This window comes from Aplidium turbinatum, chromosome 18 (assembly GCF_918807975.1).
Source record: "Aplidium turbinatum chromosome 18, kaAplTurb1.1, whole genome shotgun sequence".
NCBI lineage: Eukaryota > Metazoa > Chordata > Ascidiacea > Aplousobranchia > Polyclinidae > Aplidium > Aplidium turbinatum.
This window is the reverse complement of record NC_137489.1, coordinates 828,686-888,473: the sequence shown is the minus strand read 5'-3', so window position 1 is coordinate 888,473 and position 59,788 is coordinate 828,686. Positions and strand designations below refer to the sequence as shown.

Below are 59,788 nucleotides of genomic sequence, written 5' to 3'. Positions count from 1 at the left end.
GTTTAAGCTATCAAATAAAATTTCTCGGTGGGCCTGATTGGTACAGGCCCACCCAGATTGACAGTGGGTCCATCCAAAATCAGATTCTTGAAAAAAAAAACATATTAATGTTTAACACTAGAACAACCAAATGGCACTAAATTGTCTGTGGCATCACTATTTCACAGCATTTGTAAGAGATATTCGGTAACACCAAGTTTTTGTATGCTGGCCCGCCGTTGCATTACTGGTGAAGGCCCACCAAGATATTTCCTAGGCCCACCCATAAATTTCTTTCTGAATCCGCCACTGGTCTGAGGATAATCAAAAACTTCCACAAAACAACAGGCCGAAGAAAAACAATCAATTAAAGATCACGAGTTATCTTGATTCTTGATCAGAAGACTCACAGAACCGTGTTGCCAGATCTCATCAAATGCGAAAGATGATATTGTTATAGCAAAATCGAATCTGAATAAATTGATTGATTAGATTCTGATCCTCGGACTGGGAACGCTTCTTTGACAGTTTCATCCTGGCAGTAGCCTATTGCACACTTGTAAAAGCTTTGAACCACCGAGATTGACTGACAGAGTAAAGTTTTTGATGGTTAAAATGTTGTTGCCTGACTGTTGAATTATTCCATCCATTAGATCAGTGGTTCCCAACTCGTTTTTAAGGCGACCCATTTAAAAAATAAATTCAGTTTGGTAAAATCTTGCGACCCAAGCAAATTGTCGTAATATTTTAAAAGCCATACAACATTGTGTTGCAAACAAACAGCACTACAAAAGCAGTAACTTTTTCCGAAACAACTATGTTTATCAATGCTGGCTTGCTGTCCGTAAGTTTTTGAAATCGAGGCGTTGTTTTGCTTAGGCATAGCCGCATGTCGGCTTTAACTTCCAGCCGGTTTCGCTGTTCAGTTTTCAATACACACACGGCACTAAATCCAATCTTACAAAGCCAAGTTGTTGCAAATGGAATCTGCTTTTGAATCCCTAATTGTGAAACTGTGGGATACACTTTGTAGATGGAAGCCCAAAAGTGGTTGTTTGCAGAATCTTTGGGGTATTTGTCTTTGAAGGACGCAAAAGAAATACGGTTTGCTACTTTTGTCGTTATGTCCATAAACTGTTCTGCAACATGGATGGAAAGTTGAGGCAGATCTTTTCCAACAAATGGATCAATTATCCAATCATTTTGGTTATTAAGTGTTAGAGATTCTCCATAGTAGTGCACAAACTTTTTGGCAAACTGTTCCAGGTGTCTAATTAGTAATTATCGTTTGCTTAATATCAACTTTATTGCCACAGATATATTGCGTTATAGCTGAGGAAATATATCGTACTCATCTCTGGTGACATAACTTTTCCAGAACATGAGTTTTTTGTGTTAAGCAGAAACTTTTGCTGCGCGATCAATCACCGTAAAACCGTTGCCTTGCATAATTTAGAGAATTTAGAGAGTCAAATATATCGGCAAGGTGAGCAACTTTTGCCTTGAAATCTTCTAGCAAAAACTTCTCGGCTAATCTCACACAGTTCTGTTGCCTCAGGAAGATAGCAATCTCCTCTCGAAAATTACAAACTCGCTTCAGGACACGACCTCGTGACAACTATCGCACTTCTGTGTGCAACAGCAATGCTTGATAATAATCAGAATCCACAATGACGAAAACAAATGCCGATTTAGTGGACTTGTTTTGATGAAGTTTACACACTTCACATTATTCAACACTTCGTGCAGCTCTTGAGACAGCTTTTTTGCAGCAAAGGCATCTTGGTGGAGAAAGCAATAAGTCCATACAGCACTTGGGGCTTTGTCTTTGATGCGTTTTACCACACCAGACTATGTGTGGCCCAACGTGTGGAAAACTTTGTCATGGTTTGTCCGACATAGCGTTCGTGACATATAGTGCACGTTACAATATATATGCCGTAACTTTGTCAAGTTAATTTATGTTGGAGACTGAAATTTTTGTTGGGTTTACATTTAATAATAACAATAATAAAAGCGAAAATTGTTAAATCTTCTTGCACTACGATCATGCTACAAAGCTTTCCGATGTCTCGACATGAAACGCTTCATGACTTGTGTTTATATTTTCCAGTTTTGTGATCGATCTCTTCACGTTTTAAACTTTTTTTATTGTTATTTTTTTCGCCCAAGATACAATATGCCTGAAAAACTAGCGACCCAAAAAAGTTATCAGGCGACCCAACTTTGGGTCGCGACCCATGAGTTGGGAACCACTGCATTAGATAGCTTACCGCTGAAAGGAAAGCAGTCCTTAATGTGCGTTGGTCAAGCACACACCTCAAGAGTTGAACCAGTGCCGCGTGATCTTGAAGCTTGTTTGAGTCACGCGCTATACAACTGAGTTATTGGGGTGGATTGCAATTGCAACATGTACCATGTTTTTAACTAACAAATTTAGATTTTAACATTTAACCGAAATTTATCAGTATTGCAAAATGCATTTCAATGCTGCAAATTCAAAACCTAGCGTTCTCACATTGTCCCTAGTTCTCACAGAACATAAGTCAAGCTTCCTGTAACAAACGTCACTTACACAGAATCTAGCTCAACACATCTGTATTTCTAATGCGACATAACTATGAAACCGGTATAGCTTTTCCCTTGATTCTTACGATAGCTGTTATTGATGAAAAGGCTCTACCGGTATATTATGAAGTAAGCGGGGAATTGAAATGGACAAGCATTCGAAATTAGACTTGCAAGCGAACGGACTGAAATTTAGAACAAGAAGGTTAAATTCACGACTGGGGAATGTCGCTCTTCTGACACCGGTCGCAATAAATTATATTGATTAGAGATATTTTTCAATTCCCGAATAGCAAATTTGTAACACTGATTAATAAAAAATGTTTAATCCTATTTAATTCGTTTGCTTTTTGTAGGAAGTCATAGGGGAAGGTCGGGACCCATGATCATGGTGGGAGCCATAATCCACCCCCGTTTTTTTTAATATAAAGTACTCTTTTTGCATTTTTAAATGTCATTATATTTTTTATGCTTGGATAACTTTCCCACAATCCTTTGGTCAAAATTGTACTAAAAATGAAGGTGCAAAGAGGGTTTATAGGTTTTGGGTTAAAAAAGTAAATGTTTTTGGCTGATTGTGTTTTAAAATAACTCATTTGTTATGCAAGAAATGTTCATGAACTTTTTTGTAGTGGTAGGTGATGTATTTATGATGAGATTAAGCCGAAAGTTTTTTAGATAGCAATGTTAGTTTTTTTTCAGCTGTTGTTTCATTTCTGAACGATCAGGTAGGGAGCCTTGAGTCACCTTGTGTTGGGACCTACAAGCCATGACAAGTGCCTGTGATAGTAGATGTTAAAGTGTCATATGACATCATTTTTTTGTTTTCACACCTTTCCATTAGGATATATCACAATTCTGACTTTTGATTCGTTTGCAACTATTAATTATGCTATTTCACATGAAAATTCTGACAACTCATCCCAAGGAATCATTTGAAGATTTTCCATCGCTTATTTCAAAATTTAAAGCTTGGAAGCTGGCTTGAAGATTGATTTCACACATAAATAATACAACTATGTTTTAAAATTTTATTTTTGATACGGCGAAGTGATTTCTTTGCTAAAATACTACATTTTTGGCTTATCGCAATTGTGGCTTATCGCTCCCCACATGTGGGGTGCGATAAGCCGCTTGGCACGTGTTTATGTTTTTGCGCGTAAATTAAACATTCGCTGAAATAAGAACTTGTGCTTTTGCTGTAGAGTAGGTAGCACTACAAGGCATTGCAAAACCAATTTTTAGAGAAAAATATTGAGAAACGTAGAAGATATGCATCTAAAAGAAAAAAGTGGCTCGCAGGTCCCGACCTTCCCCTACCCCTAGACTAGACAGCCAAAAGCCTTTTAATTATCTTTGTTAATTAGAGACTTAGAGTCTCTCAATAACCTTTTAAATTATATCCTTTTTATATTTATAAACAAATTACGACAGTAAGGTAGGCAAAACCCTACACAATTACGCAAAAAAGTTAGATTATTGTGGAAATGCCAGCTCTTTATGGATGCAAAATAGAACCCAAAGAAACACATAAAAGTTTCGTTCTCTTCAACGCCAATATTAGCAACCCTTTCAGTCACTCTCACGATTCACGAAACATCTATTTTCCTCACTTTTAAGCATCTCAGAGTTTTTAAATTGTAATAGATGAACGTTGTAATTAGTTCTAAAAGCGATAACTATCCTAAGTTTGGGTCTTTTGTTTAAATGTTTGGGTGGCAGCTTACTTTGGTGACCATTTGGTCTTTCGCTGCCATCCTTGTTGTGCGAATTATTTGTGTTTATTGTGTTTTTGCTTTTTGTGTCTTTCTTTTTGCCAACAAAACAAAAAATAAACTAAACTGAACTAGTGAACTGATGAATACTGAGAATTTTTAGTAGCCTATTCTTATTTGTCTCTTACAACGTTGAAATTTTTCCAAAATAGACTTTTCCCGCAGCCACCAAATGAAGCTTGACGTGGAAAACAAAGCACTTCACCAGCTGAGTTCACAGTGATGAACCACAGTTTTTGAGCGTTTTGGTTGTTGTTTTTGATCGAATAATCGCTTATTTTAGTCGTACATTTTGCACTAAAAGTACTTTTTTGACTTATACAGTACAATTAAGTTATCAATTTTCAGAAAAAAAAAAGATTAACTGCAGGGACGTAGCCCATGGGCCTAACTATCGCCAGCACAGCGATAGCCTACTGTACGGGGCCACCAAATGAAAGGACCTCACATTGGTAAATTTTGTTTTAAAATATTTCTGTTCCAGTTAGGCCTTTATTTGGATTTAGGCCTACTAGGTCTTCCCCCATCTATTGATCCACTTAAAGTGTAAGAAACGATTTTCCGTTAGCAGATTTTCAACTGGAAGAACCTAGCAAGTCATGTGAGTGATGTAGCCTATGCTCTAGAAAAACCTTTAACTCTTTAAATTTGTGTTCAACAGACTTTCTAAGTTTTTCCAGATTACAGGAGTGTTACGGCCAATCTCTATACAATTCAAACGTCATATAAAACCGTTCAGGTCTACTGAATCTTACATCATGGAATTTTTCCTAAAAATGAGCCAAATTTGCACCATCGTTTGTAGGACTTGTGTCAAACCTGTTTAAACATGAAATATTGCATCATCACCTTTGAACACCTGTTTGAATTGCGTGACAATGTCTTTCACTATTACGTCACAGTACTGCGTACGTGAGTTTGAGATATTGATATCTATTCTGGTCATTCATTTTAAAATTGTTGCTTGAAGAGGTTGTTCGCATGTTTAACTGGTTTGCTTAGTGCTTGTCAGCTGGACGAAAATTTCCGTCTTTTATCTAAGTAGTTTGTATTGTAGTGACAGTTTTTAGAGGCGTACGGTGTTGCGTCCCATTTTTGATAGCCGTGGGCTAATTTTACAGGAATACACTTTTTGAAAAGACGTTTCAAAAGAGTGTTTGTTTTTCGGTCATTACATACAGACGAACGGATTCGGGAATCTTATGTTACAATTTTCCCACGAAGAGATTATAGTTTACCGCTGTGACCAAGGAGAACTAAAGTAGGTAGCCTAAAATGGTTATTGTTTTAGTTAAAAGCTACACTTATAATCTTTTCGTGCAGCATAGCCTACTTTTATTTTATACTACCGTACGTTAGCCTACTTGATGTTTTAGTCCTAGCTTGCCCTATAAAGGGTCACTCCAGGTTTCTAGCAACTTAATGTTTGTGTTCCTCTTCGATCAATCGCCATCTTTCGGTGAAGCGGTGGCCATATGCTCCAACCAGTTGTTTTATATCAATATCTTGGACTCGATCGTCATACTATGTCTGATTGTTTATCTATTTTTCTAACATGCCAAATTGGATTTCTTTCACTTTTGTTATGGTTTAACATGTAAAACATACGATAACCCAAATTAATCATATTACTGTGAGTCTGTGACATGCCACTACTATTACATCCCAGCTGGCGATGCCTGTCGTTTTTGCATTAATTTAACGTTTTCTAACGTTGGATCGGTGTAGAGGTGACGAGTTTTGCTGACTGGGTCTAAAATTATTGCTTTATCAACGCAACTTTTATCAAAGCACGCTTGATATCTTCAAGACATAACTTCCATGGGTATAATTGAATTTCCGCAAGATGATGATGTTGTTTTTGCTAGTTTGTTTTTGTCATTGTTTTCATGTCGTCAAGTTATAGCCTATCCATTTTGCGAGTCGTGCAAGGCCTATGGTGCGTTGCGCTTGAATGGCTTTGCCCGTGGTAGGATTTCTTTGTGGGGTTTTCTTTGCCTGCCTTGCTCTTCTTTGCTATAATCTAAACGCATCAAGACGTGTTCCCCTTACGACCATCAGCAGTCTTGATAACGCACCATGGCTGATCTTCATAGCAACTGTCCATACAAACCTTAAATATATCAGCTAAAGCTATGTGGGCTAATAAAGCTATAGCCTAAATATATGTTGTTTATTTGTTTTTTGTTTTGTAACATTTTTTTATTTTATTTTCCCTTTATATCTTAAATTTTTCTGAAGGTGTTGCAACCGTGTCAAATTTTTTTGAACTCAATAACTTACTTCGGTCTCAAGCACGTTTTAACGTTTGCGTTTTGTCGCTTCTACCCTTTTCTCGACCTTTGCTTTCCCTACCTTTGCTATGTTGACATGTATTTTTTTGATATGATGGTCAGAAATAAAAACAACTGAACTGAACTGTTTGGTTCGGCTTCGTTTGCACTTATAGAACTAGCAGTGGCCGAGTGGTTAGCGCGTTGGGCTCGCAGTCGAGAGCCTGCATGTTCGACTCCAGTCTCCAGCCACCCGCACTTGCTGCTGTTTCTCTGGGCAAGAAGCTTTACAATAATTGCCTCTACCCAGTGATCGATTTCGAGTAATGGGTAGTACCAAATTTAAGTCATAAGTAGAGTAGACAACCGAAAACAGACATTACCGTCGGCTGCAGCGTGGGTCAGGTGTACGTCAAAAGGCGTACACCGATGCATAACGCTCAAGTCCGCTTTCCCGCAATGCAGGATAAAGATATGACAAGCAAGCAAGCAAGCAAGCAAGCAAACATATTGATCATCAAACAGCCTTTGCATTTTTGCAATCAGGCTATTAGGCTACTTTCTGTCGAAAAAGAAACAATCACATCACAAGTTTATAATTTACACGCTTTCATTTTGAATTTGACTACAGCGCAGGTGGAACCATCAACCACCCAGTAGGCCTGCCATATTTTTTTAGTTAGGCCACTACAATTTTAATAAACTACTGTATTTTTAGTAAACTTTTTAACAGATTAGACTCCAATTAACTACAATTTATAATGATGTAGCGGCTGCATGATTGATTGGTGAGAACATTTGCGTGACGTTCGCAAAAGAGGTCGGTTCGACCCCGCTCTAGTGTTTGCGTTAGCCCTTCGTCTTGGAAAAAACACTCATAATGGCATGCAAAAACAAGGGTAGCAGCTGACTCGAAGACTAGGCTATATATTTCTTTGCTTCTTTCTGTTCTATTCATGGGCGCCGATCCCTATAGGACAGCGGGGACATGTCCCCACCATCTTTTTACATTATTTTTGTAACGTAAAAGGGAAAATATTAACCGAATGTCACAATTTTATCTGTCAGACGTTTAAAATCTATTGAAAGGAGGGGAGAACATTTTGTTTTAAGCGAGGAAACCCCAACCGTAGCAGAAATATTTTATTAGGCGGAGTAATCCTGGTGCAACTCGCAAATTGTTTTTGTTTTGGTTACGCCATAGCCAGACAGTGCAGGAGGATTAGAATTACTTTGAAAGAGTCGTAGCCTACAAGCATGTAGTGCAGTAGGTTTAGCTTGTGTTACTTTTGTGTAAGAAAAAAGCTTTTTTTTGAGTTATTATTATGGTACCGTACATTGAGGTTAAGAAACGTCTTTGCCGGTTTGGCAAAAAGTTGTATATAAAACAAATCTGCAGTTGGAAGGCTGGCAGCGTTTATGCCTTTTTTAATTGAAAAAGCTCTTACCCTACCCAATTTTTAAAAGACTTGTCACGTCCCAAAACGACCCCAAATCGTTTTCAGTATGGACATGGGATGGCCATGGTCAACCTCCTCAACTTCAAACGCTAGAGACGAAATATCGGTCAGAGTATTTTGCAGTCATTGACAGCGCGCAACAAAATCTTACTGATTATTTCAAGCCGACCGATCTTGAGCACTACAAAATTCTACAAGAATCACCCTTTAGTGCAGAGGTGACGAACCTGCGGCCCGTCAAAGAATTTTGTGCGGCCCGCAAAACCATTTGACAATCGCTCATGCATTCAAGACAAAAGACATCTCAAAGCTATTTTATGCCTTCACTGTTACCGACTTACCGTACACCTGTCCTTTGCTGTTTTCCAGCTTCCATATCTGTTTGGTTGGTTTTGAATCTTTATCCTCTGACTGACAACGCCTTGATAGGCTCCTGGTAGTTTCGCATCAAACTTTGTTTAGAAATCATGTTTTTTGCTTGACTTGCAAAGTGCAAACAAAGTTCGATGCTCAACAAACTGTTGCCTAGATATCATGTTAGGCTTTTCTGAATAAAAATTTGTTTCGATCAAGTTAATCTAAAGCAGCGGTTCCCAAAGTTGGGTCGCCTGATAATTTTTTTGGGTCGCTTGTTTTTCAGGCATATTGTATCTTGGGCGAAAAAATAACTACAAAAAAAAAATTAAAACGTGAAGAGATCGATCACAAAACTGGAAAATATAAACACAAGTCATGAAGCGTTTCATGTCGAGACATCGGAAAGCTTTGTAGCATGATCGTAGTGCAAGAAGATTTAACAGTTTTCGCTTTTATATTGTTATTATTATTAGTAGATGTAAACCCAACAAAAAAATTTCAGTCTCAAACATAAATTAACTTGACAAAATTACGGGATATATATTGTAACGTGCACTATATGTCACGAACGCTATGTTGGACAAACCATGACAAAATTTTCCACACGTTGGGCCACACATAGTCTGGTGTGGTAAAACGCTTCAAAGACAAAGCCCCAAGCGCTGTATGGACTTATTGCTTTCTCCACAGAGAGGCCTTTGCTGCAAAAAAGCTGTCTCAAGAGCTGCACGAAGTGTTGAATGATGTGAAGTGTGTAAACTTCATCAAAACAAGTCCACTAAATCGGCATTTGTTTTCCTCTTTGTGGATTCTGATTATCAAGCATTGCAGTTGCACACAGAAGTGCGATATTTGTCACGAGGTCGTGTCCTGAAGCGAGTTTGTAATTTGCGAGAGGAGATTGCTATCCATTCAATCATGGACCGGACTCCACTTGACGACACTGGGCGAGTTGGCTCAAAATTGCCACTCTTGGAAGCAAATAAGCTATGTTGATGCGCAATCTGCCGCAGGCGGAGATAACGACTGATGATGATGAATTCTCTAAATTTATATATACAAGGCATCGATTTTACGGTGATTGATCGCGCCCCAAAAGTTTCTGCTTAGCATAAAAACTCATATTTTGGAAAAGTTATGTCACCAGAGATGAGTACAATATCGTTCCTCTGCTAACGCAATATATTTGTGGCAAGGAAGTTGATTTTAAGCAAACCATAAATGGACACCTGAACAGTTTGCCAAAAAGTTTTTGTACTAGGCCTACTATGGAGAATATCTAACACTTAATAACCAAAATGATTCGATAATTGATCCATTTGTTGGAAAAGATCTGCCTCAACTTTCCATCCATGTTGCAGAACAGTTTATGGACAGAAGTAGCAAATCGTATTTTTTTTGCGGCCTACGAAGACAAATACCCAAAAGATTCTGCAAACATCCACTTTTGGGCTTCCCTGTGCAAATTGTATCCCACAGTTTCACAATTAGTGATTCAAAAACAGATTCCATTTGCAACAACTTGGCTTTGTGAGATTGGATTTCGCACCATGTGCGTATTGAAAACTGAACAGCGAAACCGGCTAAAAATTAAAGCCGACATGCGGCTATGCCTAAGCAAAATAACACCTCGATTTCAAAAACTCACTGACAGCAAGCCAGCACAGCTATCTCATAAGTGATTTGATAAAACATATCATTTTCAGTAAAAGTTAATGCTTTTGTAGTGTTGTTTGTTTGCAACGCAATCTTGTATGGCTTTTAAAATATTACGAATTTGGGTCGCAAGATTTTACCGAACTGAATTTTTTTTTAAATGGGTCGATTTAAATTTGGGAACCACTGGTCTATAGGTTACGATTAAAAAGTTGTGTGGCACAATAACTCATGTGAAATTGACAAAGTGGCCCGCGACCGCAAAAAGGTTCGTCACCCCTGCTTTAGTGGAAAGATACAATCACATGTGGTAGACGATTATCTTGAGTTCTCTGAAACAGAGTCCCTTGCACAAGATTTTTGAATAATATTCAAAAAGATGCCATCCGCTGTTCGGCAAATGTTTCCGCAAGTGTAACTTTTTATGCAACTTTTGCTCATTTCACCAGCAAGCTAGTGTTCAGCTAAAGGTCATTTTCAACTTTGCGACGTGTCTAAACTTGGTTACGATCTACTATGACACAGAAACGGCTAAATCATGCAATGGTCTACCATGTGCACAACAAAGTTTTGAATTCGATCAACCTCCATTACGTCTCCAAAGACTTCGTTTTTAATTCGATGGAGATTCGTTGCCGAGTTTGGACATCTGCTGTCCAATGCTGACACTGACAATTAAAATATATATAGCCTACATCGCATTAGACATGTATCTACTGTAGCCTACTTGTTTGTTTGTCAGAACAGACCCCCGATCTTTCTGCTCGCTTGGCTCGTCGCTACTTCCTACCTTTCCTAATAAATGTCCCCACCAATCTTAGAGAGCGATCGGCGCCCATGGTTCTATTGCATTAGCATTTGTGATCGCAATGTATAGGCTAGTATTTTGTCGCAATGGGATCAAAAAACATGATTCGGCAAGCCTACTAGCCTACTACTGGCCCCCCCATCTCAGCGTTAGGCTACTGAGTACGGTATCCTATATATAAAACTGGGTTGGCTAAACAACAAATTTAAATTCTTTAATGGTACAAAAAAAATTGAAACGTAGCTTTGATTTTAAATCTAAAGTAATCACCAAATTTCCACGGAAATCCAGTTTTTATTTGATGAGTTCGGGCAAATGCAAAGTGTATGCCCATATACATCTTTATAAATAGGTTAATCAAAAAGCGGCCAAAACAAGGTATATGATAACAGTAAATGTTTATGAGCAGCCAATTGAAGCAAGAATTAACAGCGATAGACACCGGTATTTTTGTGGTCTGTATCTTCTGCGGGCTTTACAAAGGTCATTTCTACGTTCTATCATATAGCCTACACAGAAAAAATAGCAGTCCCATAACTGCATTGGGACACCAATTGACGCAGTTAGGCTTCGGCCCTAATTGAATGGCAGTCCAGATTTATAAAACCACGGAAAGCGTTTCCTCTACAGCTGTGATAGTCTATTCTATCTCAAATATAATTTTACCAGAGCGATTTTACCACAGTCATTTTACAGCAATTATCCAAACCAAATATTCAATTTCATAATTTATGACTCGGGAGCTCTGGGTTGTGATTTGTTTTTTTGCGCGCTATTTTCTAAATTACTTTTTGCTTGTATTAATTCGAACTTATACGTTTTTACCGAGACATCAACGCCAGACCAGAGTTTGTTTCGCGGAAGGGTCGCCAGTGTGCTGCAAAAGTATGATGATGCTGTCGTTTGGTTGGTTTTAAATCTTTATCGGATTGGCAAAGCCTTGATAGGTTATTCCTGGTACAGTTGCCCACTTGCAGAGGTGGGCAAAAAGTAGCGCCTCTCCCGCTACCGCTACTTTGGAAAAAAAGTAGCGCCGCCACTGCAGACGTTACTCCAACTAAAAAGTAGCGCCGCTACCGCTACTTTCACCAAAAAAGTAGCGGCGCTACAAAAGTAGCGCGATATTGCCCACCTCTGCCCACTTGTGGAGGCTTTTGATTCAGGACCGGTTACCGAGATTGGCAGAGTAAAGTTTTCGAATGTAATTGGTAGGGAATTATTCTATCCACTAGCTACCATACCGCTGAACGGAAAGCAGTCCTAGAATGCGTTTCTCAAGCACACACCTTGAAAGCCGAACCAGTGTCAAGCGAAAGTTGAAAGATAACTAAGATACTAGCTGTTGTAGAATACGGTAAGTGATATACTGTACCAAAATGGCATCCAGGCCGGATAGCGACTGTCAAAACAGCGACTGTCATAATGGCGACTTCATAATAGCGACGTAATGAAGTGAGCGACATTCCAAACAGCGATTGTATAAATGCCGACTGCATTAAAACAGCGACTGTTATGATAGCGACTTAACACTTTAAAATGAAAAGATACGTGACAATGAACACACGAATCACTGTTGTACAGCAAAATCGAGGCCAGTATGATCTGCGGCAGTTCCTTCGAGCCCTTGCTCACAATTTAGAAATAAACGTGGCTTGATTTTTATTGCAAGACTTTTGGTTGTTTTAAAGTCCCTTTTGGTTTCAATCTTTTTCTAGACCCTGAATTTTATTGCAAGGCTTGACGACTTTCTGTTGTTTGGCTTGACTAGCCTATTTCTTTTTAAATCATGTGACTTCTATGGATAGTCCAAATAAAATGTTGTTTTAAAGTCCCTTTTGGTTTCAATCTTTCACTACGCAGTGTTTGCCTATTTGTGCGTGCATACGTGTGTAGAGAGGTGTGGGGGATGGAAGGTATGTGTGGAGGGGGTGAAAGAGTGCGCGTAAGCCTTGGATTTAATAAAAGAAGTGAGGTCGCTGTTGTGGCAGTCGCTGTTTTTGATGAATCGCTGTCGTGTAGTCGCTCTATTGACAGTCGCTGTTTTAAATGAATCGCTGTCGTGTGGTCGCTCTATTGACAGTCGCTGTTCTGACAGTCGCTATTTGGAACCCGAGCCTACCAAAATACTTGTATTATACATATAGTAGACATGTAATATAATAATAAATATTTGATTTTCAGTTCAGTTGTTTTTTATTTCTGACCATCATATCAAAAACAATACATGTCAACATAGCAAAGGTCGAGAAAAAGGTAAAAGCGACAAAATGCAAACGTTAAAACGTGCTTGTGACCATAGGCGTTGATTTTTTCTTAGAAGAGAGGAATTCTGGGTGGGCGAGAGTTTTCAAACAGATTTCATTGAATGTGTATGTTTGCAAATTCGCAATGGTTCGGTCTTCGAAATGAGCATATTTTTACTTCGGCAAAAACTTTGCCGAGGCCAAACGGCAAAATTTGAAATTGCCTCGGCAATTACTGTGAATATTTAGTAGGAAAAGATTGTACTAAAACATGTAAAACGAGAAGCGAAAAATGTACTAGAGTGGTCTATTACGAACGCATTGTTTGATTTGTTGTGATGTAATAATACCAAAAGTAGTGATAAAGCGAGCAGCGCCATACGCACGCTGTTACGGTAATTCACGTAAAAAAACTCACGGAAAGGGTAAAGTAAGTTAATTTTGGGTTGATTCAACGTTCGAATCAGCACAAATCGATTTAATTTTTCCGGCGGGTCATATTGCGTAACAACAATGCCCAATAAGAAATTTAGGTTTGTTTTACATTAATTCGACATCTAGCGACGTTGATTTATAAAATAATGTTAATTGCTCAACCAGGTAGGCTACAGGTAACATATTAATAGCTCCCTGCGAGAAGATCGCCTCGATTTATGTAAGCTTATATTTATAAGCCAACATAATTTCGGCACAATTGGGACACTGCGAGCAACACAAAGTCTGTTTGATGAACTAGTCAGAATCGGTATCATCAGATGCCGTATCTGCTGGACGAGATAACGGAAAGCGCGGCGCAACAAGGAGTAGATGCTTACAATAATTTGACGTCTACTGGAGTTAAATCAATGCAAATAGGGTGATATTTTGATAAAAGATTCTCCCAGCTGGGCACGTGCCTATGCCTAAGCGCCGGCGAAGTAAGAAGTAATCCAAATAAAACATCCAGCAATAGTAAGATTGAATCAACATCCTAGTCTGGTGTAGTCTGAGAAAATTAGTTTTTTTCTTGTAATCTTGTGGTCCTTACAATCACCTCGGCAATTGCCGACGCTAATTTCGAAAAGTGTGGTTAGTCTTTCTCACAAAGACTGCGTTTAGCGTCGCTGCAGCAATTAAGCTTTAATAGGTTGGATGTTTTCGTTCTTGCATCTTGCGATCTTAAGAGCGCTGCTAAACTAAACAAACTTCTTTTATGTTTTCCTTTGCGACCTAAAAAGCGCGTGACTCGACCTGTTATCTTTATAGTGGCGCCTTCGGATTTGCCGCATTTTGATTTGTAAAAGCGATTGTTTTAGTACGTCTTTACTTTAGTTTGTATCGGTTATTTCATTGTCATGTTCATTATGATGTCATATTTACATTCCCTTTCGCTGACCGGGAACTGAAGTTTGATTGTGACGTAACAAAAGTGAGGCCATTCGGAGAAAAGATCAAATTGCGGACGCAAATTCGGAGAAAAAATCAAACGTGGCTTTCTCTCACCAGGAATTGCTAGCTGCGGCAGTTGCCGTAGCAACAACAATGCAGTGAGTACTGCATTTTTTTCCACGCAGCGTTGTTGCGGAATTGCTTTGTTCTGTCGGATACCTAGCGAGAGACGTAGCCTAAAACAAGAGGTTGCGCTGCAGTTGGTTGGATAGTCCAGCGTTTAAGAAAAACGGAAATAATTGTAACGAACACTTCATAAGTGTCATGAAAACAGGGTGGGCAAAACATATTTTGCCCACCCTATTTCGACGCCTATGCTTGTGACCGAAGTAAGTTATTGAGTTGAGAAATTTGTCACGAGGTGCTTTTTCATCATTCTGATATACATAACGCATTTGCTGTTAATTAGGTTAACGGCTAGTTTTGTAACTAATAACTCTAACCATCAATAACATCTGATAACATATATAAACTTTTAGAAGACATATTAGTGGGAGCAGAAAATGAAAAAAATACCGTCATATATACATGAAAAATACATACACAATAGTAGGCCTACTGTCACTTAATACATAACATCATAAGATGGTTTCAAGGTAAATTTCAATGGATCATCAGGGTTCGATCTTAGCACTGGTCCTCTGGCCAATATCTAGTGCGAGTTCCCCGTGGACTAGTACGAATCGTTTCGCACTGGTCCGACTGTCCAGTGCAAAAATATCATCGTATTATGTCGTTTGTTTGTTTAGAGCGCGTGGTTCTTGTTTGCGCTTCTCTTCAAACAACAAAACACGTGATTCGTGCATGTTAAACCGTAAGAAAAAGGCAATCGCAACATCATGTGTTAAATCGTAAGAAAAAAGCAATCGCAACATCATGTGACGGAGTTAAATCGTAAGAAAAAGAGTAATTGCAACAGAAATAAAAGATTTTGACCCCAAACCTGCCATACAATTATGGCTGGCAAACGATTCATCTGTGAGGTCAAGAAGGCCTGACACTGGCTATGTGTTTACAAGGCCAGACAAACACACATCGGATTCCGACTATGACCCCCTTTCATCATCGGATTCAGAAATTGAAGAAGAGCCCCAAGTAGATTGAAGACTCAACGTAGATTGAATGTCTTGCCTAGGTAAACTGTTGTTACTGTTATTGCCATTGTATATTTCCATGTTATTGCCACCATTCATTATTTTCGTTTTCAGGTGGTTTTCCCTGGGTTGGCCTTGTGCTTCTCACGACAACCTTGTTTTTATTAGTAAACGGGACGGACCAGTGCGATTTCATGCGGACCAGTGCAAATGGTGAGCCACTGGTCCGGTTGGCCAGTGCGAAAAAAGTTAAGGTCGAACCCTGGATCATTGCTCCAGTGCTTGTCAAGCCTTGCCTTGAATGCATTCAAGCTAAGTGCACTTATGACTGTTGGTGGTAAATTATTCCAGGCAATTACTACACGTACTGTGAAAAAGTTGCTTCTCAGCCTATTGTTTTTCGTTGTGATGGTCAGAAATAAAAACAAACTGAATTGAACATTGATTTTGTTTGTGGTATCCAGGTTTACACTTGGTAGTTGAAGATTTAGATTAAGTGGACGGGAAGGCAAGGAAGCCAATCTTTGTGTCCACCTTCAGGCATGTCTTTAAGTGTCCTGCCACAGACACAGCCGCATGTTCTTGAGCGGTGTTGAACCGGCACCCTTTCGATTTCCGTTCCAGTGTTCTCACCACTCGGCTATGCAGCCGACTTGCTTGAACGTTGATGAAACTAATCTTTAAGGATGTACAATACTTTTTTCCTTGAAATAACCCTTGAATTAATCATTTAATTTTTATGGGCCACCAAAAATAAGTGTGACTTTTTCAGATAAATTGTAATTTTGTCTAGAAATGTAAGTTGGAAGTAGGGATGCGCAATTCAGAATACCGGGATGGGCAATTCACAATTAAACTATCCGAATCCAAAATGGCAATAAAACCCGGTAATAAGATTCGATTTTAAGGATATGCATTATGCAATGCATAAGTCTTGCAACTTTGCAAGCTGTCAGCTTGAGACAGTGAACTGAAGAAAAGTGTGGTTTACTCACTTTTTTCTTTGTACTGATACCATCTGCACTTTCAAAAACAATTTGCGACTCTGCGATAGTTTGACTGTTGGCATAACAACATTGAGCGGATGCCCCTGCTAAAGGAGTTGGGCTCTAAAACATCTTAATTCAATAACCCTAACCCTCCCCTTGCGACGAACAAAAACTTACCAGAGAATTTCTTGAATTCCAACAAATTAAAAAATGTCTTTTTAGACATTGTTTTTGAAATAAAAATAAAAAAGAGTCAATAAGTCATCCGATCTTCACTTTGTGTGGAGCTACATGTACTTGAAAGGTTACTGATATACTTTTTTACGTACAAATTAAAAGAAAACTCTTAACTTAATTAAAAAAAAATCATTTTGAAAAGACATAAAGAATTGGGTTCAAGGCTACGGTACTCAAATTAAAAATTCATAACAAAAAAGCAGTACAGTAACATTTGAGTTGCTTTGAATTAGAATTTAGTTTAAAAAAGCACCTCTGGGCAGTACTGAACTGATCTTCAGTCAGGCTAAGTGGTGAATGAACTTCAGAAATGAATAAAATAGTGCAGTTGTTTTGTGCAACATACACATTTTAGATGCTCTCAAAGCAAGTAGGATTGAGTCTCCTACAAATCATCAGTTGTAAACTAAGAAAGTGACAGCTGAGAGGAATATTTCAGCAATTGCTGAAGTTGGCAAATGATGAAACTGAGAAAGTAACAGTAGTAGTCCAGTTTTACTACTGCTACTGTTAAGAAAGTAACAACTTAAAGCAAGCTGAAACTTGGCATGTCACAAGTTCGGTTTACCATGCAATGACCAAGCAAGTCCGAACTGAGCAAGTAAATTTCATTTGCTGACTTGACAGTAGCTGAAATGTACTTGCTGCGTTGAAGCACTTGCTGAATTGTTGATTTGTCCAACAGCTGTTTTTTTTCGCTGAGACTTTTTGGTCATTTGACCGAAATGATTTGAAAAATTTTGGTCATTTTTATTTATTTTGTTTTTTTTTTTCTGATGAAAATATTTCCTTACAAGTAGCTAATACAAACCAAAATTTGCACTTCCTGACTAGCCACAACATTAAGTTTTGCTGAGAAACGTTGTCGTGTTTCTTTGCAAAACTTTGAAACAGCGTTGTCATGTCATTTTGACCGAATTGACTATATATTTTTTCGGACATTTTGATTGAATAGACTATTTTTTTTCGGACATTTTGCTACAAAGTCGGTCAATGACCGATGAATGACTGCAAAAAAAAAACAAGTCCAACGGCCAGTAGAAATGTTAGAAGTAAGGCAGAGGCTATCCTCTAAAAGGCTATATTTCCCTGTTTACACATGCAAGACATTTGACCTCAATACTTGCTCAGGTGTGTTGTTTATACTTCAGCTGAGAGTTACCAGATAATCCTGGAGGAATTTGGACAACGTTAGTTTGAAATTTGAATATTTTTGACCAAGTAATAAAAATGTTTAATAATGTTGTTTACAGGATTCTCTATGAAATTTCAGTGTAAATTTTTACTGGGCTCATGGGTAACCGGGATTATTAAAAGGATCTCTTTTTTGCTTTTTGTCATTTCGACCCATGTTTCACATTAAATACCTCCCAACCCCTTTAATATTTTGTACTGAAATTTTCTCAGTTTATAGAGAATCCTGTAAACAACATTTCTACTGAATTTCAGCCAAAACCAATCAAAAATGGGGTCTTGGCAAGGTTTTAAAATTTTGGAAAATTTTAACCGAGAGCTGGAAACTGCCACATTTGGATGTCTATGACCTTTGACCTTTTAGAGTGACAATGTAAACGGTGTTGTGTTTTCAATACTTGTCAGCAGTACTATCACCTGTAAAAAAATTGGGTTCTTACCTAATTTACTTAAGCAGTAATAGGACCTCAAACATAGCCACAAATAAAAAAAAATTGTGCCTCCTCGGCAGACCCCCCAAACTAAATGCTTTATAACTCTTGTGTTTCTCAATAAATTTCACTCAAATTTTGCAGGTGTTCATCATATAAGATAATGAAAAGGTGCGTAAAATTTAAGAAAAATTGAAGAGGTTGAATTTCTTGAATGTGTGAATTGACACGGAATGGCCCAATGGTAAATTTTCAAGTGGCTGGTGGCAGATCAAGCTCTCGTCAGATCACATTCTAATTTTGCACAACTAGTTTAATTAGTTTTAGTAGTAATTGGCAAGTTTTCCAACCCCAAGCTAATAAAAATTTTATAAAAAGTTTTTTTCACTCCACCCTACTGAGCAATGCTCTGCTATTGAATCGTTGTACCACGCAATAACTGCTTTAACTGCTAACATCTAACGACACTAAATTGTTTCAACTGTATACCGCCTTTCATAAAACCTGACTATAGCATTTATTCCGTTATGATGTCACCATTTAGGGTGTGAAGTCACGAACACACAGTGGAAACATTTCTCAACTCTGAAGACACGTGTTTTCACCTCGGATGTCAACTAACGTACCCAGACAACAAATCCGTCATTTTTACATTTGATTTGATTGATTCTACGTTTGCAGTCGTTAAATCAGGGTAAACATGACGAATTTTGTTGTCTGGGTAGTTCTTTTTAACAACGATTCAATGTCCGACAACATTGAATCTACATAAAAATGACAATATTGCCAGCCAATGTAAATTAGCACTTTGGATTAACACTTTGTTAAAATAAACGTCGGGAATTACAAACAAGACTTATAGCTGGTGATCGCAGCTGGATATTTTCCATACAATAGCAAAAACAATACAACAGTGGTGATTATGACGCGCTGACCTAATTCTGCGTCACTCTTTGATACTAGATATTTTCGACAGTTAATCCACGATTACGATTATTCTACTGCAAAGTTAAATAATTAGCTAGAAGAAACCGGCGGCCAAATTGGCTCACTGAAGGGGTAGCACTGGCGGTTATTCAAGCACTACTTAGCGGCGATGGCTGCCGGCTGCTTTAAGGCTTGGACTTAATGATTTAGAATAATGTGCATGTTTCTTTAGCAAATGTGGTCACTGGTCACATCCCTTTTTGACAAACGAAAACTTACCAGAGAAATTCTCTAATTCCAATAAAATGAAAAAATATCTGAACTTTATTACTCACATTGGAAAAGGCTTTTAAGGCATTTAAAGTAATTAGGTTAATTTGAAATCGATTTCTGATAAGCGTTGCACAAGTGCATGTCTCGAAAGTAGAACTGCGGTTGTTTAATTTTACCATTTCTTTGTTTACAATCGGTCACTTAACTTAATGAACCATCAAAGCTTACTAGCTAGCTAGCTACTTAACGATTTATCTATCCACTTTTTTATTATTTCAAACTTTTTTGTAGTTGTATTATATTTCCTGTGTGTTATTGTGAAACATGAAAAGTATATGACCACAGTTGTAATAGACATTCCAGACAAGCTGTGCGTCAACGTTACACAGACGAGCTTAAATCGACAAAGCATTATCTGAATTGCCATGTTTGCCACAAGACATTTGGCATTGCCAACTTTTCAGAATTTGAACAAATGGCAACTTGTGTACTTGGCATAAACCGCACAAAAATGGCAGTTTTCTGACAAATTTGTCAATGCTTTCTTAAATAATATCAACAAAAACCGAGAGGGACAGACATGCTTCACCTCCCTCTGTCCCAGACCCATGGGAGCACCGCTCTCTGCGTAAGCGACGCTTATGGATATCCTTTCAGTAGGAAGTGATTATGACAATATTCTTCAAATTTTTCAACAGTATCTTGCTTAGCTTGATTTTCTCCTGGGATTTACCATCTTTCGTATTCATTCAAGCTGCTAGTGCTACATTGGTTTTCTTGTTTCATCATAGATAAAGTTGGAATGTGAATAAATTATTTGATTACATGCGATAATGCACTTATTGTAGTTGAAACTTGTGAATTATTTGTTGAATAACCCTCAATGTGGTTGTCATTGCAGGAATTGTTTACATAAATATGGCTGATTCTACATGGGAGTTTGAAGCTCCTCGGTTTATTGATTTTGAAGCAAATGAGCATCATTTGACCGGAGATGCTGAAGATTATTTCAATCGCCCTCATGAAAACAAAAGCATCCCAGAAGACTTCAATGTGGAAGAAACGGAAGACATCCATCTTGCATCAAAAGAAGATACACTTAAAGAATCATTGTTGAACTCTGTCCGTTTTACAGAAATGGCAATATCACCAATAAGTGACGCCAAAGTAAAATCAGAAGTGAAACCAACACCGAACAGAGAAACTTTTTGTGTGAAAACACCTTCTAGGATTACCAGGTCGTCGAAGGGTGTATCTACCCCTGTTAGTCGACCTACTGTTGGAAAGGAAAATGTTCAAAACAAGCAGACAGTTTCTGAGAAAACAGTTTTGTCGAATATTATGACTCCAAGCAGGCTGGCTACATGGAACTCTGGAAATCCCTCCGTTGCTGTAAAGACAAACAAAACTGCCAACAAGAAAATAACTAGCAAAGGCACACCTTTACGACGAAGTCTTCGGCAAAATGAAAGTTACTCCTCGGTTGGTCCTCCTCACAAGAAACAAAAGGTCATGCCAAACAAGCAGATCCCAAAAGTAAGCATGAACAAGGTGGCGGATGGTGTCATCCCTCATAGTCACACTCATCGCCAGAGGAACTTGACAAGTGAGGAGAGGGAATTGGAGGAGATCAAAAGAATGCGGGAAGCAGCTAAAAAATTCAAAGAAAAAGGAAAGAAACTGGTCCAGAAGTTAGAACACCAGGGGCCGGTTCATCAGAAGCATCATGTGACCCAGCCGAAGGAGTTTCATTTTAAGACCGACGAACGGGTCGCCAAGACTCATCAAATGACAACGAGAGCCGATGATCATCCTGACTTTGTTCATGAACTGCGGAAGTATGCTCCATCACCGTTGAAAATGGGAAGTGCCAAAAAGACAGTTGTTAAGCCATTCAGCTTTTCCAAGAAATCAACAAAACGCAAGTCAACCCACTATGAAGAGAAACCCGCGTTTGTCCCGATGGCAAAAGCAATCATTGACTTTCAGACTCGTACCCCGCGTCGCTTCAAAGCTGCTAAGAGGTTGGAGCCCGTGGAGACTGGCCCGATGAAGGCTTTGCACACCACTGTCCCGAAAACACCAAAATTGACCAAAACAAAAAGCCGACCGATCTCCACTGTCAGTGCTAAAGAGAAAGAAGATTTGGAAGTTCAAGAAATCCAAAACTTTAAGTTTAAAGCTCGCCCAGTCAGAGCTTCAGTCCTGAAGCCGCAAGATACGGTCAAGGTAGAGCGGAAACCAGTCACAGTGCCAGTTGAGTTCCACCTCTCAACAAGTAGTCGCAGCAATCACAGCCACGTGGAGGATGAAATTGTGGCGCCAAAACCTTTCAAAGCGCAACCAGTACCACAATCGGTTCTTGAGAAACCCAGTGTGTTGGATCGGAGGTCTGCCACCCACGTCACAATACCGATGAGTCCTGCTTTCGCTCTGAAGAATCGAGTTAAATTGAAGCAGAATGTCAATGAAGAGCCTCAGCCTCACAAGTTCTATCACCCTCCTCCTGACCCCAATAAGGTATTCCTTCCAAAGCACGCGACCACTAAAACTGAAGTGAAGCCATTTTCTTTTGATGAAAAAGATAAAACGAGGTTCGCTAAAAAAGATGAAAAGATCAAAGAAGAAAAAGAGAAAGCGAATCCATCACGTTTGTTCAAAGCTCAACCCATGATGTCCGTTGACTCCCCAGAGGTTCTTCTTCCTCAAAAGGAGGTGAAAGGACCAACAAAACCAGAGCCTTTCCGATTGAAATGTGATGAGCGTGCCATGGCTCGTGTGGAGGAGTGGAAGCGAGATGTTGATGAAGAAGTTCGAGAGATGCGTGAAAAATCTGTGTTCAAGACTTCCAACAATATTGACAAGATCATCAAAGGGAAACCCTGGGAGCCTAAGCTGGATCACAGGCCTCCCACAAAGCCTCTGGACGTCGTCCTTCGATCCGATGTCCGAGCAAAACAAAGGGAAGAGTATGAGAAGAAAGTTCGAGAAGAGGTTGAAGAGCAGAAGAGGAAAGATGAGGAGGAAGCTGAACGAGTGAAGAATCTTGAAGAGGAGAAAGTGATTGAGCTACGTCGGGAAATGGTTCACAAAGCACAAGGCATCCACTACTACAAGCCAGTGGATGTTTGCAAAAGCGAGAAAACATTAACAGTCCCAGAATCCCCAAATTTTTCTACTCGATTTAAGAAGTAGATGCTGCGACAAAACATTGATCTTCTTCCACAGACTTCACTAGTTGTGTTTCCAGGATCCGGCGATGACGCATTTCGTCTTTTACTCGAAAATCGATTTGGCCTAATCAGTAAAAAACGTAACAAAAAAGAATAAATTTGAGTGCGAAGCCTTTAATCAAGTGATGAACTCCATGAAATTTAGTTAATTCTGGAGGTTGCTAAGTTCACCACCCCACGAATGTTAACTCAACATTGCTGCATCCCGAGCGGTTCAACATTCTCCTGTGCTCCCTATCAACTTTTATGCGTCCATACCCCCACGCGTGCTTGTTTGTGGACAACCTTTTAGATTTTATTGTTTCAAAAGAAGCTTCCATGTCATGCATGGATCCATGATCGCCTTTCCTCGGTTTCAGATACAAAGCTTCTATTATTATGTAACAAAAACTTGTGTTTCGCCGCGTTTAAATCATTGTCTGCGAATGTTTTCCAATTTGGGCGAATTGCGGTGCAAGAGACTGCCACCCTGCGCACCAGATGTACCAAGTGACTTTCCAAGTTGCCAACATCTTGTTTGTACATCTGGCAGATATGTTTTGTTTGCGCGGTTTTGTAAATACATTTGTTTTATCTTCATTATGCCCTTCTACAAGTTCCCTCCCGACAGCTTTGCCAACTCAACCCACAGTGATTGTTGACGTAACAAAAGCAGATGTAGCCGCTGCGCTTGTGATCTTAACGGGAAGCCCACTGCTACCTTGGGACTCGCATACGGAATGTTAGTTTGTAATTTTCTGCATAAATTTCAATTTTATATTTTGTCGGGACACGAAAAAACAATATTGTGAAAATAGAATACAGAAACTGAAGGTGACCGAACAGGAATGGTTTTACGTGCGCGTGCCGCGTGTAGATTCGGACGCGCAAACGAAAGCAGAGTGAGCTGGATGACGAAGCAGGTTTAAGATTGTGTCGGCACGAGGCTGATTTACCATTTACTTCGCCAGCTTGCTGTACGTCTCATTATTTGCGTGTTTCCGGCATTTAGTCGAAGAAAGCGATATTTAGAAAGATGTTTGGTCTCTGTGAAAAAGAGGCTGAAGCGAGTGCTAAAGTACAGGGCAGTGGTGGGCAGACTGTGGCCCGCGATGAGGTCCGGGTTTTAAATAATGGTCAAACATATTCGTACGTGAAAAATATGTAAATATTTTTGAAAACCCAGAATTTTATTTTAACACGTAAAGCATTTTTTCGAAACCAACACGGAGTTTTTCCAAACTATTGGCTGGCCAGCAACTACACCATGCAAGGCTTTGAGATAGTAGAATTTAAAAGACAGGTCGTCGTACAAGATGCAAATTTTTCTACCGGGCCTAACAAATTAATGAAGAATAATTCCGCCTCGATAGCTCAGTTGGTGAAACGCCTAACTTAAAGTAATTGATAGAACAACTAACGCTGGTTCGACTCTCGGGGTGTGCGCTTGAGCAACGCATTTCAGGACTGCTTTCCATTCAGCGGCATCTTGTGGATAAAATAATTCTCCGGCAACAATCGAAAAACTTCACTCTGCCAATCTCGGTAACCGCCCTGCGTTAAACTTGACAATTTCTAATAAGACCTGACGACACTGCCAACCAATTGGAACATGTTCAAGTGACTACCGTCCAATTGTGACTCATCTAGCACTCAGCCAGAGAGTTGATCCTACTTTGGTAGTTACAGAAGAAAAAAGTGTTATGACAGGGGGGATTGAACTCACGTCATGGAAATGTATTTCCTAACACTAACCCACTAGACCACGGTGGAACGTTGACTGATTTTACTTTCGATCAGAAATATCGGTAGGCAACTGCTATTTTGCAGTCATCAAATGCTGGCATTTGCACAAAAACCTAACCTCTTAGTGTAATTTAAGAATCGATTTCGCTATTATTAGGCTAGCATCTTCAGCTTGCACATGTAAAAAAGGGAGTTTGAAAAATACGTAAAACAAGCAAACTCCGATATTATCAACACGCATAAAAATTATATTTTAACTACATGCTAGCTAGCGGGGCCTGTCATTTTTACATTGGTTCAACGTTTGCAGACGTTGGATCAATGAGGAGTTTAGCTGGCTGGGGTCTTATAATTAGGGTATCGCTTTATTGGCGTAACTTTGTATCAAAGCACGCTTGATGTCTGCAAAACATAACTTCCTTGAGTATATCGATTTTATTTGTTTTTGTCATTGTTTCGTGTCGCCAAGTTATAATTTTTTTGGGAGTCGTGCAAGGCCTATGGTGCGTTGCGCTTGAAATGGCTTTGCCCGTGGTAGGATTTCTTTGTGGGGTTTTCTTTGCCTGCCTTGCTCTTTTTTGCTATGAACTAAACGCATCAAGATGTGTTCCCCTCATGACCATCAGCACTCTTGATAACGCACCATGGCCGATCTTCATAGCAAGTGTCTATTTATACAAATCATGAAAATATCAGTTAAAGCTTTGTGGGCTAATAAAGCTATTGCCTAAGATTATGTTATTTTTTTTTGTTTTATTGTTTGTAGCGTTTTATTTTCCTTTCTAGGCTATGTTAAATTTTTCTGAAGGTGTTGCGAGTTGCGACCGTGCCAAATTTCTTTCAACTCAATAACTTACTTCGGCCACAAGCACGTTTTAACGTTCGCGTTTTGTTGCTTCTACATTTTTCTAGACCTCTGCTATGTTGACGTGTATTGTTTTTGCTGTGATGGTCAGAAACAACTGAAACTAGGCCTACCTGTATTTTTCTTATTGGTTGAAACGCTGTTTCTGTAACTTCTGATTGGTTAAATGATTCAGTTGTCTCACCGAAAATTTTTATGTTTAAGTGTCTACCGTCAATCTCAGTTACAGGGCCTGCGTCAGTGGATCGAGAATGCACAAGTAGTCCTATATGTAAAACTGCGGCAGTTGAATCTGGTAACATTTTGCTGCCATCCTTGTTTTGCTAACAGAACAAAATAAACTCTTCTACAGACTTCGATTGGTTTCACATCGATACAGAATATTGGAAAGCCATCGATAGGCTAGCTTTGCTCTCAGTCAGCTATTAAAGTGGGATTCATGTCGTCTAGACTACCTACCTCCACGTGGTGAATCCTGGTAGCCTAACTGTTCCAGGCTATTGACAAAAACCAGAAAATGCAGGTCACAGACGAAGAAGTCTGATATGCGTGACGCCTCCCCTGAGCACGTGCCCTTGTTAGGGCAGGTATATTCTGACACCGTAAGGGAAGGCATCACGCCGCTACAGCTAAATGTAGAAGAAGCTATTAAAGTCAAAATTATTCGTAGCCTATGTCGCTGGGAATAAAAAAAAAAACCTTCCGTCATTTTAACATAAACGAATTTATTTTCACACGAGTCAGTTCAATCATGAACAGCTAACAATCGATTTCGATCAGCTAGTCAGGGGTTCTTAAACTTTTTTAACGCGGACCCCTTAAAAAAACATTTGGTTTGCGTGGACCCCCTTTGTGACCTAGTCCGAGACACTTTTTTGATCAGCATGAATTGGACATAACGCAATAAAATTAATTGGTAACAAAATTTATTTCTGTTTGAATTAAGACTTTCTGATGATCCTCCTTTTAGGGTGAAACAGGGTGTCAAGAGTATAGAGAATAGGGTGCACGGTCGTTTGGTCGACAGACATTTGGTCGACAAGACGTTTGGTCGACAGGACGTTTGGTCGACAGGACGTTAGGTCGACAGAACGATTCATTTTTGGGTTAGGGTTAGAGTCAGGGTTAGATTAGGGTTATGGTTAGTTAACTAACCATAACCCTAAAATAAATCGTTCTGTCGACCTAACGTCCTGTCGACCAAACGTCCTGTCGACCAAATGTCTGTCGACCAAATGACCGGGTACCAGAGAATAGTAGCCTAGCCTAACCAGATGTGATTTGAGTTAACAAAATTTATGTTTTATTAAATTTAAGAAATAGCGAATGCAGATTGTGAAAGATGCTGCTGTTTGTCTTCAACAAGAACTTGAAGTTGTGGCTCCGTCTTTGATTTATTTGGCTCCTGTTTTTGTTTTATGCGATTTGTTTTTTGGGTTTTGTGGCCGTGCTAACTACTGATATATAGCCTACTACATAATTTTTCATTCAGGCACGTTTTAAACCTTTCAAGGATTTGCCACCTTTTCCCGTTCGTTAACGTGCTGGTAGGTTTATATCGATTTTTGTAGTTAGTATCTTTTTTCATCTCGGACGCGTTAATGACGAAAAATAAAATGAATGATGATTGATTGATAAGGCAACACGCATGTCATCCTTTGCATCCAATCGGTTTCGACTCTTTGTTTTAATAGATAGGGGAGAACCTCCATCATTGGGACGATTCTACAATGGGACACTTGGTCTCCCACGCTTGGTTGATCAAGCGAGCACAACGTATATGACGAATTTCAATTCGCCATGTAGTCTTTCGCTTGTACCAACAGTGGGATCCTTCAATTTGCATGCATGGCTGGTTTGTTAAAGAAAGTGTGTTTTTTGATACCCAAAGTTTGTTTTGTTTTTTGTTTTATTATCTTTATCCTGCATTGCGGGAAAGCGGACTTGAGCGCTATGCATCGGTGTACGCCTTCCGACGTACACCTGACCCACGCTGCAGCCGCCTGCAATGTCTGTTTCTGATTGTCTACTCTATTTATGACTTAAATTTGGTACTACCCATTACTCGAAATCGATCACTGGGTGGAGGCAATTATCGTAAAGTTTCTTGCCCAGAGAAACAACAGCAAGTGCGAGTGGCTGGAGTCGAACATGCAGGCTCTCGACTGCGAGCCCAACGCGCTAACCACTCGGCGAAAGTAAAAAAAGATAGGTCACTTGTCTTGAAGATATTTTTGTACATACTTGGCGAAGCAGGTTGAAAAAGCATGGTAGCATAGTAGTCTATATGTCTGGCAGTTCTTAAGACAAAACGTTGTTGTCAGTGAAGTAGTCTTTAAGAAATTAGCTGATTTTTTTTGCATTTGCGGATGGCATCTTACAATGGGACAGCAGGTCTTGCCCATCAATGGGACACTATAAGTCAACTCGACTTATTCGTTAAAAGGGAAACACAGATCCTTTAACTATGAAAACTGCTGTTGAAAAAGCAATACAAACCGGAAAAAATAAACCTGTAGCAAGAGAAATTGACATACCAAGCCAAACATTGAAAAGCTGGGTTGACACATAAGTTACAAAAGAGCCCAAGCAAATAATGATCTTAAAAGCAATCTAAGTTTTCAAACTCATTATGGTGTCAAAAAGATTTTGAATGATGAACTTGAGAAAAATTTAGAAAACTTTAATAATGCACTAAGTAGCCTAAATATAATCAATAACAATAAGTGAATATCAAGTTTATAATATGCATTTACACAGATAATAAATTGTGTCCCATTGTTAGAAATTGCCTGTCCCAATGATGGAGCCAGATTCAACAATGGGACGTTTTGAGTAACCTTAAAAAACTGCGCGTTATTTCTAAACCACTGGAGACAATGAAATCAAACCAAGTGTTATTTGAAAAAAAAATGCATTGGCATTAGTGTTGCAAAAAAAAGCACTGCATTTCATTACAAAATTTAAAAAAATTAGCAAAACGCAAAATTTGTCCCATTGATGGAGGTTCTCCCCTACCAAGGATGAAAATCCTGACTCACATAATTTACCCAGCCTAGCTGACGTCTAGCTTAGCTGCAACTAATAAAATTTTGCAATGTTCAAATAGCGGTAAAAACAACAATTCATTTTTGAAATTAAACGCTAAGATTTCCATTGGACCCCCTAAAACTAGTCCGCGTACCCATTGGGGGTCCACAGACCCCAATTTAAGAACCCCTGAGCTAGATCATCTTCAATTGAGCTTTTTGGATTGAACTGACTCGTGTGAAAATAAATTTGTTTGTTTACAAGACATGCAACCGAGTCGTTCATATTAAGCATTGTTGTGGGTTTGACACCTGTCAGAAGATACTTTCATTTTCTTAATTCCATCATTTTATACTCGTAACTAATAAACTTTCACACTGGTTCGACTCTCGGGGTGTGCGCTTGAGCAACGCATTCTAAGGACTGCTCTCCATTCTGCTCTGCGAACACTTTATTTCTGTATGAAATCTGTAAATAGTCCTTGTTTTGATAGTCCGTTACGTAATTTCAATATGTGTGTGTAACTGTGTATATTAGTTTGTTTTTGTGATGTTGGGTTCAGTCGTGTTCTCATTGCTTTAAGAATTGACGCTCCAGTTGCTTCAGGAACGAGGAGGCGACTGATTCTTAACTAATTCATCTACTTGTTTTACAGTATCAGGTTTGGTGGCCGTGCTTAACTATATTTATCGATGCATATACCGCAATATTAGATCCTTTTATGCACGTCTTAAACCATTAAGGTTTTGCCACCTTTTCCTTTTGTTGGTTTTGTTGCTGTATTTCTGGTTTTGTTGCTGGATATTGGTATCTCAGTTACCGACATACCATATTTTTTTGTGACGCAGTGTAGTCCATTACCTAATTACAATATGTGTGTGTGTATTAGTTTGTTTTTGTGATGTTGTTGGGTTCAGTCGTGTTCTCATTGCTTTAAGAATTGGCGCTCCAATTGTTTCAGGAACGAGGAGGCGACTGATTCTTAACTAATTCATCAACTTATTTTAAAGTATCAGGTTTGGTGGCCGTGCTTAACTATATTTATTGATGCATATACTAGGGTTACCATATTTGAAAAAGCAAAATTCCGGACAGTGCATGACTATTTTCATGAGACCATATATGCGCTACCGAACTATTAGCCATTACTATTAGCTATTAGTCAAGGATTTTATATCAAAAGTTCACTAGGCTTCCTCCTCTATGACATTTCAAGTAAATCTCTGATTATATGTGCGAAATCGCCTGCTTTTATAGACTGTTGGAATGTTCTAGTAATTTTCGCAGCATGTGATCTATATCTAACCAATTCTGATTCAGCACAACGGTCAATAAGTTGGTAGGCACTTTAACATCACCCACTTCGAAGAGTGCCTGCTTTTCAATGTGAAATTGCTTTACGTTTTAGTCACAATTTTCCTTATAAACTCCATTGATTGCAGTCATTAAGATCCTTCTTGCACTCAGTTCAGTTGCAGAAGAAAAAATAGTATTAGCAGAGGGTGGGAATCGAACCCACGAAATCGAAATTACTACTGCTCTGCCCTAACCATTAGGCAGAGGCGGGCAGTAACTAGTTACAAAAGTAACTAGTTACTGTAACTAGTTACTTTTTGAGTAACTGTAACGGTAACTTCGTTACTATTTTCCAAAAGTAACGAAACGCGGTAACTAGTTCCTATTTTAGCACCTTTTCAACAGTTACAGTTACAAGTTACTTTTGTATTGAAATTTCAGTTTTTAATTGCCGTTGATTTCTCTGCACGTTGTTGTGTCTTGCTTAGTGCGTGTTTGCTGAGTTTTGCACAATAATGCATTTTTCTCGCAGATATATCGGCGCTGCACTGCGCATGCGCGGTTCTACTTTTGTTTTGTTGTCTGGTGGAGAAGGGTTGCCATATTGGCGAAGTTATCGCCAAAGTCCAGAAATCTGGCAATTTTTTGAGATGTTTAGCTTCATATTTATGATTTGGCTTTTTTTGGCGATTTTTGACAACTGATTTGGCTAAATTAGGCTAATTGTTTTTGGCGATTAATCAATATGTACCAAAGACAGGCAAGACACAACAATACAACAGGGTTGAGCATTATAATAATATATTTTACATATTTACAAATGAGTTTAACAGTCAAGCGTTTTCGGTTTAACATAAGCCCTCATCAGGAACCTGAAAATATTTATAAAAATGCAGTAAATTTCAACTTCTTGAAGGTAACTATAACTAACTGACTATAAGCAACAAGAAACACGCAGCGATTAAAAGCAATTTGTTGATGCTTATAGTCAGTTAGTTAGTTACCTTCAAGAACTTGAAATTTATTGTATTTAGTGTAACGCTTGCAATGCCTCTAAAAAGATTGTCTGACATTAAAACCAGCAACAGCATTGCTGTTTGCTTGCCGTTGGTAGACGTTCTTGTGGAAGCAGTACAAACCAGATTTGGTCATTGGTTCGAGGACAGCGACTTTCAGCTTGCGAGTGCATTCCACCCACAATTTAGACTTATGTGTGTTTAATGCCTGATCATTAAGCGACACTGCTGAATTGAAGATCAAAATAAAACAGAACATGCTTCAAGCAATTGAAGAAGCAAACTGCTCTGTTGAAGAGGGGAGTAGCAGCGACACTGAATTGGATGGTGGTAGGTAGAACCACGGAAGACTTTTTGCACCACTTTACGCAAAAACCAAGAAAAGAAAGCAATGCGCGTTGAATCTGTACAGGAGTATTTGGAAGCGGACCCTGAGGACAAGTTAAGCGGATCCAGATTCACAATTGGACTGATAAAAAAACTGTTTTAAAAACATAACACTCCCATTCCGTCAAGTGATGCAGTAGAAATATTGTTTTCATTGCAGCACTTGTACATCACCAGACTTTATTCGTTCATCCCCGACGCCGACACACACTCCATCGACCTGACACCAGTAGCGCACCCAGAAAAAAATTTAGGGGGGGCTAATTCAGAAATGTCGGCCGAGTGATTTGCGACAATAGTGACAGTGACAATAGGCCAAAGCACATCCCTTTGATTATTTAAAGGCACTCACGGCTCACAACCCACCGATTGGCGATAGCCTTCATCAGGATTTGTTCTCTCAATTAGATTACAAGTTGGCCTAGTGAACCCCATACTACTAGCATCTTCAGCATCCTCATTCCTACGTTTACTCTCGCAATCTTCTATAGATCTCGACTTTTTTCCCATGTAGGCTGTGACAAAATAAAATTAGCTTTCTGTTTGCCAACACAAACAAGTGCGAAAACAACAACTTGCACGAAAACAGTTTGAAACAAAACATTAATTTTGTAAACAGTAAATTTGATGTGGACGTTTTTCCTACTTACAAAACATTCAAAATTAGTTCGTATTTTCAACTAAAGTCCTAGATGTTTTCGTCTCTCTGCTCAAATTTCGTATCCAGTTTTACATGTCCGTGTGATTCGGCATTGACGTACGGTAGCCTACATCGGTGTCCATCAGACATTTAATCACGAGAGCATCTGAACTTTAAAAGTGCCATCAAAGACCATATCATGGAGTGTTCTTTTTGTATAGATCGAAAATTTTCTGCTGACTCATTTCAAATTTTTACACAAAGGCACCAAAATTCAGAAAGCAGACAAGCTTAATCAAATGCTACAACCCAAATTTAAACAAACGATTAACTTATTTGCCGGAGGCGCGTCTATTCTCCTCAACATTTAGGCTACTTGATGTACTGTAGAGTGTAGGACTGTAGGTATCACGTTCCCTGTGGTGCAATTTTTTTTTGTAGTTATTCATGTACTGTAGTTGCTTTTTCCTAATGTACGCTAATTTTACCTTCAAGAAGTTAAAATTTATTGCATTTTTATAAATATTTTTAAGTTCCTGATGAGGGCTTAAGTTAAGCCGAAAACGTTCGACTGTTAAAACTATTTGTAAATATGTAAAATATACTGTTAGAATGCTCAGCCCTGTTGTATTGTTGTGTCTTATTCATATCTAACCTGTAAGAAAAAGGTAAGTTATAAATGGGGAACATACAAAAACTTCATTTTTGGTGGCCGGTTTGAGCCCCCTTAGCCCCATGCTGGGTGCGCTACAGCCTGACACTACCAAGACAGGCATGGATGCGCCTCAATCGTCTCCGTACGGGCGTCGGGCTTTTCCGCTCAACCATGCACCAATGGGAAATGGCCTCTTCCTCCTCCTGTGAATGTGGTGCCGAGGAACAGACCGCAGACCACATCATTGATTGATTAAATCTTTATCCTCGGACTGGGAAAGCTTCTTGCAGAACTTAATCCTGGCAGTTTCGCATACTTGTAGACTAAAGGCTTTAAATCACTGGCGCAGGCCCGGTCACCGAGATTGACAGAGTGAAGTTTCCGATTGTTGAAGTCTTGTTGCCGGGAAATTATTCCATTTATTAGATGCCGCTAGATGGAGAGCAGTTCTTAACGTGCGTTGCTCAAGCGCATGACCTGAGAGTCGATCCAGTGTCGCTTGATCTTGAAGCTTCTTCGTTCCAGAAGTGACGCGCCAACCAATTGAACTATCGGGGCGTGCATCATCAATGACTGTAACATCTTCAAGCCACCTAACGGAGTGGAAGGTCTGCGTGTCATGAATGATGTTTGTTTGTTTTATTATCTTTATCCTGCATTGCGGGAAAGCGGACTTGAGCGCTATGCATCGGTGTACGCCTTCCGACGTACACCTGACCCACGCTGCAGCCGACTGCAATGTCTGTTTCCGGTTGTCTACTCTATTTATGACTTAAATTTGGTACTACCCATTACTCGAAATCGATCACTGGGTAGAGGCAATTATCGTAAAGTTTCTTGCCCAGAGAAACAACAGCAAGTGCAGGTGGCTGGAGTCGAACACGCAGGCTCTCGACTGCGAGCCCAACGCGCTAACCACTCGGCCACTCCTGCCGAATGATGAAACCAAAGACTGGCTGCTCTCTAGTAGCCTTCCAGTGTAGTCCGGAAACATCGTGAATCTGGGGCGGTAAAAGGATAGACTCTTGGCCCCAGAGGCTCACACGACAACGACGATTGGGCAAGGACATTTTAAAGTCCAAAAGGGCAGGCCTGAGTGACGAGCACTTTGAAATGCTCGTATTTCTTAAAGGAAATAAACATATAAGCCACTGATTATTTTTTTTTTAAATAAAACCTTGTTGGTTTTGTACTTGTGCTGTTATGTTATCATGGATGGCTCTGACACTATATATCAAACATTGCGGTTAAACTGAAGTTGCACGCAGAGCTGGCCAGGTGCAGAAGTTTATGTTCAGATTTGTGAGTAACTGAAAGTAACTAGTAACTGTAACTAGTAACGGTAGCTAGTTACTTTTTAAAATCGGTAACTGTAACTCAGTTACTATTTTGGCCAAGTAACTGTAACTCAGTTACTTTTGAAAGTAACTTTGCCCACCTATGCCATTAGGCAACGCTGGTTGTAGCGAAGCATTCAGTTAAATTTCTTTGTATCAAAATTTTTCGATCAGAATATCACGTGTCGAGTCACATGATTGAAATCAGCTGAATCGCGAGTACGCTTTTCGACGAGTGGGTAATGTTAAAGTGCATACCCAATAAGTTCAAGAAAGTTCCAAAGCTCCAGAAAGTTTTAAGTGGTAAACATCATTGATAAGGAAAACGCTCTGTTACATCATAATTCCGTACAACCTCGTGGTAAAAAAAATGGAAGTGTTGCACAGTATGATTGCAGATGCAGTAAAATGAGCTGGCTCAGCGAATTTTCTAGAAAAAAATTTTCTAATTCCCCCGAAAATTCCATCATAAAATTCCGGACATTTGAGCATTTTTTAAAATTCCTCACTAAATTCCGGACCTGTCCGGACGGTATGGCAACCCTAGCATATACCGCAATATTAGATCCTTTCATGCACGTCTTAAACCATTAAGGTTTTGCCACCTTTTCCTTTTGTTACTGTATTTCTTTTTCACAATATCATTTCTTTTGCATTCTGACAAAGAAAAATAAATTGAATTCAGCGGCACCTAATGGATGGAATAGGGCCTAATTCCTTTCCCCGGCAACAAGACTTCAATGCAATAGCTGGCGGTTGTCAACAGCTGAAGCGTCCAACAAACAAACTGAGGTCAATTTAAAACTTTATAGGGAATGTTCAAATATTACGTAACGCCTTTTTTCCGAATTTTTGACCCCCCCCTCCCCCATGTAACGCTTTTTCACTACGAATTCAGCACAAAAAAACTACCATTCCGTACTCGAAAGCGTTACGTAACGTTTTGCTTGAACCCCCTCCCCCCCGATGTGACGCTAACGTAACGCTTTGCATAAACCTCCCCCTCGAAGGCGTTACGTAATATTTGAACGTTCCCTTATTTAACTCGTGCTATAGAGAAACGCAGTGCTTGTGAGTTTACACCCAATCAGTGTTAAGCGTTTGTGCTTTCCTTTCTCAATTCTACAACGCCAACGTTCTATTGTTTATTTATCAGTCCTTGTATCTGCTCGAGTTAGCTGGCTTAATTCTTGAGTGGCTGGCTTAACGAGTTAGCTGGCTTACTGGTTACCGAGTTAGCTGGCGACCGAGTTAGCTGGCTTAACTTAATTCTTGAGTGGCTGTCAGATTAGTTTTGTACTGTATTATTATCTCTCTTATTTTCAGTTTCGCATATTATTTATATAGAGGCTCTCCAAACCAAACAAGGGTGAAGCTGGAGGGAAGAGTATGCACGCTGGCCATAAAACTACTGATAGGTGGCGCTGTTGGGCATTCTGAACACGTGCAACCTTTACTTGGCAGATCAGAGTTCAACCACATCCGGTTCAACCACAAATTTATATTTGGACAAAGGTCTTTGCATAAAAATTCCCGGAACATATTTGCGCAACTCAAGAAGCGCTCGAGGTCTGGAGAGGACACGTCCATCCTGCGATGTTGCGTCATAATTACGATTAACGATTTCAAACGCGAAATTGCGCAAAGAGCTTTAGCGTTGCCATAGTAACGCTGATCCAATGCAAAACACGTTGCGTGACAAATATTATGACGAATTAAACATTAACACGTCTCAGTGTTTCCAATCCAAGAACAGTCTTTGTAGGTTCGTCACGATGACGCAGTATCGATTCCGATTACATCGCCTTGACCTTAAACTGCCTCCCCTTCATCATCTTCTTGTTCTTCCTGCTAACCTCGCGCTTGTGCAGCTGTTCCTGTGACGTCACAAAAGTTACCGTGGAGCACCAACGCGGAAATTCCCCGCTTGTTGAAACTCGAAAAGAAGTTGATTCGATTGTGCGAGACACAAACCTAGAAAGTGATGCTGTTGGTTGAACCTCTGGCTTACGGTTCGACTCTCGGGGTGTGCGCTTGAGCAACGCATCTCAAGGACTGGCCCACACTCAGTAGATATGTTGGATAGAATAATTCCCGGCAACAAGACTTCAACAATCGAAAAACTTCACTCTGTCAATCTCGGTAACCGGCCCTGCGTCAAGAGCCTCTGCAAGCATGCGAAACTACCAGAAATAAATATTTTTTAGTCAAAACTTTAACTTCAACGTCACTGGTGACGTATGACGTTACTCACGTCCATCCTCCTTTGTTTCTCCGGATCCTCCTCGTTCATCATCTGCTCCTTGAGCGCCTTTTCCTTCTCCTCTTTCTTGAGCTGAGCCGCCTCCTGTCGCTGGGCGTGCGTCTGCTTCAAGTATTTGGCCAGCGCGTCTTGTCGATGTCGGTCAGCCTTCGCCTTGTTCTGGAATGGAAACCAATACGTCACAATGTCGTCATTCCAGGCTTGCGGTCCTGCACCCAGCTCCATGAGGATCAACGGCTTCCAGATGCTCACTTGTTGGAACTCACCTCTCTCGTCAACTTAAACTTCCTTATCCTGTCAATCAAGTAGACCGCCATCTTGAACAATGAGACGAGCTGATCCATTGACGAGTGCGCCTGCTTCTGGTCGGATGGCACTGCGAGGTCAAAGGTCAACTATTGAGTACAACTTGTGTTGGTTCGCTGCCATCTTAGTACCAGCCGTTGCTATAGCAACTCTACACACATTGCAGTGTTGAGAAAAAGATTGAATTTCACGGAACGTCGTTTTGGTCAGAAACAACATTATAGGAAGCAAGTTTTGGTTTGATGCAAACTCTGCATTGATGCAACGTAAAACAACGTCAACATTGATGCAACGTAAAACAACGTCAACATTGATGCAACGTAAAACAACGTCAACTCACAGTTGAGTGTGAGGATAATGACTTTCTCCGGGTCGGGTTTGATCAAGGATGGCTCGTCTCTGGGAATAAATGCTTTGTCAGATCGGTTGCTAAGGTTACCCCTCCCTCCACTCCCCAGGTTACCACTCCCCTCCCTCCCAGACAACAGAGGAAAGCGATGCGCGAAGATTCGTCATCATCGTCAGAAGGAAAAGCTCTCCAGAGCAGAATTACAACTTTCAAACTACGTTCCAACAACAACGCATGGCAACATGCGCATAACTGACAGGGAGTGAAGTTCGCAAAAGTTGCCGCCATCAACAATGCTAGCGTGCCAGGCGCGCTCTACACTGGATCACCGAAGTCTACTTTTATGAAGTCATAATCTCATCAATGTTGGTGACATTTTCAAAACTAAACGAATAATTGTGACATCACTCACTGCTCGGAGGGCACAGCGCCAGTGAACTGGTCGGACACGTGGATGGACTCGAGAACCGACCCGCAATCGTTGAGAATCTTTACCACCTGAAACCAAAGCAGTCTAGTAACAAGCTGGCTGCTGTTATTCTGGTGATCAGTGGACTGTGGTTCGAATCCTCATCCGATCCTACACGGAACCGAGAGATCATCGGATGTTCAAATGTGACGTCACTGACCTTGTCGTTTAGTATCGCATTGGGTACTTCCCCGTACATTTCGCAAAGGACGATGAAGTTCGAGGATATTCCGTATCTGTCCCCAGATCGAGACTTCTCGGCGCAGTACACGTTCTGCAGTACACACACAGAGGTGAGCATCCTTTAAACATCCAATTCCTGGGTACACGATTGCGAACCACCCTCACCACGTCCTGCATGTTCTTGTGGAGGTTGGTCACCGCCTTCTTCGTCCCAGCACAGAACACGAACGGATCCATCGCTGATAACGTGATCGTTATGGTAACCTGGTCGCTGACCGGTTTCAATCGGTATGAAATGATGGAGATCAAGTCCTGCCTCTTCAGCAACTGCAACGAGAAACAATCAATAAAACGTCATTGGACAGTTGCTGTTTGTTGAAAGGTTTCAACGAAGAAAGTAATAAACGGATCAAAACCAACAACGAACAACTGACAGTTTCGTCCCTGACATTCAAGTGCCAAACACAATCACATCGAAGTCAAATAATTCGACACCTTAATCTCGACGAGCATCCCCTCACAACATTGCCTCCCAGAGCACCACAAGCTGTAGCTGTGCTCCGATTCCTTGACCAGCTGCTGCGTGCTCTCTGCATTCTTGTTGGTCGGATCGTCGCCAACTAATTCGAATTGTTTGCTGAGGAAGTCGAGGTGTGCCTGCAACCTGCAGAGGAAGACAAAGATCTCATGACAGATGATGGAGGATGGCTTTGAGAGAAATCCCTTTCTCCGCCACTTAACTACTCTACGTTGTCTGATTCCCGCAATGCATAGGTTGGACTATGAACAATCATTTCAAACAGAAAATTTCCAGTATTTGAACAGGTAGCTACTTTAACATAACAACTTTTGTAAAAGCCCAGTGAAAGTTAGAACCAATCAGAAGTTGCATGTAGAACGAAAAACAAACGCAAACATTTCTGATAGAAAGTAAATCATGTGAACGTTTCGCCGTCGCCATCATGGCCTGGAGGGTTAGGGAAATAATGCCGGCTGCATAGCCGAGTGGTGAGAGCATTGAAACGGCAATCGAAAGGGCGCCGGTTCGACACCGCTCAATAACATGCGCCTGTGTTTTTGGCAGGACACTTAAAGGCATGCTTGAAGGTAGACACGAAGATTGGCTTCCTTGCCTTCCCGTCCACTTAATCTAAATCTTCAACCACCAGGTCTAAGCCTGGATAAGACAACAACAGGGAAATAATCATTTCGATGACGTGGGTTTGATTCCCACTTCTACCACCCAAACCATAACTCTATTTTTCTTCTGCAATTATCAAGCAAAGTTCAAAGCAAGGATCTACTAGCCGAGTGCTACAACGATCACAATCGGACGGTAGCCACTCAAACATGTCTGATTGGTTGACGGAGTCATGACATTAAGATCTTAATGGGAATAGATCTGTTTAAGTGGCTACCAACTAACCTTGCATGGGATAAGACACAGGTCCATTATGACGTCAGCCACTCACCATGAAGAGGCGATCGCGTTGTTCTTGGACTTTCCCAGGAAAAAGTTGAGCAAGTAGACGGACAAACCCAACATCATAAGGATCTCTATGTAATATTTATCCCAACTCCGCAAGTGCAAAGGAACGTCGGCAATCTTCAGTTGCGGCTCCGACTTTTGCTGAACAAACAAGTTGCCAGAGATGTCACGCAGTCGAGTTTCGTGTTGTATAACTGTGTGAAACCCCCAGAGCATTGAATTCGTACTCTAAATAACTCGATTTACCAATTTACAACATGCTTCAATGAAACAAGCCTATTGCCCAAGCCCTGCCACAGTGCCACTTTACTTTGTGCCAGGCTTCCAAAGAAATCAGGTGCTTTGTTAGAAACGTTTCGGTTTAATAACGAAATTGTTTTACTTCGATACAAAACGAAATGGAACTCGAAAATAACATTTGCATTGGAGTTTGGAGTGCTTTGTATTTTGAAATTTGTTTTTGCATTGCAAACTGCGGCACCAGTTGGTGTTGCAAATTTACTCAACTTTATTAAAACTTTATCAAAATAAATTTTTGCTTCTAACAAACAATTTTTAATTAGGAAATCTTGGAAATTTTTACAAAACTCGAAGAGACAAAATAATTCACTTTTGTTCCTGGGATTCGAGACCCAGTGCAGCGCTAATAGCACGATACAGCTCAATTAGGGATGGGCAATTCAGAATAATTCACTATTCCAGAATTATTCCGGAATACTAAATCGAATCCAGAATACTCAATCTTATTAACTTCCAGGCTCCAGCAACGCAAAAAGTATAAAAATTTCATGCAATGTTTATTTGCAATTTTAGACACAAAAGCAACACAATTAAAGTAAATGTTTGTTGCAGTGCAACACATGAAGGCATTCTAAATAACTGCCAGTCAAACGGGAGCAGTGTTGCCAGATGCTGGAAGCTGCTTGGCACCAAAAGTAACTAAAATTTTACCAGATATTTAAAACACCCTAAATAAAGCAATTTCGCCTAAAATACAAAATTAGAGATGTACCGATATATCGGTATCGGCATCGGTATCGGTGATATCGGCCATTTTTTAAGTATCGGTATCGGCATCGGTATCGGCAAAATTTGGCCGATACTAAACATGTAAAAAAAGGCGTTTGCTGCGAATTTTCTGCAGAAGCAAAGATATAGATTTTAGTAGTAACTAACGTCACATTGATGTAGAAAAATAACAACCTGTTCAAATTTTTGATACCTCACACTCCCATGACTTCAATATGAGCGCGCCTTTTGGCATTGTTTGCTTACAGTGATTCTTTTACTCAAACAAAACGTTTTGTTTCAGCAGTTTTGCGTTGTTCGATTCTTAAGTTGTGAAGGAGACTCAATTTCTCCAAGATTTATCATTTGTGTTTCTTTTTTACTCTCAGCAGAGGATAAAACCAGGCCAAGACTACCCAGTTGGCGGGAATGTGTAGTTTTGCATCGTTTTTGCGTTGCTGGACGTTTGAGGGACCCGTGTGGCTTGGTTGTTTTTGGGGGAGCAAGTCTTTTAGGCGCAGACAGTTAGGTGCCAGTCAAATAGGCGCGCACATTGTGGCATCTGGTCATTTAGGTGCAGAGCACTGTGGCGCCCGTTCATTTAGGTGCTACCGTATTCCTAATCCAGTCTGCAGATTGTATCAGCTTGGCAGGTAGGGCAATGCTTTTCACACAAAATGTTGTATTGAACAGAAATATATGTCATGGCTTCCGTGAGTGAAGCTGCTTAAACCGGCAATGCTTTTCACACAAAATGTAATATTGAACAGAAAAAAATATTGTATTTTAATGCGCGTGTTCGGCATTTATTTGTTGTTAGTCCAGGTTTGCGTCGGCGAAAGCTTTATCAATAAATTATTCAAGTTTCCGAAGATGACTGAGTTCACTTTTAATGAATCAAATAATAGCTACACTAAACATCAGTAAAAATATACTGTAGCCTATATTCAAGCGGGTGGTAGGCTTGAGTGAAGAGTAACTTAGTTTCCCGTCAAAACCCCGACCAAGTTTAATAACGAGCAAAGTCGCACCAGTATGCTTGCAACTTGTAGCCAGAGTTCATATGCCCTGTAGAAATGTATTCATCTAGTAGAGCGTTGTCTCATACCTACACCACACGACCAATCCATCCAGAGTAGAAGTAATTGCGAAAGATAACAGATTAAGTAAAGTTCCATCTGGCTCATGGCTTACTATATTACAGGCCTCCCAGACGCGCAGTGCCACCTAAAAACTGGAGGCGAGTGTTTTAAAATCATATTTAACGTGTAATTGGTACAGACCAATCATTTTATCATTTGCAACCATTTTTACATTTCTGACTGTCGAACCTACTACTTTTACACAGAATAAATGTTGCTAGATATTGAAACAACATAAAACAACTGATTTTGCTATAGGTTGTGTAATGCTTAGAAAGCATGCAAAATTGCAATTTAACCAAATGTCAACAAAAGAAACTTAAAGTTTATCAACATGAAAATGTATGCATTACACTCAATTCAACAATATTCATAAACAAATATGCAGTTATATGCTGTGAGCTTTGAGTTTTCAATTGAGTTTTACATTGCCAATTAATAAATTGTCACTTCTGGCAATATACGAAAGCCACATGCTAGCACAGTGATACTCAACCTGTTTTCTTTTGTGGCCCAATTTTACCAAGCAGAAGTTTCTGTGACCCACTATCCTGTTCACACTGTTGTAGTAGCTTAAAATCAAGGTTCGTATATGGTGCAATACAAGGCATTGATTGCATATCAAAACTACTAAACTAACGCACAAGTGTAAAATTAACTGCACTGAAACAAATGAAACTAAAATTTTCAATGAATCTAGCATTTTTTAAATAGTTCTGCGGCCCATCTCAAAATGTTTCCATGGCTGAGAACCGCTGTGCTAGCACAATCAAAACAATAAAACATATGAGGCCCTACATTGTAGAAGTCAGACAAATTAGCATCAGTTCTGTAGTTTCAAAACTTTTAGCTTTGCCTCCTTGTTGCTACGAGGTGTGTACAAGCGCGAATGATTGTTAAACAAAATATTGCACAAGGTTGCAGCATGCTGTTTACCTGCACACAAGCATAAAAATCTGAGATTTTCAGCAAAAGTTTTCTACCAATGCACTTCAGAAAAAGTTTGGCAAACTGCGCCAGGGCTCAGGTGGTGCATATTTTATTACTGCACAGCAAGTGCTTGAACAAGATGATATTTACAAAACCAAACTTCTTCTTGGCATAAACAAAAACCTGTTAAAAAGTGCTAAATGCTGGTGGTCACTCTTGCTTGAAATGTGATTTTTCTATGTCAGAAAACGTTTGCACAGTCTTTGAACATTTGAACAAATTAGAGGGCTCACTGCCTACAGATGTAAGATGACATTGTTGTATATTGCTGGTTATGTTGTGCGAAACAGTAATTTTGATGTTGATGACACCGGTTTTTATTACAAAAAGTACGGTGAATGCATGAAAAAAATAAATCGTGGGGGATTGACAATTCCTGGCGATAACGTCTGCCAGTGGGTGTTTTACAGCTACATACTTTTTCGAGAAGTGGCAAATGTAACTTGCCGTAAATCTCTATGTGTTCTTTTGCTTTGTGCAAGTAAACAGCATGCTGCAACCCTGTGCAATATTTTGTTTAACAATCATTCGCGCTTGTACACACCTCGTAGCAACAAGGAGGCAAAGCTAAAAGTTTTGAAACTACAGAACTGATGCTAATTTGTCTGACTTTCACAATGTAGAGCCCCATATGTTTTATTGTTTTGATTGTGCTAGCACAGCGGTTCTCAGCCATGGAAACATTTTGAGATGGGCCGCAGAACTATTTAAAAAATGCTAGATTCATTGAAAATTTTAGTTTCATTTGTTTCACTGTAGTTAATTTTGCACTTGTGCGTTAGTTTAGTAGTTTTGATAGTTGTAACAATGAATGATGCTGCTGTTTTTTACTACAAAGTGGCAATTTTTGTTCTAATTATAAACTCGGTGGCATGTTGCAATCAATGCCTTGTATTGCACCATATACGAACCTTGATTTTAAGCTACTACAACAGTGTGAACAGGATAGTGGGTCACAGAAACTTCTGCTTGGTAAAAATGGGCCACAAAAGAAAACAGGTTGAGTATCACTGTGCTAGCATGTGGCTTTCGTATATTGCCAGAAGTGACAATTTATTAATTGGCAATGTAAAACTCAATTGAAAACTCAAAGCTCACAGCATATAACTGCATATTTGTTTATGAATATTGTTGAATTGAGTGTAATGCATACATTTTCATGTTGATAAACTTTAAGTTTCTTTTGTTGACATTTGGTTAAATTGCAATTTTGCATGCTTTCTAAGCATTACACAACCTATAGCAAAATCAGTTGTTTTATGTTGTTTCAATATCTAGCAACATTTATTCTGTGTAGAAGTAGTAGGTTCGACAGTCAGAAATGTAAAAATGGTTGCAAATGATAAAACGATTGGTCTGTACCAATTACACGTTAAACGTGATTTTAAAACACTCGCCTCCAGTTTTTAGGTGGCACTGCGCGTCTGGGAGGCCTGTAATATAGTAAGCCATGATCTGGCTGCAACCTGTGTTCAGGATGCATAGTAAATGTCCTGTGGAGATGTGCTAATATCAAGAGTAGTAGAGCGTTGTCTCGCACATCTCCACACGCGTAATAACAAAATAACATATTTTTCTGTTCAATATAACATTTTGTGTGAAAAGCATTGCCCTACCTACCAAGCTGATACAATCTGCAGACTTTACTAGGAATAGCACCTAAATGAACGGGCGCCACAGTGTGCGTGCCTATTTGAACGGCGCCTAACTGTCTGCGCCTAAAAGATGTGGACCCGTTTTTGGTGGGCTGGTTCTGTCAGTGTGTGATTTGGTTTCCGCTTTTCGTTGTGGTGGACTCACCAGGCTTGAACAATGCCGTGGCGGATTGGGTGGGGGCGGTGGGACTGTGACTCCTCACTGAACTAATCAATAAGTGGTCTTGTTGCGCCTGGGATGGCGGTCTCATTGTAGGGGGGAAATGTCCTTCCCTACTGTCGGCACGGGGCTAGGCGCTCACTGGTGCGGCGGACTGTTGCGATTCGTTGGCCATAACGGTGTAGCTTCCACGCTAGCCATTTAGACCATCCAATCAACTATATGTTTTCGGCAGCCATTTTGTAGCAAGGCTTGACATCGACAAGAATTAAAATGGCTAGTGTGGAAGCTGGACCGTTGTGGTTGGCGGGTCGTGGCAGCTCGCCGTGCTGGTGAGTGCTCAGCTTTGTGCTGGTGGCCGAGGGGGACGCTCCTTTCTTTGCAATGAGGTTGTCATCTTTGGCGCAACGGGACCATTTTGATTGGTTTGGTGAGGATTCGTGGTCCCATTGCATTCTTTTTGGGCCTACTTATTCTGCCGTGACATTGTTTGGGCTTAGTGAGTTTGTTGCGGCTAAGGGTAAAAGTTGAATTGCCGACTGGTGGAGCCGGCTTGCTGGGGGCAGCCGAGTTGCACGGGTTTTTTGAGCATTTGGCGGGGTGGGAGCGATGCAAAATTGTGCATTTTTGCTACCTGGGTAGTCTTGGCCTGGCAAAAGCTTTTCAACCAAACGACAAGCACCCTTAGGTTGCACATTACTTGTCGAATAGTTTTTGTACGACTACACAAATCACTTGGTTTACATTTTACATCTTATCAATTATGATAGCCTATTTGGAGAGTTTGCGCAAACACTTTATTAATTTTTCAGAAACCCCAATTATGATGCAACGTTTCTTCCCTTATACCCCAATCCTCAATTACGGTGGCCTTTCATTAATAAAACCTACTATTATGACACAACAATGCGGTTGAGATTGGATTCTTGAATCTTTAATGAATTATGCCAATTCAAAGCTTTTTTTAATAGTTTTATGCAAATAAGGTAAAACTTAGCATTTGATATATTTGCTTGCAAATACCAAAATTGCTTCTTTTTGTAACACCAAAGTATCGGCCAAAATATCGGTATCAGTATCGGTATCGGCCTAAAAAAGTGATATCGGTATCGGGATCGGTATCGGCCAAGATATTGGTATCGGTACATCCCTATACAAAATATATAGTTTTTAAGACAAAAGACACTGCCATCACTCATACGCAAACCTCTTGCAAAACGTTTTCCATACGAGCAGGGATTATTTGCTAAAAAGTTTTAAAAAAGTTCAAAAAAGTTTCTTGAAAAAAATTGAGTGTGGAAAATTTCACCAAAAAGTTGTCTGGTTCCAAGGTCAAAAAGCTTGGCACCAAAAACCTCTAAATTTCGCCAGAAAATTCAAATTTGGTATTATATTTCCCCATCTGGCAACGCTGAACGGGAGCGCAGCTTAGTTGCCGTCAAGCCCGCACTGGAAAAGCATCGCTCGGAAGATGCTGATGTGGCAGGTATGCTGAGATATTTCAGAGCCAACTCCTTTAGCAGGGGCATCTGCTTAATGTTGTTACGCCACCAGTCAAACTATCGCAGAGTCGCATACGCACGTGGATTGAAAATAAAACATTGCACGATTGGCATGTGTACAAAGCGTGAAGAAAATTGCGCGCTTAGTTTCTTTGATTGCTCACGTGAGCGAATGACGTAGGGTTGCATGCACCGTGCGCGCACAACGCGTGCAAAATGTTTTTGAAAGTGCGGATTTTGTCAGCGCAAAGAAAAAGTGAGCAAACCACACTTTTTTTCAGTTCACTGTCTCAAGCTGACAGTTTGCACAAGACTTATGCGTATCTTTAAACCGAATCTTATTACCCGGTTTTATTGCCACTTTGGATTCGGATAGTTTAGGATCCGAATCCTTCTGGACTCGGTATTCTGAATTGCCCATCCCTAAGTTCAATCCTCACTTTCGTTACAACTGAACTGCTGCGTGCATGGCAACATGTAACGCTAACACATTCAAGTAGTCACTTGCCCACAAGGATCACAAGCATCACCAAACATGTCACGGAGAGGTAACAGGCTTCAAATGTTAAATTAAAAATAAAAAGATGCAACACAATGTCAACGTTTTGTATTAAAGAAACCTTTTTCGATTTTTTCATTCGAATTTTATCGTTCTCTCCTTCCCAGATGGTGTCGTCCCCAGGAAGACCTTCAAACTCATCAGGATCAAGTTCATCGAACTCTTCATCCTGCACAAAGAGACACATTGTTTTATCACAAAACATATCGTGCGAGAAGATTGCTTATAGGTTGAAGCTATAGGTTTTCGCCTGACTCTCTTCAGGAGCAATCGTCAGAATAAAATAAGTCTAAGATTGGTGAAGTATTTATAGTAGAAGATAAAACAAAATGTAAATTTGACTAATCAGAATAATTCAAAATCAACGAAGAAGTTTTAAGGCATAAACAATCTCGTTTTAGCGACATAAGATTGGATTGAGAGTTTTTAAGTGCGGCCTATGTACCAACTCTCACAGCACTTAAATTGATGAATGACGTTACCGAATTTTATGGTAGGCAAGCAGTTTTTATTGGTAGAACGGAAAATTTCTTTGGTCCCAATGCTTGGAGGAACGAATCAATTAACATGTCACAAAAATAATTAGAGAAAACCTCTGCAAATTTGTGCTATGTACAACTTTCTACTCATACTAGTTTTGTACCACCAACAACAACTCTTAAAACACATATTCCCCTCGGAGAGCAAGACGCTCTCCTTAGAAAACCACCCAGAATTCTCACACAACGCTACATTCAGGCCCGGATTTAGGGGGGGCAGAGGGGGCAGGTGCCCCGGGCTCCCCAACTTTTGAAGGGCGCCCCTACGTGGAAAAAATGTGATTTTGTGTTATTTTTTCTTCCTTTCAGCCTGTGAAGTTTCTGCAAAATGCCGTGCAGTGCTGGATTGATGCTACTGTAGATGCAGAGGTGGTTTTTTCGCGCCGTAGGCTTGAAAAAAATTTTTGCAGGGGGGCCCCCTGATCTAAAAGTGCCCCGGGCCCCCATCAGCTAAATCCGGCCCTGGCTACATTGCATTCTGCAAACATTTACTTCAGCTTATATTTGTCGCAAACACTTTTTCTAGCTTTCTCAAAAACTTATTAACACTGGCTCAAAGAGTTGTACCAGTCATCATCATTGTCCAGGTCTTCTGGGCTGAGGAAAATAGATTATGGGGTGGACGACTGGACGTGGAAGATGCCAGGAATGGAAGACAGTCTTCCATCCTTCCATTGTAAACTTTCTAGCACAGTGGTATCAAGACTTTTACAAAACTTGTAAAATAAGTTGAATGAAAGTTTCCATTTGATTATGGAACGTTTCTTAACATAAAATAATTTGCTTTTTGAATTGCACTGAATCAATGCTTTGAAATCACCAAAGTTTGCACAGAAGGTAAAGTATAGGAAAAAAAAGTGGCAAACAACATTCAGGCATGGACCGGTCTCAATTTGGTGACACTGGGTGAGTAAGCTCAAAATTGCCAATCTTGAGGAGATGGTGACTGATGATGAATGTTACTGATTGTCCAGACAGTTGTTCGAGAAACCAATATAATAATTTGACAAAAGTCACAAAGTTTGCAACTGGAAGGAATTTTCGAGATGAAGTGGAAGATTTCCATGATGGAATGAAAATGGAAGAAACTGTCAAGAGGGAAAATGGAAAAATCGTCTTCCATTCCATTCATTGAGCAGTCAGTCGATGGTCTCATTGTCCTATTGTACTGCATGCTCCACCTGGTACATAAGATGGCACAAGCATATAATTATTTAACAAACCTCAGTTTCAACAACAGCATCTTCATCCTCTTCCTCCACTGGCATGTCGTCGGAGTCAAACTCACTCATATCTGCTTCTGTATCATATTAACATAAACACACGCAAAATCAACACAGAATTCAAAACTGAGCTATTTCAGCCACAAAACCAAAGAAAAATAATTTCTGTTCAATGACAGATTAAAGTATGAAGGGTGAAGGCCAAGCAATACAAATCAATGAGGTTTATTATACCACTACACAGTATTTGTAATAAGTTGAAGAGACAAACGTTTTCAGCTTATTCTCAACCCTCATTCAAAATCTGAATTGTTTTTAAAAAACAACTATTATCATGGGCGGATCATAAATGGCATTCTGGGCGGACCATAACTTGGGCGGACCATAAATGGCATTCTGAATGGAGGTCAAGCACCACCAGACTCCATTCATTCATCCCTGACGCCGACACACGCCCCATCGGTCTAACACTACCAAGACAGGCATGGGTGCGCCTCAACCGTCTCCGTACGGGCGTCGGGCTTTTCCGCTCAACCATGCACCAATGGGGAATGGCTTCTTCCTCCTCCTGTGAATGTGGTGCCGAGGAACAGACCGCAGACCACATCATCAATGACTGTACCATCTTCAAGCCACCTAACGGAGTGGAAGGTCTGCGCGTCATGGATGATGAAACTAAAGACTGGCTGCTCTCTAGCAGCCTTCCAGTGTAGTCCGGGAACATCGTGAATCTGGGGTGGTAAAAGGATAGACCCTCTGCCCCAGAAGCTCAGACGACGACGACGATCATATATGGGTCTGCTACTATTCGGTGAGTCCGATTCGGTGAGTCCGATTCGGTGAGAGCCTTTTTCGGTGAGAGCCCTATTCGGTGACTTTTTTGAATTTTTGTTTGAAAATTATTGTGTACCGTAGCCTAATTAAAACCCCTAACCTCCTAACCCCAAAAACCCAAACCCCCCCAAAACCCCTATCCCCCTAACCCCTATAACGGCAATGATAATTAGGCTACGGTGCGCAATAATTTAAAAAAAAAAAACTCACCGAATAGGGCTCTCACCGAAAAAGGCTCTCACCGAATAGGGAACTCACCGAATCGGACTCACCGAATCGGGCCATTCCGATCATATATATATATATACCGGACTACCGGTGTATAAAAAATTCTGACTTGGTTGGTTAGAATCTTTATTTTCGGAGTGAGAAAGCATAAAGCTGATATGTTATTTCTGGCGCATAAATATAGAGGCTTTCAACCACTAACGCAGACCAGGTTAATCAGATTGACAAAGTTTCCTCTTGTTGTTGAAGTGTTGTCGAATTATTCCATCAACTTAGTGTCACTGAACGGAAAACACAAAAATGCTTTGTTCAAGCACACTCTAAGAGCCAAACCAGCGGTGCTTGATCTTGAGGCTCTTTCGATACAAAAACGATTAACCCCTTTGAAGAAGTATGCCAAAAAACACATAAAATCTTGCTCCTCCGTAACAGTCTGAGTGACAAGGGATAAAATAGTTGAGATAATTTCACCAAACAAGATCATTTTTTGCCTAAATAAAAATGTTTATTGAATTGTTGATTCAGAACTCACAAATCACAATTGAGTTTAAAGTCGAACACGTTTCCACAAAGTATTTGCTTTTGTCGAATGCAATAATTTACATTATGAAGGTTAAATTAAAATACACAGCTGGCATCAAATCTACAACAAGACAGTATTACTTTGAGACTAAGCAATGTCAGTCACACCAACCTTCATCTTGGATTTCCTGTTCATCATCTCTGGCAGGTTCGCTGGCATCATCAAAATCTTCAAATTCAGCAAACTCATTGTCTTCCATTTCTGCACCATGCTGATTCCGACTCTCACACTGGGCCACCAACAACCCAACCAGCAATAACACCAGCCATACCTTCATTGCCAACCGTTATATTTAATCATCAACAAACTAAAAAGACAACCATGAATTGCTTCTGCGGGTAATCTCAAAATTTACTAATCCCATTTAGTAATCACCTTGAAGTTTGCAATTTGAAATGTTCACAGATAAATAAGTGGGTTGAAAAAGAAAAAGTGGAAATAAGAGAGTAGGCTATGCTTCACCAACTGAGCTATTGTAAATCGGTGCCAATAAGCTGCGCCCTTTTGAGGCAAATTTTTAATTTCAATCGGGGGGATATCTAAATATCTGTGTATGCCTGAAAAATGAAGGCATGCAAAAAAAAATTTTTTTTGGTCAATGTTTAGACCCTGCTGTCGGCCCCGGAACATTTGCAGGTTACCGAAATTTTGAAATCCTCATAAAATTTTAATCTTTTGTGCTAGGTATGGCATGTTGGTATTCATTTTTATTGTTTTTGGATAATTAATCCATTTATTAAGTTTACAGACAAATTTAGACATGTTTTAAAATTTTAATTTTTGCAACGATGACATATTTCCATGCATTTTATGTAAATTTTTGTGGTTTCTGAAGGTTATGATACTAGCAAGTTGGATTTACTGGTTCACATTCTGAAATAATATAAATAGACTCATTAGTTAAACATTTTTAACAAAAACAATAGCTAAGGAAGTCCAGATGAAAAAATAGTACAGACGAAATCGGTTAATAGTATACTGCTTAAACGTATCAATCGTTTATTTGAATCAAAACCTGAAATCCCAAACCAAATCCAATCTAATGTTAAGTAAAAACATCGGTTAAACGTATACCGCTTAAAAGAATAAGTCGGATAAAAGCATCAGGATTTGCTTCACGTTTGCCTACTTTATTCATTTAATCGTATAATTGTACCCGTAAGCAAACAGAGAATGTCTCTTTTGGTCGGCAATTTTCAAAGGCGAAATGAAGCAAAGGTGTGACAGACACAAGCGATCAAAACAAAGACAAGTGTCCGTAATCCCAGGCCATAATCTTATGTGCTAGACATCGCACTGCAAACAACCAATTTTCGCACAGCTGGGTTTCATTAAAACAGAAAAGCACACCAAAGGAATAATCACACTTCCTAATAAAGAAGTTTAAATGCTTTTGATGTCATCCATCGGCGACTGGCCTTCCAAGGAATGGACGCCGACGAATTATTTCAGCTTGAGAGGGAAACATGTCCAAAAGTTTAAACTAGAAAACTTTGGAGAATTTTTTTAAAATTGCTGAATAAAAGTAGCCTACTGTTGTGAAATGCAGTGCGTAATTTCATTTGTGCAGTTTCGTTCAGTTGAAGAACACTGCAAATTAATTATTTTACCAGACAGCGCAAAAAACTTGAAAAAAAAACCTTTGCGATTCCAAAACAAACAATAAGTGTGAGCTGTGTTTTTCTACCATACCCTTATTTTTGCAGGCCACGTTCCACACTCAAAACTGCACAGCTGGTAGGCTAAAAATAGCACGCTTAAATCAAAAACTTCAACGGCTAAAGTTCGCGTTGTGACGTCACAGAGATCGGTGAGATGAAAACAAGTCCGATTGCAGCAGTTTGCAGAAAAATGCTTTGATCGTACAAGCTCTTCCCAGTCAGCAAAGCGGGTCTTTTTTACATTGATTCAACGTCTGCAGACAATAAATCAATGTAAAAAGAACCAGTTTTGCTGGCTGGAACATATCGCATAGTGTTATGTAACAGAAAACTAGTAAACTCTTTAAAGTTTAACCAGAATTGTAAACAGTTGTAGGAAGTATCAGTTTGTAATGTGCGTTGCAGCCTAGTCAGCATAGACGTCTTCTCAACAATTACGCCATTCACCACAAACCTTTGTTTTAGCAAATTGGTTAAACGAATCAATCGCATAATCGTATCAAAACGTCTGGCAAATAGGTGATGCGATTAACCAATTTCATCTGTATTATAATTCTTATTTGTGTAACAAATTACATCACAGGCATGTAGGTATGTATGCTGTTTCTCCACCCATTAACTTGATTCCGATTTTACCTTCCAGGATACTACAAAATATACCTACCTGACTTATTCTATTAAATGTATTGTATTAGCTGAGTGTAAGCATGGAATAACAATCTCCAATAAAGGATGATCCTTTAGAAATAGGAAAGTATGAGTCACTGAAAACATCTGAATTTCCGCTTCGTTTGAATGTACTCAGACATTTTCTCTATCACCGTACATTTCAATTTATGAATTCCACAACATCAACAACTGCACAATCAACTCTACGAAGACATCATCAACATGTATTCATCTGCATCTGTAGCAGCCAAAAAGTGCAAGAAGACCATTATAGACCAAATAAAAGAGCTTGAAACCAAAAAAAAGACTGTGAACAAAAAGAAGAATAAGCAGCAGATTCTTAGGTTCAACAAGTTAGAGTTAACCAACGCGAGTGTCACAGTGGGCCAATTTTTTTCTTGATCAAACTTTCTGGAAGATTTCCACTGTCGCCTTGCAGCTTATGCAGGTGCTTTGCATTACTTGAGGTATTCTGCTCAAGTTGAACCGAAATTTCAGGATATTTTCATATATTTATTATTTAGAGAAATAAACGTTTATTTCTCTATGGTTCAACAAAGCAAACTCTCTACCAAAGCTTTATCATTTAGTGGTTCAAATAGTTCAAGTAGGCTCCATTTCCCATACATTTTTGGCAAGCATTTTTCCAATTGGGCCATTAAAACTGTTTGGCCTTGAAGTTGATCCATCAATGTGTTCAAAAAGTTTGCAAAATGGTAACTCGCAGTGGTGAAGTAAGCAAACTACATGCTGACAAGGTCTTCCTATATTTCTTTCGATATGGGCCATTGAACCATCCTTCCAGCCAGTATTAGAGTTTGTACCATCTCCTCCAATAACACATATTGTTAGATATGTTAATTTTCATTGAGGTTAGATGATCCACAACACATCCAGTAACACATTTTCCTGTAGAATACAAATTTTAAAGTTAAGACCTCAAAAAAAAATTATTGAACCTAAGAATTTGCTGCTTATTCTTGTTTTTGTTCACAATCTTTTTTTTTGGTTTCAAGCTCTTTTATTTGGTCTATGATGGTCTTCTTGCACTTTCTGGCTGCTATAGATGCAGATGAATACATGTTGATGATGTCTTCGTAGAGTTGATTGTGCAGTTGTTGATGTTGTGGAATTCATAAATTGAAATGTACGGAGATAGAGAAAATATCTGAGTACATTCAAACGAAGCGAAAGTTCGGATGTTTTCAATGACTCATACTTTCCTATTTCTAAAGGATCATCCTTTTTGAAGATTGTTATGCCATTCTTACACTCAGCTAATACAATACATTCAATAAAATAAGTCAGGTAGGTATATTTTGTAGTATCCTGGAAGGTAAAATCGGAATCAAGTTAATGGATGGAGAAACAACATACATACCTACATGCCTGTGATGTAATTTGTTACACAAATAAGAATTATAATATGCATACTACTTTTTCATCTGAACTTCCTTAGCCATTGTTTTTGTTAAAATGTTCAACTATATAATGAGTCTATTTATATTGCTTCAGAATGTACCAGAACCAGTAAATCCAACTTGCTAGTATCATAACCTTCAGAAACCACAGAAATTTACATAAAATGCAAGAAAATATGTCATCGTTGCAAAAATTAAAATTTTAAAACATGTCTAAATTTGTCTGTAAACTTAATAAATGGATTAATTATCCCAAAACAATAGAAATGAATACCAACATGCCATACCTAGCACAAAAGATTAAGATTTTATGAGGTTTTCAAAATTCCGGTATCCTGCAAATGTTCCGGGGCCGACAGCAGGGTCTAAACATTGACCAAAAAAAATTTTTTTTTGCATGCCTTCATTTTTCAGGCATACGCAGATATTTAGATATCCCCCCGATTGAAATTAAAAATTTGCCCCAAAAGGGCGCAGCTTACGGTGCCAATGGCTCAGTTGTTTAATGCTGTGAGTTCCCGAGTTCAAATTATGCAATACTATCGGGGTGTGCACTTGATAGTGATGATACAATTTTGGTAGAGAGGTGATTATTTTGATAGTGATGAAACAACCTCTTTTCAATTTTGGATAAGTCTAATCTTTTGTATCACTGTGATATTGTAGTAAGTGAAAGAATACATAAGTTGCCTGTAACATTGATCTTAAATGTATAATATTATGCAAGTTTAAAAATGGGGTCAAGGAAGTCAAACAAAAATCTTCTGTCTCAAAAACAATGCTACATCAAGTGGATAAAAAACATTTATATTATATAAATTGAAATCTACCCAAAAGTTTACTCCTAAATGGTGATGCACCTGAGGCAAGATTTTGGACCGGAGGCGGGATGATCCGGCAAGAAAATGTCAACTCCAGCCAGAGCTTCCGGCCTTTATATTAGTATTTACCTCATTCTTATATAATAATCATTGTTTTAGCAATGTGGTTGTTGGGAGTAGGCTAACAGGGAGTCAGGGCCTATGAGAGGGAGCTACAGAGGGTACGGCGTACCCTTGAGGGCCCAGGCCTGTGTTTGTTGGGGGGCCCGAAATTGTGGTTTTATAATTTACGCGCAAAATGTTTGGTTAAAACATGACTAATTTCAAGCATAAAAGTTGTTATTCTTTAGTCCTGGGGGGCCCGTAATCTAGCAAAAGGGCCCAGAAAGGTAATCGAGTGCCTTTCGAGGAAATTAGGGGTCCAAAATAGTAATTTAATGCTTTACGTGCGAAATATTCTGTTAAAAGCACCTTAAATTAAATCATAAGAGTTAGTTATTTTCCTGTCCTGGGGGGGGGAGGGGCATAGTGTAGCAAAAGCAGGTTTGAGAAAAACCCAGGCAAAAAGCCCCGGTGTTTTTTTTTGTTTTTTAAAAACTATTTGACAGAGGTAGTTTCACGCTTATTTCACGCTTTATGGTTTTGAAACAGGACCGGAGCCGGAGTCAAAGAAAGTGACTTTTCTCATTCACCTCTGCTAGTGCTGGGCATGTGGTGAATGCAAAAGTTAATAAAGAAAGGTTAGGATTGGTCAGATGATTAACTTGATTATGTTTTAACAAGATGTTATGTTTGAGCCTTGGTAGAGAGCTTGGCTTTGTATCAGATACATATAACACTCAGTAACGTTAATGGATTTAACATTAAACATACAAAAAAAATATGAACAAAAACATGAACTAAATCCAACGTTTTCGACATGACATAGCGGTAGAGTCCTCTTAAAAAATTAATTGTAAGCTACATCTAAGAGAAATAAATGAATTTAAAAATTTTACATTAAAGTTGTATATGTATATTCAGGGGTCGATCTTAACTTTTTTTTTCACTAGCCCACTGGACTAGTTGCTCTCCGTTTTCACTAGCCCGCACGATTTTTCACTAGTCCGACCAGTTTACTGACTTTTCACTTGTCTGATGACGTATTAACAATAGCGATAACTACCCAGCTAACACTCAGCATTAGACACTTTGTAGTAACGTTGAATCAGCATTTGATCACGATATATTATACAGACGAAATCGGTTAATAATATACTGCTTAAACGTATCAATCGTTTATTTGAATAGGATAAAAGCATCAGGATTTGCTTCTAGTTTGCATACTTCATTCATTTAATCGTATAATTGTGCCTGTTAGCGAAAAGAGAATGTCTCTTTTTTGCTTCGCATAATTGTCTTCAATGTTCAAAGGCGAAATGAAGCGGAGGTGAGACATACGCATTCGATCAAAACAAAGACAAGTGTCTGTAATCCCAGGCCATAAGCTAATAGACATTGCACTACAAAAAAAACAATTTTCGCACAGCTGGGCTTCATTAAAACAGAAGAGCACACAAAATAAAAGGAATAATCACACTTCCCAATAAAGAAGTTTAAATGCTTTTGATGTCATCCGTGGGCGACTGGCTTTCCAAGAAATGGACACGGACAAATTATTTCGGCTTGATAGGGAAGTGTTGGAAAGCATGTCCAAAAGTTTAAACCAGAAAACGTTGGAGAATTTTTTTTTTAATTGCCGAAAAAAAAACAGCCTACTGTTGTGAAATGCAGTGCATAATTTCATTTGTGCAGTTTCGTTCAGTTGAAGAACATTGCAAATTAATTATTTTACCAGACAGCGCAAAAGACTTGAAAAAAAAACTTTGCGATTTCAAAACAAACAATGAGTGTGAGCCGTGTTTTTCTACCATACCACTATTTTCGTAGGCCACGTTCCATACTCAAAACTACACAGCTGGTGCGGAGCTAAAAATAGCACGCTTGAATCAAAAACATCAACGTCAAAGTTCGCGTTGTGACATCACAGGTATCGGTGACATTAAAAGAAGTCCGATTGCCACAGTTTGCAGAAAAATGCTTTGATCGTAAATGCTCTCCCAGTCAGCAAAGCTGGTCTTTGTTACATTGTTTCAACGTCTGCAGATGATAAATCAATGTAAAAGGGACCAGTTTTGCTGGTTGGAAAATACAGCATAGTGCTATGTAACACAGAACTAGTAAACTCTAGTTTAACCAGAATTGTAAACAGTTGTAGGAAGGATCAGTTGTAATGTGGCGACCGCCGACCTGGCGTGCTCATTACTACCACGTGTCGTGTCTAGCGAAAATGCGAGAAAAAAGTAGTCACGTGCTCTGGTGCTCAGTTGACCTACTTTGCAGCCTTCTTCGTGCAATTTCGCCTCTGGCAAGCAAATTTCTGCAGTATTTCAGAGTGAGAGTGACCTCAGTGACGTCGCCAATCGCCATTTTGTAAACCAACACTTTTCACCAGCGAATATTTTCACTAGCCAATCGGACCAGTACTGCAACATTTCTACTAGTCCGCGCAAATTTTCACTAGCCATTGGCTAGCGGACTACCGCTAAGATCGAACCCTGATATTATACATTAAGCGACACCTCTCAACAGCAGTACAGCACCATCATTAACTGACACACGAATTCAATGCAGGATACAGAAATTGGCGAGAGGTAAGATCACATGATATGCACAACACAAAATAATAGTTTTATTGCAGCCTGATACTATTATTGCGCACAGATGTCCAATTCTGCAGTAAAATGTTGTGTGGTGTGCAATACGCCTAAGCAAACATCACACTTTTTGCCCAAGACAAAGGGGGCTCGGAATGACTCTTCGTACCCCTAGTGAAAATTTCTCTGAGGCCCTGCAGGGAGTTCCATAGCATATGTGCCGACTCCCGGTAGGGCTGGCGCCCTCCGTAAATTTATGATTGAGGGGCGACAAAAATGGTTTATTACAAGTGGTGTTTCAAAGATAAAATACTTTGCGAAAGAAATTTAGATCATTTAAACCGACTTCAAGAATGCCGAAAGCGAAAAAAGCCTACGTTGCTCTTGCCCGCAAAACAGCAGCTGACTGCATGGCTTTCTCTGGAACATGAATTACTACTGAGATGCACTGCACGCACGCACACTGCTTATCTCCCCGCGCATAAGGAGCAACTTCAAAGTCAAAACGCGTGGTAGCGAAAAAGCGATTGCGGGGTTGAATGTTTAATTGTTTATCCAAACGTCCGTTAGATGTTCTGTGACTTTAAACATGAAATCGATTTTAGCAAACTTTATCGAGTTGAAATGGGTGCATTGGGTGCAACCTAATTCGTACCATAAACAATTCGTACCATCAGTTCGTACCTTGAAAAGATCGAGAGAAAAAATTCAAAAAAGCCGAAGTTGCTGATCGCAGTTTCCGCAAACATTTTAAAAGGGTTTGATTATCGGATTCGGAGAATCGGATTCGGAGAATCGAATTCCCGTAAACTGTTGGTATTATATTGAATTGTATCGGCATCAAAACAAACTAAAAAAATCGAGAGAAAAAAATAGAACATCGCTGATCCCAGTTTCCGTTTTTCCGCAAACATTTTATAATTTCCGGTAATGATCCTAAGAGTTTGCCACAGTCGCTGATCGCAGTTTCTGTAAACATTTTTCCGCAGTTTCCGCTAACTGCAGTTTCCGCTTACCCTAACTCGGCCCTTACTCTAACAATCGAGTAATCTATGCTCTCTAACCCTAACTGATCGCAGTTTCCGCAAATATTTTTCCGCAGTTTCCGCTAACGCTAACCCTCGAGTTTGTTTGCGGAAAATTCGATCAGCGAGTTTGGCTTTGTGCTATTAAACAGCGATCAGCGACTTCGGCTTTTTTAAATTTTTTCTCTCGATCTTTTCAGGGTACGAACTGAGGGTACGCACTGTTCAGGGTACAAACTAGGTTGCACCCAAACTGCACTACCGTATATACTCAAGTATAGGTCGATCTCGTCTCAAATGCATATTAACCATTATGTTGCTTAAATGGACTAATTGAATTGTAAGAAATATTCTCTATGACGTCACATGCGATGATGTGGGTGCAACCTAGTTCGTACCTTGAACCATTCGTACAGTCAGTTCGTACCCTGAAAAGATCGAGAGAAAAAATTAAAAAAAGCCGAAGTTGCTGATCGCAGTTTAATAGCACAAAGCCGAAGTCGCTGATCGGAGTTTCCCCAAACAATTTGAAACAAACTCGAGGGTTAGCGGAAACTGTGGTTAGCGGAAATTGCGAAACTGCGGGAAAATGTTTGTGGAAACTGCGATCAGCGAGGGTTAGAGCATAGATTATTCTATGGTTAGGGTAACAGCGGAAACTGCAGAAAAATGTTTGCGGAAACTGCGATCAGCGAGGGTTAGGGTTAGAGCATAGATTACTCTATGGTTAGAAATTAGAATTAGGGTAAGGGGTACGGTAACGGAAACTGCGGAAAAATTTTTGTGGAAACTGCGATCAGCGAGGGTTAGGGTTAGAGCATAAATTACTCTATGGTTAGGGTTAGCGGAAACTGCGGAAAAATGTTTGCGGAAACTGCGATCAGCTGACTTCGGTTTTGAGCTATTTTTTCTCTCGATCTTTTCAGGGAAAAATTTTAAAGCGATTGCGAAAACTGCGATCAGCGACTTCGGCTTTTTTTGATTTTTTTTCTCGATCTTTTCAAGGTACGAACTGACGGTACGAACTGTTCATGGTACGAACTAGGTTGCATCCCGATGATGTTACTGTGGGAAAAATTCTGAAGCAGATTGTGATATTTAATCTGCATGCAGCACGTCCCTTGTAAATTGTAATCTTGGACTTGCTTGGGGCAGACATCAACTTTATTTTAAAATGCTGAAATTTGCAAAGTTAATTAGTCAAGCCACACTACAACTTTTATCATAATCGCTATTGCAAAGCAAAAGTCAAGATTTTCTTTTTTTACTTCACCCTAGTGGTGAACCGACTGAAAGATGCTACCACTCAATGACTGAAAAAAATCATAATAAAAAAATTCATGACTAGACGCGTTGTATTGTAAGAGAAAACCTAGTGGTGTGGTTGTAATGCTCCCAGCGATGCACTTAATCACACAAACGCCATGTGGCATGCAGCAGACGCACAATGCTAAAAAGACGTAAAACTACAACTCGAGTATATGTATCAAACTACTAATTGCTAAAATGCGCTCAAATTATTAGTGTTCCAAATTCCTAAGCACACAAATACCGAGCGAGAGTTTCAAACAGGGATATCTAAAGAAGGGGATGCAAAGTAGGGTGGATCAAAAAAAACGAATTTTTGAGTTTAGCTTAGTGCATCTGCCAAAAGATGCAGTTTGGGCTATCTTTTACATTGGTACTTAAAAAAACATTTTTTGACCCCGTTTGACCCCTATCCAAGAGCGCTCTAGTGGCCGCCGAGCCAAAATTCCTTAAATTGGCTATAATACTTTTTCTAGTGGGTGTAGGCTAATGATTTTGGTGTCTAACCCCACTAAATCAAGTCTTAGGAAGTCACTTCTGCAGTCTAAAATGATGCATGGGCAGCCAAAATTGCATAATGACATTTTTGCTCTAAAAAAGGCATTTTATGGGAAAGAAACCAGCATTTTTAGATATTTCGGGCAGTTTTATAGATGAATTACTAAAAAAAGTGTCCTAGGTAAAACACACTAGGATGTGACCATTTGTGTGCAAACTGGCCTCTAGTCCAACGAGGTGGTTGAGGTGATATGAGGTTCAATAGACTACAGAAGCATATGTTAGTGCAGCTGCATGTTGCATATATATTTGTTTGATAGTGTAAACTTAA

The 59,788-nt window shown here is 39.6% G+C and overlaps 2 protein-coding genes across 2 annotated transcripts; one reads left to right on the top strand and one right to left on the bottom strand.

The window, feature by feature from the left end:
* The first annotated feature begins 20,603 nt into the window (after window positions 1-20,603).
* On the top strand, window positions 20,604-23,504 carry LOC145787745 (targeting protein for Xklp2-like). The gene has a single exon (XM_082599554.1). The coding sequence runs from the start codon at window positions 20,611-20,613 to the stop codon at window positions 22,885-22,887; it is 2,277 nt and encodes a 758-aa protein (XP_082455680.1). The 5' UTR covers window positions 20,604-20,610; the 3' UTR covers window positions 22,888-23,504.
* Window positions 23,505-35,251: 11,747 nt separating this feature from the next.
* On the bottom strand, window positions 35,252-49,691 carry LOC145787351 (PAT complex subunit CCDC47-like). Its single transcript, XM_082599076.1, has 12 exons — window positions 49,470-49,691; window positions 47,714-47,790; window positions 46,013-46,120; window positions 38,919-39,076; window positions 37,942-38,110; window positions 37,612-37,773; window positions 37,424-37,537; window positions 37,207-37,292; window positions 36,786-36,844; window positions 36,406-36,515; window positions 36,131-36,298; window positions 35,252-35,753 (listed from the first exon to the last, which is right to left on the bottom strand). The coding sequence occupies exons 1-12, from the start codon at window positions 49,633-49,635 to the stop codon at window positions 35,673-35,675; spliced, it is 1,458 nt and encodes a 485-aa protein (XP_082455202.1). The 5' UTR covers window positions 49,636-49,691; the 3' UTR covers window positions 35,252-35,672.
* Between the last annotated feature and the right edge of the window lie 10,097 nt (window positions 49,692-59,788).

What these genes read in the sequence shown, in the direction of transcription:
- LOC145787745 (XM_082599554.1), top strand. Translation starts at nt 20,611, where the DNA reads ATGGCTGATTCTACATGGGAGTTTGAAGCTCCTCGGTTTATTGATTTT.
- LOC145787351 (XM_082599076.1), bottom strand. Translation starts at nt 49,635, where the DNA reads ATGAAGGTATGGCTGGTGTTATTGCTGGTTGGGTTGTTGGTGGCCCAG. An exon ending in ATGCTGTTGTTGAAACTGAG is followed by an intron (nt 46,121 to 47,713) that starts GTTTGTTAAATA and finishes CTCTTTGTGCAG; the next exon opens with GATGAAGAGTTCGATGAACT. An exon ending in ATGCGATACTAAACGACAAG is followed by an intron (nt 37,293 to 37,423) that starts GTCAGTGACGTC and finishes CTTTGGTTTCAG; the next exon opens with GTGGTAAAGATTCTCAACGA.